We start from the raw sequence: 72,089 nt of genomic DNA, 5'->3' as shown, positions 1-72,089 counted from the left end.
AATTGTAAAAATGTCTTTGTAATCGTAGTGAAGTACATGCTGTGGCTAAAACCGCAGGTTTAAGGAGAGAGAGTGCTGGGTGCACATCACACACTTCTGTTCCTTCATGTCAGGGCACCTCAGGGAACGATTTAGCCCCACTGGGCGTGTGATTCCCTCAATGGTAACATTGGGACAGTAAAATCGACCTTCTTTGGTAAAATGATTATGATGGTTAAAGTAAACTATACATTCAAAATGCCTCGGACAAAGCACGGCGCTTGGAATGTCGGGTGTAACTGTCATCCGTGATGAGAGTAAGAGCAGTTCTGGTATCCATGGCACCCATTGTGTGAGGTGGGCATGTGCCATGATTCCGAGCATGGCGGGAACGCATGAACGGCACTCAGGACTGCTGCCTCTCGCTGCAGAAGTGTCCAGAGAGGTTCAGGCTGCATCCTACTTGATAAGGAAAAAGAGATATTTAAACATTTTTCTTAACCTTCACACCAAAGGCTTTTTCTCCCAAGAGTGAAGTGTAAGGTAACATAAAAACTGTTTTAGAACGTTTATTTTGCTAGGACGCATTTCCTATGGCTGGACATTCTACTTGGGACTATAAATAAGGTCATGGAGCAGTGTATTCGTTTTGAGATTCTTCCAGAGAGATACCAGATCTCGATGATTACCTATGTATACACTAAGTAGTCTTTGTCCTATAATACACAAGCTTTATACTGTTGTATGTGTTTCCAGAAAAACACTTTTGGGCTTAGAAATGAATGTGTTACCGCTAAAGATTTAAACCGTTAACTGTAGAAAGGAGGATTATAATAGTATCAAAGGCTTGATCTGTCACCTTGTCTCTCTCCTTATTCGTCATTTTTCCCTTTATATGTTTCTTTTAAATATTGAGCAAGATTAGTTTAAGGAAATAATTACTCTCTAAGGCTTATAAATTAAGAGAAAGCGAATAAACTCCTTTTGATGAAAAATTTATGAAAGACCAAGGAGCATAGGAATCAAATGACATAAATTCTTTTCCCTGCTTTATGGAAAAAGTTATTGAGGACATTTTTTTCCCTTACCTCACCCACAATTTTTTTAATTGCTCAGTGAATTAAACTTTTCATAAAAGCTTCAGATTTCCCTAACAATCCATTTCTCATTCTATGAAATTCTGGAGTCAGAAGAGATCCCGATACATGAAACACCCATAGAAATTATTCTTTATTAAAGCCAAAAGTAAAAATGCCAACAATAACATTTGTCAGGTGAATTTCGGACACCAAAATTATCTGTTCCTTTTTTGACAAAGGTAGATTTCCCAAAGTGAGTAAAACGTAACTGTTTAAAAATTATACCTACTTTAAAAAGTGTTAATTCAGTGAACGCTTGAAATATAATCAAAAGCGCCCCATGGTGGGGAGCACAAAACTGTTTTTCCCGGATTCCTTCTCACTGTCTCAGGGTGTAAAAGCACAGTTAGTACAACTGCTTTTCCTATGAACTGCATTTGACATCTCAGCAAAAATTCTCCCCTCAGAATTCATTTTTAAGATGGGAATGACTGTAAAGATTTAGCATAGATAATTTTTTGACAAGTAGACCCTGGGCATACTCTGGATATTTCCATGTCACTGCCATAACGTCGTCTTGAAAATGCTTTCATGCCTGAATATTATGATCAGTATCAAGTGTGAAAAGGTCTTTGTAATCGCAGTGAAGTACATGCAGTGGCTAAAACCGCACTTTTAAGGAGAGAGAGTGCTGGGTTCAGATTACGTTCTCCTATTCCTTCACATCAGGGCACCTCAGGAAACGATTTAAACTCACTGGGGGGTGTGATTCCCTCAATGGTAACATAGGGACAGTAAAACTGACCTTTCTTGGTAAAATGATTATGAAGGTTAAAGAAAACAATACATTCAAAATGCTTCAGACAAAGCACAGCGCTTTGAACGTCGGGTGTAACTGAAATCCGTGATGAGAGCAAGAGCAGTTCTGGTATCCATGGCACCCATTGTGTGAGGTGGGCATGTGCCATGATTCCGAGCAAGGCGCGAACGCATGAACGGCACTCAGGACTGCTGCCCCTCGCTGCAGAAGTGCCCAGAGAGGTTCGGGCTGCATCCTACTTGTTAAGGAAAAAGAGATATTTAAACATTTTTCTTAACCTTCACACCAAAGGCATTCTCTCCCAAGAAAGAAGTGTAAGGTATCATAAAAACCGTTTTAGAACGTTCATTTTGCTAGGACGCATTTCCTATGGCTGGACATTCTACTTGGGACTATAAATAAGGTCATGGAGGAGTGTATTCGTTTTGAGATTCTTCCAGAGAGTTACCAGATCTCGACGATTACCTATGTATGCACTAAGTAGTCTTTGTCCTATAATACACAAGCTTTATACTGTTGTATGTGTTTCCAGAAAAACACTTTTAATCACTCTCCCTATAGTGGGCTTAGAAATGAATGTGTTACCGCTAAAGATTTAAACCATTAACTGTAGAGAGGAAGATTATAATGGTATCAAAGGCTAGATCTGTCACCGTGTCTCTCTCCTTATTCATCATTTTATCCTTTATCTGTTTCTTTTAAATCTTAAGCAATATTACTTTAAGGAATAATTACTCTCTAAGCGTTAGAAATGAAGAGAAAACGAATAAACTCCTTTTCATGTAAAATTTACGAATGACAAAGGAGCATAGGAATTAAATGATGTAAATTCTTTTCCCTCCTTTATGGAAAAGGTTATTGAGCCATTTTTCTTTCCTTACCTCACCCACAATTGTTTTGAATGTTCAGTGAAATAGACTTTTCATACTAGCTTCGGATTTCCCCAACAAACCATTTCTCATTCTATGAAATCCTGGAGTCAGATCTATCCCGATACATGAAACGCCCTTTTAAATTATTCTTTTATTAATGCCAAAAGCAATAAAGTCAACAATAATATTTGTCAGGTGAATTTTGGACACCGAAATAGTCTGTTCCTTTTTTGACAAGGGTAGATTCCCCAAGGTGAATAAAACTGAACTGTTTAAAAATTATGCCTTGATGAAAAAAGTGTTAATTCACTGAACACTTGAAATTTAATCAAAACCTACACGTGGTGGTGAGCACAAAACTGTTTTGCCGGATTCCTACGCAGTGTTTTATGGTGTAAAAACGCAGTTAGTACAACTGCTGTTCCTACTGACAGCATTTGACATCTCAGCAAAAATTCTCCCCTCGTATTCATTTTTAAGATGGGAATGACTGAAAAGATTTAGTATAGATAATCTTTTGACAAGCAGACCCAGGATATACTCTGGCTTTTTCCATATCCCTGCCATAGCGTCATCTTGACTATGCTTTCATGCCTGAATATTGTGATCAGTATCAATTGTAAAAATGTCTTTGTAATCGTAGTGAAGTACATGCTGTGGCTAAAACCGCAGGTTTAAGGAGAGAGAGTGCTGGGTGCACATCACACACTTCTGTTCCTTCATGTCAGGGCACCTCAGGGAACGATTTAGCCCCACTGGGCGTGTGATTCCCTCAATGGTAACATTGGGACAGTAAAATCGACCTTCTTTGGTAAAATGATTATGATGGTTAAAGTAAACTATACATTCAAAATGCCTCGGACAAAGCACGGCGCTTGGAATGTCGGGTGTAACTGTCATCCGTGATGAGAGTAAGAGCAGTTCTGGTATCCATGGCACCCATTGTGTGAGGTGGGCATGTGCCATGATTCCGAGCATGGCGGGAACGCATGAACGGCACTCAGGACTGCTGCCTCTCGCTGCAGAAGTGTCCAGAGAGGTTCAGGCTGCATCCTACTTGATAAGGAAAAAGAGATATTTAAACATTTTTCTTAACCTTCACACCAAAGGCTTTTTCTCCCAAGAGTGAAGTGTAAGGTAACATAAAAACTGTTTTAGAACGTTTATTTTGCTAGGACGCATTTCCTATGGCTGGACATTCTACTTGGGACTATAAATAAGGTCATGGAGCAGTGTATTCGTTTTGAGATTCTTCCAGAGAGATACCAGATCTCGATGATTACCTATGTATACACTAAGTAGTCTTTGTCCTATAATACACAAGCTTTATACTGTTGTATGTGTTTCCAGAAAAACACTTTTAATCACTCTCCCTATAGTGGGCTTAGAAATGAATGTGTTACCGCTAAAGATTTAAACCGTTAACTGTAGAAAGGAGGATTATAATAGTATCAAAGGCTTGATCTGTCACCTTGTCTCTCTCCTTATTCGTCATTTTTCCCTTTATATGTTTCTTTTAAATATTGAGCAAGATTAGTTTAAGGAAATAATTACTCTCTAAGGCTTATAAATTAAGAGAAAGCGAATAAACTCCTTTTGATGAAAAATTTATGAAAGACCAAGGAGCATAGGAATCAAATGACATAAATTCTTTTCCCTGCTTTATGGAAAAAGTTATTGAGGACATTTTTTTCCCTTACCTCACCCACAATTTTTTTAATTGCTCAGTGAATTAAACTTTTCATAAAAGCTTCAGATTTCCCTAACAATCCATTTCTCATTCTATGAAATTCTGGAGTCAGAAGAGATCCCGATACATGAAACACCCATAGAAATTATTCTTTATTAAAGCCAAAAGTAAAAATGCCAACAATAACATTTGTCAGGTGAATTTCGGACACCAAAATTATCTGTTCCTTTTTTGACAAAGGTAGATTTCCCAAAGTGAGTAAAACGTAACTGTTTAAAAATTATACCTACTTTAAAAAGTGTTAATTCAGTGAACGCTTGAAATATAATCAAAAGCGCCCCATGGTGGGGAGCACAAAACTGTTTTTCCCGGATTCCTTCTCACTGTCTCAGGGTGTAAAAGCACAGTTAGTACAACTGCTATTCCTATGAACTGCATTTGACATCTCAGCAAAAATTCTCCCCTCAGAATTCATTTTTAAGATGGGAATGACTGTAAAGATTTAGCATAGATAATTTTTTGACAAGTAGACCCTGGGCATACTCTGGATATTTCCATGTCACTGCCATAACGTCGTCTTGAAAATGCTTTCATGCCTGAATATTATGATCAGTATCAAGTGTGAAAAGGTCTTTGTAATCGCAGTGAAGTACATGCAGTGGCTAAAACCGCACTTTTAAGGAGAGAGAGTGCTGGGTTCAGATTACGTTCTCCTATTCCTTCACATCAGGGCACCTCAGGAAACGATTTAAACTCACTGGGGGGTGTGATTCCCTCAATGGTAACATAGGGACAGTAAAACTGACCTTTCTTGGTAAAATGATTATGAAGGTTAAAGAAAACAATACATTCAAAATGCTTCAGACAAAGCACAGCGCTTTGAACGTCGGGTGTAACTGAAATCCGTGATGAGAGCAAGAGCAGTTCTGGTATCCATGGCACCCATTGTGTGAGGTGGGCATGTGCCATGATTCCGAGCAAGGCGCGAACGCATGAACGGCACTCAGGACTGCTGCCCCTCGCTGCAGAAGTGCCCAGAGAGGTTCGGGCTGCATCCTACTTGTTAAGGAAAAAGAGATATTTAAACATTTTTCTTAACCTTCACACCAAAGGCATTCTCTCCCAAGAAAGAAGTGTAAGGTATCATAAAAACCGTTTTAGAACGTTCATTTTGCTAGGACGCATTTCCTATGGCTGGACATTCTACTTGGGACTATAAATAAGGTCATGGAGCAGTGTATTCGTTTTGAGATTCTTCCAGAGAGTTACCAGATCTCGACGATTACCTATGTATGCACTAAGTAGTCTTTGTCCTATAATACACAAGCTTTATACTGTTGTATGTGTTTCCAGAAAAACACTTTTAATCACTCTCCCTATAGTGGGCTTAGAAATGAATGTGTTACCGCTAAAGATTTAAACCATTAACTGTAGAAAGGAAGATTATAATGGTATCAAAGGCTAGATCTGTCACCGTGTCTCTCTCCTTATTCATCATTTTATCCTTTATCTGTTTCTTTTAAATCTTAAGCAATATTACTTTAAGGAATAATTACTCTCTAAGCGTTAGAAATGAAGAGAAAACGAATAAACTCCTTTTCATGTAAAATTTACGAATGACAAAGGAGCATAGGAATTAAATGATGTAAATTCTTTTCCCTCCTTTATGGAAAAGGTTATTGAGCCATTTTTCTTTCCTTACCTCACCCACAATTGTTTTGAATGTTCAGTGAAATAGACTTTTCATACTAGCTTCGGATTTCCCCAACAAACCATTTCTCATTCTATGAAATCCTGGAGTCAGATCTATCCCGATACATGAAACGCCCTTTTAAATTATTCTTTTATTAATGCCAAAAGCAATAAAGTCAACAATAATATTTGTCAGGTGAATTTTGGACACCGAAATAGTCTGTTCCTTTTTTGACAAGGGTAGATTCCCCAAGGTGAATAAAACTGAACTGTTTAAAAATTATGCCTTGATGAAAAAAGTGTTAATTCACTGAACACTTGAAATTTAATCAAAACCTACACGTGGTGGTGAGCACAAAACTGTTTTGCCGGATTCCTACGCAGTGTTTTATGGTGTAAAAACGCAGTTAGTACAACTGCTGTTCCTACTGACAGCATTTGACATCTCAGCAAAAATTCTCCCCTCGTTTTTAATCATTTTTAAGATGGGAATGACTGAAAAGATTTAGTATAGATAATCTTTTGACAAGCAGACCCCGGATATACTCTGGCTTTTTCCATATCCCTGCCATAGCGTCATCTTGACTATGCTTTCATGCCTGAATATTGTGATCAGTATCAATTGTAAAAATGTCTTTGTAATCGTAGTGAAGTACATGCTGTGGCTAAAACCGCAGGTTTAAGGAGAGAGAGTGCTGGGTGCACATCACACACTTCTGTTCCTTCATGTCAGGGCACCTCAGGGAACGATTTAGCCCCACTGGGCGTGTGATTCCCTCAATGGTAACATTGGGACAGTAAAATCGGCCTTATTTGGTAAAATGATTATGATGGTTAAAGTAAACTATACATTCAAAATGCCTCGGACAAAGCACGGCGCTTGGAATGTCGGGTGTAACTGTCATCCGTGATGAGAGTAAGAGCAGTTCTGGTATCCATGGCACCCATTGTGTGAGGTGGGCATGGGCCATGATACCGAGCATGGCGGGAACGCATGAACGGCACTCAGGACTGCTGCCTCTCGCTGCAGAAGTTTCCAGAGAGGTTCAGGCTGCATCCTACTTGATAAGGAAAAAGAGATATTTAAACATTTTTCTTAACCTTCACACCAAAGGCTTTTTCTCCCAAGAGTGAAGTGTAAGGTAACATAAAAACTGTTTTAGAACGTTTATTTTGCAAGGACGCATTTCCTATGGCTGGACATTCTACTTGGGACTATAAATAAGGTCATGGAGCAGTGTATTCGTTTTGAGATTCTTCCAGAGAGATACCAGATCTCGATGATTACCTATGTATACACTAAGTAGTCTTTGTCCTATAATACACAAGCTTTATACTGTTGTATGTGTTTCCAGAAAAACACTTTTAATCACTCTCCCTTTAGTGGGCTTAGAAATGAATGTGTTACCGCTAAAGATTTAAACCGTTAACTGTAGAAAGGAGGATTATAATAGTATCAAAGGCTTGATCTGTCACCTTGTCTCTCTCCTTATTCGTCATTTTTCCCTTTATATGTTTCTTTTAAATCTTAAGCAAGATTAGTTTAAGGAAATAATTACTCTCTAAGGCTTATAAATTAAGAGAAAGCGAATAAACTCCTTTTGATGAAAAATTTATGAAAGACCAAGGAGCATAGGAATCAAATGACATAAATTCTTTTCCCTGCTTTATGGAAAAAGTTATTGAGGACATTTTTTTTCCTTACCTCACCCACAATTTTTTTAATTGCTCAGTGAATTAAACTTTTCATAAAAGCTTCAGATTTCCCTAACAATCCATTTCTCATTCTATGAAATTCTGGAGTCAGAAGAGATCCCGATACATGAAACACCCATAGAAATTATTCTTTATTAATGCCAAAAGTAAAAATGCCAACAATAACATTTGTCAGGTGAATTTCGGACACCAAAATTATCTGTTCCTTTTTGACAAAGGTAGATTTCCCAAAGTGAGTAAAACGTAACTGTTTAAAAATTATACCTACTTTAAAAAGTGTTAATTCAGTGAACGCTTGAAATATAATCAAAAGCGCCCCATGGTGGGGAGCACAAAACTGTTTTTCCCGGATTCCTTCTCACTGTCTCAGGGTGTAAAAGCACAGTTAGTACAACTGCTATTCCTATGAACTGCATTTGACATCTCAGCAAAAATTCTCCCCTCAGAATTCATTTTTAAGATGGGAATGACTGTAAAGATTTAGCATAGATAATTTTTTGACAAGTAGACCCTGGGCATACTCTGGATATTTCCATGTCACTGCCATAACGTCGTCTTGAAAATGCTTTCATGCCTGAATATTATGATCAGTATCAAGTGTGAAAAGGTCTTTGTAATCGCAGTGAAGTACATGCAGTGGCTAAAACCGCACTTTTAAGGAGAGAGAGTGCTGGGTTCAGATTACGTTCTCCTATTCCTTCACATCAGGGCACCTCAGGAAACGATTTAAACTCACTGGGGGGTGTGATTCCCTCAATGGTAACATAGGGACAGTAAAACTGACCTTTCTTGGTAAAATGATTATGAAGGTTAAAGAAAACAATACATTCAAAATGCTTCAGACAAAGCACAGCGCTTTGAACGTCGGGTGTAACTGAAATCCGTGATGAGAGCAAGAGCAGTTCTGGTATCCATGGCACCCATTGTGTGAGGTGGGCATGTGCCATGATTCCGAGCAAGGCGCGAACGCATGAACGGCACTCAGGACTGCTGCCCCTCGCTGCAGAAGTGCCCAGAGAGGTTCGGGCTGCATCCTACTTGTTAAGGAAAAAGAGATATTTAAACATTTTTCTTAACCTTCACACCAAAGGCATTCTCTCCCAAGAAAGAAGTGTAAGGTATCATAAAAACCGTTTTAGAACGTTCATTTTGCTAGGACGCATTTCCTATGGCTGGACATTCTACTTGGGACTATAAATAAGGTCATGGAGCAGTGTATTCGTTTTGAGATTCTTCCAGAGAGTTACCAGATCTCGACGATTACCTATGTATGCACTAAGTAGTCTTTGTCCTATAATACACAAGCTTTATACTGTTGTATGTGTTTCCAGAAAAACACTTTTAATCACTCTCCCTATAGTGGGCTTAGAAATGAATGTGTTACCGCTAAAGATTTAAACCATTAACTGTAGAGAGGAAGATTATAATGGTATCAAAGGCTAGATCTGTCACCGTGTCTCTCTCCTTATTCATCATTTTATCCTTTATCTGTTTCTTTTAAATCTTCAGCAATATTACTTTAAGGAATAATTACTCTCTAAGCGTTAGAAATGAAGAGAAAACGAATAAACTGCTTTTCATGTAAAATTAACGAATGACAAAGGAGCATAGGAATTAAATGATGTAAATTCTTTTCCCTCCTTTATGGAAAAGGTTATTGAGCCATTTTTCTTTCCTTACCTCACCCACAATTGTTTTGAATGTTCAGTGAAATAGACTTTTCATACTAGCTTCGGATTTCCCCAACAAACCATTTCTCATTCTATGAAATCCTGGAGTCAGATCTATCCCGATACATGAAACGCCCTTTTAAATTATTCTTTTATTAATGCCAAAAGCAATAAAGTCAACAATAATATTTGTCAGGTGAATTTTGGACACCGAAATAGTCTGTTCCTTTTTTGACAAGGGTAGATTCCCCAAGGTGAATAAAACTGAACTGTTTAAAAATTATGCCTTGATGAAAAAAGTGTTAATTCACTGAACACTTGAAATTTAATCAAAACCTACACGTGGTGGTGAGCACAAAACTGTTTTGCCAGATTCCTACGCAGTGTTTTATGGTGTAAAAACGCAGTTAGTACAACTGCTGTTCCAACTGACAGCATTTGACATCTCAGCAAAAATTCTCCCCTCGTTTTTAATCATTTTTAAGATGGGAATGACTGAAAAGATTTAGTATAGATAATCTTTTGACAAGCAGACCCAGGATATACTCTGGCTTTTTCCATATCCCTGCCATAGCGTCATCTTGACTATGCTTTCATGCCTGAATATTGTGATCAGTATCAATTGTAAAAATGTCTTTGTAATCGTAGTGAAGTACATGCTGTGGCTAAAACCGCAGGTTTAACGAGAGAGAGTGCTGGGTGCACATCACACACTTCTGTTCCTTCATGTCAGGGCACCTCAGGGAACGATTTAGCCCCACTGGGCGTGTGATTCCCTCAATGGTAACATTGGGACAGTAAAATCGACCTTCTTTGGTAAAATGATTATGATGGTTAAAGTAAACTATACATTCAAAATGCCTCGGACAAAGCACGGCGCTTGGAATGTCGGGTGTAACTGTCATCCGTGATGAGAGTAAGAGCAGTTCTGGTATCCATGGCACCCATTGTGTGAGGTGGGCATGGGCCATGATTCCGAGCATGGCGGGAACGCATGAACGGCACTCAGGACTGCTGCTCCTCGCTGCAGAAGTGCCCAGAGAGGTTCAGGCTGCATCCTACTTGATAAGGAAAAAGAGATATTTAAACATTTTTCTTAACCTTCACACCAAAGGCTTTTTCTCCCAAGAGTGAAGTGTAAGGTAATATAAAAACTGTTTTAGAACGTTTATTTTGCTAGGACGCATTTCCTATGGCTGGACATTCTACTTGGGACTATAAATAAGGTCATGGAGCAGTGTATTCGTTTTGAGGTTCTTCCAGAGAGATACCAGATCTCGATGATTACCTATGTATACACTAAGTGGTCTTTGTCCTATAATACACAAGCTTTATACTGTTGTATGTGTTTCCAGAAAAACACTTTTAATCACTCTCCCTAGAGTGTGCTTAGAAATGAATGTGTTACCGCTAAAGATTTAAACCGTTAACTGTAGAAAGGAGGATTATAATAGTATCAAAGGCTTGATCTGTCACCTTGTCTCTCTCCTTATTCGTCATTTTTCCCTTTATATGTTTCTTTTAAATCTTAAGCAAGATTAGTTTAAGGAAATAATTACTCTCTAAGGCTTATAAATTAAGAGAAAGCGAATAAACTCCTTTTGATGAAAAATTTATGAAAGACCAAGGAGCATAGGAATCAAATGACATAAATTCTTTTCCCTGCTTTATGGAAAAAGTTATTGAGGACATTTTTTTTCCTTACCTCACCCACAATTTTTTTAATTGCTCAGTGAATTAAACTTTTCATAAAAGCTTCAGATTTCCCTAACAATCCATTTCTCATTCTATGAAATTCTGTAGTCAGAAGAGATCCCGATACATGAAACACCCATAGAAATTATTCTTTATTAATGCCAAAAGTAAAAATGCCAACAATAACATTTGTCAGGTGAATTTCGGACACCAAAATTATCTGTTCCTTTTTTGACAAAGGTAGATTTCCCAAAGTGAGTAAAACGTAACTGTTTAAAAATTATACCTACTTTAAAAAGTGTTAATTCAGTGAACGCTTGAAATATAATCAAAAGCGCCCCATGGTGGGGAGCACAAAACTGTTTTTCCCGGATTCCTTCTCACTGTCTCAGGGTGTAAAAGCACAGTTAGTACAACTGCTATTCCTATGAACTGCATTTGACATCTCAGCAAAAATTCTCCCCTCAGAATTCATTTTTAAGATGGGAATGACTGTAAAGATTTAGCATAGATAATTTTTTGACAAGTAGACCCTGGGCATACTCTGGATATTTCCATGTCACTGCCATAACGTCGTCTTGAAAATGCTTTCATGCCTGAATATTATGATCAGTATCAAGTGTGAAAAGGTCTTTGTAATCGCAGTGAAGTACATGCAGTGGCTAAAACCGCACTTTTAAGGAGAGAGAGTGCTGGGTTCAGATTACGTTCTCCTATTCCTTCACATCAGGGCACCTCAGGAAACGATTTAAACTCACTGGGGGGTGTGATTCCCTCAATGGTAACATAGGGACAGTAAAACTGACCTTTCTTGGTAAAATGATTATGAAGGTTAAAGAAAACAATACATTCAAAATGCTTCAGACAAAGCACAGCGCTTTGAACGTCGGGTGTAACTGAAATCCGTGATGAGAGCAAGAGCAGTTCTGGTATCCATGGCACCCATTGTGTGAGGTGGGCATGTGCCATGATTCCGAGCAAGGCGCGAACGCATGAACGGCACTCAGGACTGCTGCCCCTCGCTGCAGAAGTGCCCAGAGAGGTTCGGGCTGCATCCTACTTGTTAAGGAAAAAGAGATATTTAAACATTTTTCTTAACCTTCACACCAAAGGCATTCTCTCCCAAGAAAGAAGTGTAAGGTATCATAAAAACCGTTTTAGAACGTTCATTTTGCTAGGACGCATTTCCTATGGCTGGACATTCTACTTGGGACTATAAATAAGGTCATGGAGCAGTGTATTCGTTTTGAGATTCTTCCAGAGAGTTACCAGATCTCGACGATTACCTATGTATGCACTAAGTAGTCTTTGTCCTATAATACACAAGCTTTATACTGTTTTATGTGTTTCCAGAAAATCACTTTTAATCACTCTCCCTATAGTGGGCTTAGAAATGAATGTGTTACCGCTAAAGATTTAAACCATTAACTGTAGAGAGGAAGATTATAATGGTATCAAAGGCTAGATCTTTCACCGTTTCTCTCTCCTTATTCATCATTTTATCCTTTATCTGTTTCTTTTAAATCTTAAGCAATATTACTTTAAGGAATAATTAATCTCTAAGCGTTAGAAATGAAGAGAAAACGAATAAACTCCATTTCTTGTAAAATTTACGAATGACAAAGGAGCATAGGAATTAAATGATGTAAATTTTTTTCCCTCCTTTATGGAAAAGGTTATTGAGCCATTTTTCTTTCCTTACCTCACCCACAATTGTTTTGAATGTTCAGTGAAATAGACTTTTCATACTAGCTTCGGATTTCCCCAACAAACCATTTCTCATTCTATGAAATCCTGGAGTCAGATCTATCCCGATACATGAAACGCCCTTTTAAATTATTCTTTTATTAATGCCAAAAGCAATAAAGTCAACAATAATATTTGTCAGGTGAATTTTGGACACCGAAATAGTCTGTTCCTTTTTTGACAAGGGTAGATTCCCCAAGGTGAATAAAACTGAACTGTTTAAAAATTATGCCTTGATGAAAAAAGTGTTAATTCACTGAACACTTGAAATTTAATCAAAACCTACACGTGGTGGTGAGCACAAAACTGTTTTGCCGGATTCCTACGCAGTGTTTTATGGTGTAAAAACGCAGTTAGTACAACTGCTGTTCCTACTGACAGCATTTGACATCTCAGCAAAAATTCTCCCCTCGTATTCATTTTTAAGATGGGAATGACTGAAAAGATTTAGTATAGATAATCTTTTGACAAGCAGACCCAGGATATACTCTGGCTTTTTCCATATCCCTGAAATAGCGTCATCTTGACTATGCTTTCATGCCTGAATATTGTGATCAGTATCAATTGTAAAAATGTCTTTGTAATCGTAGTGAAGTACATGCTGTGGCTAAAACCGCAGGTTTATGGAGAGAGAGTGCTGGGTGCACATCACACACTTCTGTTCCTTCATGTCAGGGCACCTCAGGGAACGATTTAGCCCCACTGGGCGTGTGATTCCCTCAATGGTAACATTGGGACAGTAAAATCGACCTTCTTTGGTAAAATGATGATGATGGTTAAAGTAAACTATACATTCAAAATGCCTCGGACAAAGCACGGCGCTTGGAATGTCGGGTGTAACTGTCATCCGTGATGAGAGTAAGAGCAGTTCTGGTATCCATGGCACCCATTGTGTGAGGTGGGCATGGGCCATGATTCCTAGCATGGCGGGAACGCATGAACGGCACTCAGGACTGCTGCCTCTCGCTGCAGAAGTGTCCAGAGAGGTTCAGGCTGCATCCTACTTGATAAGGAAAAAGAGATATTTAAACATTTTTCTTAACCTTCACACCAAAGGCTTTTTCTCCCAAGAGTGAAGTGTAAGGTAACATAAAAACTGTTTTAGAACGTTTATTTTGCTAGGACGCATTTCCTATGGCTGGACATTCTACTTGGGACTATAAATAAGGTCATGGAGCAGTGTATTCGTTTTGAGATTCTTCCAGAGAGATACCAGATCTCGATGATTACCTATGTATACACTAAGTAGTCTTTGTCCTATAATACACAAGCTTTATACTGTTGTATGTGTTTCCAGAAAAACACTTTTAATCACTCTCCCTATAGTGGGCTTAGAAATGAATGTGTTACCGCTAAAGATTTAAACCGTTAACTGTAGAAAGGAGGATTATAATAGTATCAAAGGCTTGATCTGTCACCTTGTCTCTCTCCTTATTCATCATTTTTCCCTTTATATGTTTCTTTTAAATCTTGAGCAAGATTAGTTTAAGGAAATAATTACTCTCTAAGGCTTATAAATTAAGAGAAAGCGAATAAACTCCTTTTGATGAAAAATTTATGAAAGACCAAGGAGCATAGGAATCAAATGACATAAATTCTTTTCCCTGCTTTATGGAAAAAGTTATTGAGGACATTTTTTTCCCTTACCTCACCCACAATTTTTTTAATTGCTCAGTGAATTAAACTTTTCATAAAAGCTTCAGATTTCCCTAACAATCCATTTCTCATTCTATGAAATTCTGTAGTCAGAAGAGATCCCGATACATGAAACACCCATAGAAATTATTCTTTATTAATGCCAAAAGTAAAAATGCCAACAATAACATTTGTCAGGTGAATTTCGGACACCAAAATTATCTGTTCCTTTTTTGACAAAGGTAGATTTCCCAAAGTGAGTAAAACGTAACTGTTTAAAAATTATACTTACTTTAAAAAGTGTTAATTCAGTGAACGCTTGAAATATAATCAAAAGCGCCCCATGGTGGGGAGCACAAAACTGTTTTTCCCGGATTCCTTCTCACTGTCTCAGGGTGTAAAAGCACAGTTAGTACAACTGCTATTCCTATGAACTGCATTTGACATCTCAGCAAAAATTCTCCCCTCAGAATTCATTTTTAAGATGGGAATGACTGTAAAGATTTAGCATAGATAATTTTTTGACAAGTAGACCCTGGGCATACTCTGGATATTTCCATGTCACTGCCATAACGTCGTCTTGAAAATGCTTTCATGCCTGAATATTATGATCAGTATCAAGTGTGAAAAGGTCTTTGTAATCGCAGTGAAGTACATGCAGTGGCTAAAACCGCACTTTTAAGGAGAGAGAGTGCTGGGTTCAGATTACGTTCTCCTATTCCTTCACATCAGGGCACCTCAGGAAACGATTTAAACTCACTGGGGGGTGTGATTCCCTCAATGGTAACATAGGGACAGTAAAACTGACCTTTCTTGGTAAAATGATTATGAAGGTTAAAGAAAACAATACATTCAAAATGCTTCAGACAAAGCACAGCGCTTTGAACGTCGGGTGTAACTGAAATCCGTGATGAGAGCAAGAGCAGTTCTGGTATCCATGGCACCCATTGTGTGAGGTGGGCATGTGCCATGATTCCGAGCAAGGCGCGAACGCATGAACGGCACTCAGGACTGCTGCCCCTCGCTGCAGAAGTGCCCAGAGAGGTTCGGGCTGCATCCTACTTGTTAAGGAAAAAGAGATATTTAAACATTTTTCTTAACCTTCACACCAAAGGCATTCTCTCCCAAGAAAGAAGTGTAAGGTATCATAAAAACCGTTTTAGAACGTTCATTTTGCTAGGACGCATTTCCTATGGCTGGACATTCTACTTGGGACTATAAATAAGGTCATGGAGGAGTGTATTCGTTTTGAGATTCTTCCAGAGAGTTACCAGATCTCGACGATTACCTATGTATGCACTAAGTAGTCTTTGTCCTATAATACACAAGCTTTATACTGTTGTATGTGTTTCCAGAAAAACACTTTTAATCACTCTCCCTATAGTGGGCTTAGAAATGAATGTGTTACCGCTAAAGATTTAAACCATTAACTGTAGAGAGGAAGATTATAATGGTATCAAAGGCTAGATCTGTCACCGTGTCTCTCTCCTTATTCATCATTTTATCCTTTATCTGTTTCTTTTAAATCTTAAGCAATATTACTTTAAGGAATAATTACTCTCTAAGCGTTAGAAATGAAGAGAAAACGAATAAACTCCTTTTCATGTAAAATTTACGAATGACAAAGGAGCATAGGAATTAAATGATGTAAATTCTTTTCCCTCCTTTATGGAAAAGGTTATTGAGCCATTTTTCTTTCCTTACCTCACCCACAATTGTTTTGAATGTTCAGTGAAATTGACTTTTCATACTAGCTTCGGATTTCCCCAACAAACCATTTCTCATTCTATGAAATCCTGGAGTCAGATCTATCCCGATACATGAAACGCCCTTTTAAATTATTCTTTTATTAATGCCAAAAGCAATAAAGTCAACAATAATATTTGTCAGGTGAATTTTGGACACCGAAATAGTCTGTTCCTTTTTGACAAGGGTAGATTCCCCAAGGTGAATAAAACTGAACTGTTTAAAAATTATGCCTTGATGAAAAAAGTGTTAATTCACTGAACACTTGAAATTTAATCAAAACCTACACGTGGTGGTGAGCACAAAACTGTTTTGCCGGATTCCTACGCAGTGTTTTATGGTGTAAAAACGCAGTTAGTACAACTGCTGTTCCTACTGACAGCATTTGACATCTCAGCAAAAATTCTCCCCTCGTTTTTAATCATTTTTAAGATGGGAATGACTGAAAAGATTTAGTATAGATAATCTTTTGACAAGCAGACCCAGGATATACTCTGGCTTTTTCCATATCCCTGCCATAGCGTCATCTTGACTATGCTTTCATGCCTGAATATTGTGATCAGTATCAATTGTAAAAATGTCTTTGTAATCGTAGTGAAGTACATGCTGTGGCTAAAACCGCAGGTTTAAGGAGAGAGAGTGCTGGGTGCACATCACACACTTCTGTTCCTTCATGTCAGGGCACCTCAGGGAACGATTTAGCCCCACTGGGCGTGTGATTCCCTCAATGGTAACATTGGGACAGTAAAATCGACCTTCTTTGGTAAAATGATTATGATGGTTAAAGTAAACTATACATTCAAAATGCCTCGGACAAAGCACGGCGCTTGGAATGTCGGGTGTAACTGTCATCCGTGATGAGAGTAAGAGCAGTTCTGGTATCCATGGCACCCATTGTGTGAGGTGGGCATGGGCCATGATTCCGAGCATGGCGGGAACGCATGAACGGCACTCAGGACTGCTGCCTCTCGCTGCAGAAGTGTCCAGAGAGGTTCAGGCTGCATCCTACTTGATAAGGAAAAAGAGATATTTAAACATTTTTCTTAACCTTCACACCAAAGGCTTTTTCTCCCAAGAGTGAAGTGTAAGGTAACATAAAAACTGTTTTAGAACGTTTATTTTGCTAGGACGCATTTCCTATGGCTGGACATTCTACTTGGGACTATAAATAAGGTCATGGAGCAGTGTATTCGTTTTGAGATTCTTCCAGAGAGATACCAGATCTCGATGATTACCTATGTATACACTAAGTGGTCTTTGTCCTATAATACACAAGCTTTATACTGTTGTATGTGTTTCCAGAAAAACACTTTTAATCACTCTCCCTATAGTGGGCTTAGAAATGAATGTGTTACCGCTAAAGATTTAAACTGTTAACTGTAGAAAGGAGGATTATAATAGTATCAAAGGCTTGATCTGTCACCTTGTCTCTCTCCTTATTCGTCATTTTTCCCTTTATATGTTTCTTTTAAATCTTGAGCAAGATTAGTTTAAGGAAATAATTACTCTCTAAGGCTTATAAATTAAGAGAAAGCGAATAAACTCCTTTTGATGAAAAATTTATGAAAGACCAAGGAGCATAGGAATCAAATGACATAAATTCTTTTCCCTGCTTTATGGAAAAAGTTATTGAGGACATTTTTTTCCCTTACCTCACCCACAATTTTTTTAATTGCTCAGTGAATTAAACTTTTCATAAAAGCTTCAGATTTCCCTAACAATCCATTTCTCATTCTATGAAATTCTGGAGTCAGAAGAGATCCCGATACATGAAACACCCATAGAAATTATTCTTTATTAATGCCAAAAGTAAAAATGCCAACAATAACATTTGTCAGGTGAATTTCGGACACCAAAATTATCTGTTCCTTTTTTGACAAAGGTAGATTTCCCAAAGTGAGTAAAACGTAACTGTTTAAAAATTATACCTACTTTAAAAAGTGTTAATTCAGTGAACGCTTGAAATATAATCAAAAGCGCCCCATGGTGGGGAGCACAAAACTGTTTTTCCCGGATTCCTTCTCACTGTCTCAGGGTGTAAAAGCACAGTTAGTACAACTGCTATTCCTATGAACTGCATTTGACATCTCAGCAAAAATTCTCCCCTCAGAATTCATTTTTAAGATGGGAATGACTGTAAAGATTTAGCATAGATAATTTTTTGACAAGTAGACCCTGGGCATACTCTGGATATTTCCATGTCACTGCCATAACGTCGTCTTGAAAATGCTTTCATGCCTGAATATTATGATCAGTATCAAGTGTGAAAAGGTCTTTGTAATCGCAGTGAAGTACATGTAGTGGCTAAAACCGCACTTTTAAGGAGAGAGAGTGCTGGGTTCAGATAACGTTCTCCTATTCCTTCACATCAGGGCACCTCAGGAAACGATTTAAACTCACTGGGGGGTGTGATTCCCTCAATGGTAACATAGGGACAGTAAAACTGACCTTTCTTGGTAAAATGATTATGAAGGTTAAAGAAAACAATACATTCAAAATGCTTCAGACAAAGCACAGCGCTTTCAATGTCGGGTGTAACTGAAATCCGTGATGAGAGCAAGAGCAGTTCTGGTATCCATGGCACCCATTGTGTGAGGTGGGCATGTGCCATGAGTCCGAGCAAGGCGCGAACGCATGAACGGCACTCAGGACTGCTGCCCCTCGCTGCAGAAGTGCCCAGAGAGGTTCGGGCTGCATCCTACTTGTTAAGGAAAAAGAGATATTTAAACATTTTTCTTAACCTTCACACCAAAGGCATTCTCTCCCAAGAAAGAAGTGTAAGGTATCATAAAAACCGTTTTAGAACGTTCATTTTGCTAGGACGCATTTCCTATGGCTGGACATTCTACTTGGGACTATAAATAAGGTCATGGAGCAGTGTATTCGTTTTGAGATTCTTCCAGAGAGTTACCAGATCTCGACGATTACCTATGTATGCACTAAGTAGTCTTTCTCCTATAATACACAAGCTTTATACTGTTGTATGTGTTTCCAGAAAAACACTTTTAATCACTCTCCCTATAGTGTGCTTAGAAATGAATGTGTTACCGCTAAAGATTTAAACCATTAACTGTAGAAAGGAAGATTATAATGGTATCAAAGGCTAGATCTGTCACCGTGTCTCTCTCCTTATTCATCATTTTATCCTTTATCTGTTTCTTTTAAATCTTAAGCAATATTACTTTAAGGAATAATTACTCTCTAAGCGTTAGAAATGAAGAGAAAACGAATAAACTCCTTTTCATGTAAAATTTACGAATGACAAAGGAGCATAGGAATTAAATGATGTAAATTCTTTTCCCTCCTTTATGGAAAAGGTTATTGAGCCATTTTTCTTTCCTTACCTCACCCACAATTGTTTTGAATGTTCAGTGAAAAGACTTTTCATACTAGCTTCGGATTTCCCCAACAAACCATTTCTCATTCTATGAAATCCTGGAGTCAGATCTATCCCGATACATGAAACGCCCTTTTAAATTATACTTTTATTAATGCCAAAAGCAATAAAGTCAACAATAATATTTGTCAGGTGAATTTTGGACACCGAAATAGTCTGTTCCTTTTTTGACAAGGGTAGATTCCCCAAGGTGAATTAAACTGAACTGTTTAAAAATTATGCCTTGATGAAAAAAGTGTTAATTCACTGAACTCTTGAAATTTAATCAAAACCTACACGTGGTGGTGAGCACAAAACTGTTTTGCCGGATTCCTACGCAGTGTTTTATGGTGTAAAAACGCAGTTAGTACAACTGCTGTTCCTACTGACAGCATTTGACATCTCAGCAAAAATTCTCCCCTCGTTTTTAATCATTTTTAAGATGGGAATGACTGAAAAGATTTAGTATAGATAATCTTTTGACAAGCAGACCCAGGATATACTCTGGCTTTTTCCATATCCCTGCCATAGCGTCATCTTGACTATGCTTTCATGCCTGAATATTGTGATCAGTATCAATTGTAAAAATGTCTTTGTAATCGTAGTGAAGTACATGCTGTGGCTAAAACCGCAGGTTTAAGGAGAGAGAGTGCTGGGTGCACATCACACACTTCTGTTCTTTCATGTCAGGGCACCTCAGGAAACGATTTAGCCCCACTGGGCGTGTGATTCCCTCAATGGTAACATTGGGACAGTAAAATCGACCTTCTTTGGTAAAATGATTATGATGGTTAAAGTAAACTATACATTCAAAATGCCTCGGACAAAGCACGGCGCTTGGAATGTCGGGTGTAACTGTCATCCGTGATGAGAGTAAGAGCAGTTCTGGTATCCATGGCACCCATTGTGTGAGGTGGGCATGGGCCATGATTCCGAGCATGGCGGGAACGCATGAACGGCACTCAGGACTGCTGCCTCTCGCTGCAGAAGTGTCCAGAGAGGTTCAGGCTGCATCCTACTTGATAAGGAAAAAGAGATATTTAAACATTTTTCTTAACCTTCACACCAAAGGCTTTTTCTCCCAAGAGTGAAGTGTAAGGTAACATAAAAACTGTTTTAGAACGTTTATTTTGCTAGGACGCATTTCCTATGGCTGGACATTCTACTTGGGACTATAAATAAGGTCATGGAGCAGTGTATTCGTTTTGAGATTCTTCCAGAGAGATACCAGATCTCGATGATTACCTATGTATACACTAAGTGGTCTTTGTCCTATAATACACAAGCTTTATACTGTTGTATGTGTTTCCAGAAAAACACTTTTAATCACTCTCCCTATAGTGGGCTTAGAAATGAATGTGTTACCGCTAAAGATTTAAACTGTTAACTGTAGAAAGGAGGATTATAATAGTATCAAAGGCTTGATCTGTCACCTTGTCTCTCTCCTTATTCGTCATTTTTCCCTTTATATGTTTCTTTTAAATCTTAAGCAAGATTAGTTTAAGGAAATAATTACTCTCTAAGGCTTATAAATTAAGAGAAAGCGAATAAACTCCTTTTGATGAAAAATTTATGAAAGACCAAGGAGCATAGGAATCAAATGACATAAATTCTTTTCCCTGCTTTATGGAAAAAGTTATTGAGGACATTTTTTTGCCTTACCTCACCCACAATTTTTTTAATTGCTCAGTGAATTAAACTTTTCATAAAAGCTTCAGATTTCCCTAACAATCCATTTCTCATTCTATGAAATTCTGGAGTCAGAAGAGATCCCGATACATGAAACACCCATAGAAATTATTCTTTATTAATGCCAAAAGTAAAAATGCCAACAATAACATTTGTCAGGTGAATTTCGGACACCAAAATTATCTGTTCCATTTTGACAAAGGTAGATTTCCCAAAGTGAGTAAAACGTAACTGTTTAAAAATTATACCTACTTTAAAAAGTGTTAATTCAGTGAACGCTTGAAATATAATCAAAAGCGCCCCATGGTGGGGAGCACAAAACTGTTTTTCCCGGATTCCTTCTCACTGTCTCAGGGTGTAAAAGCACAGTTAGTACAACTGCTATTCCTATGAACTGCATTTGACATCTCAGCAAAAATTCTCCCCTCAGAATTCATTTTTAAGATGGGAATGACTGTAAAGATTTAGCATAGATAATTTTTTGACAAGTAGACCCTGGGCATACTCTGGATATTTCCATGTCACTGCCATAACGTCGTCTTGAAAATGCTTTCATGCCTGAATATTATGATCAGTATCAAGTGTGAAAAGGTCTTTGTAATCGCAGTGAAGTACATGCAGTGGCTAAAACCGCACTTTTAAGGAGAGAGAGTGCTGGGTTCAGATAACGTTCTCCTATTCCTTCACATCAGGGCACCTCAGGAAACGATTTAAACTCACTGGGGGGTGTGATTCCCTCAATGGTAACATAGGGACAGTAAAACTGACTTTTCTTGGTAAAATGATTATGAAGGTTAAAGAAAACAATACATTCAAAATGCTTCAGACAAAGCACAGCGCTTTCAATGTCGGGTGTAACTGAAATCCGTGATGAGAGCAAGAGCAGTTCTGGTATCCATGGCACCCATTGTGTGAGGTGGGCATGTGCCATGATTCCGAGCAAGGCGCGAACGCATGAACGGCACTCAGGACTGCTGCCCCTCGCTGCAGAAGTGCCCAGAGAGGTTCGGGCTGCATCCTACTTGTTAAGGAAAAAGAGATATTTAAACATTTTTCTTAACCTTCACACCAAAGGCATTCTCTCCCAAGAAAGAAGTGTAAGGTATCATAAAAACCGTTTTAGAACGTTCATTTTGCTAGGACGCATTTCCTATGGCTGGACATTCTACTTGGGACTATAAATAAGGTCATGGAGCAGTGTATTCGTTTTGAGATTCTTCCAGAGAGTTACCAGATCTCGACGATTACCTATGTATGCACTAAGTAGTCTTTCTCCTATAATACACAAGCTTTATACTGTTGTATGTGTTTCCAGAAAAACACTTTTAATCACTCTCCCTATAGTGTGCTTAGAAATGAATGTGTTACTGCTAAAGATTTAAACCATTAACTGTAGAAAGGAAGATTATAATGGTATCAAAGGCTAGATCTGTCACCGTGTCTCTCTCCTTATTCATCATTTTATCCTTTATCTGTTTCTTTTAAATCTTAAGCAATATTACTTTAAGGAATAATTACTCTCTAAGCGTTAGAAATGAAGAGAAAACGAATAAACTCCTTTTCATGTAAAATTTACGAATGACAAAGAAGCATAGGAATTAAATGATGTAAATTCTTTTCCCTCCTTTATGGAAAAGGTTATTGAGCCATTTTTCTTTCCTTACCTCACCCACAATTGTTTTGAATGTTCAGTGAAAAGACTTTTCATACTAGCTTCGGATTTCCCCAACAAACCATTTCTCATTCTATGAAATCCTGGAGTCAGATCTATCCCGATACATGAAACGCCCTTTTAAATTATACTTTTATTAATGCCAAAAGCAATAAAGTCAACAATAATATTTGTCAGGTGAATTTTGGACACCGAAATAGTCTGTTCCTTTTTTGACAAGGGTAGATTCCCCAAGGTGAATTAAACTGAACTGTTTAAAAATTATGCCTTGATGAAAAAAGTGTTAATTCACTGAACTCTTGAAATTTAATCAAAACCTACACGTGGTGGTGAGCACAAAACTGTTTTGCCGGATTCCTACGCAGTGTTTTATGGTGTAAAAATGCAGTTAGTACAACTGCTGTTCCTACTGACAGCATTTGACATCTCAGCAAAAATTCTCCCCTCGTATTCATTTTTAAGATGGGAATGACTGAAAAGATTTAGTATAGATAATCTTTTGACAAGCAGACCCAGGATATACTCTGGCTTTTTCCATATCCCTGCCATAGCGTCATCTTGACTATGCTTTCATGCCTGAATATTGTGATCAGTATCAATTGTAAAAATGTCTTTGTAATCGTAGTGAAGTACATGCTGTGGCTAAAACCGCAGGTTTAAGGAGAGAGAGTGCTGGGTGCACATCACACACTTCTGTTCCTTCATGTCAGGGCACCTCAGGGAACGATTTAGCCCCACTGGGCGTGTGATTCCCTCAATGGTAACATTGGGACAGTAAAATCGACCTTCTTTGGTAAAATGATTATGATGGTTAAAGTAAACTATACATTCAAAATGCCTCGGACAAAGCACGGCGCTTGGAATGTCGGGTGTAACTGTCATCCGTGATGAGAGTAAGAGCAGTTCTGGTATCCATGGCACCCATTGTGTGAGGTGGGCATGTGCCATGATTCTGAGCATGGCGGGAACGCATGAACGGCACTCAGGACTGCTGCCTCTCGCTGCAGAAGTGTCCAGAGAGGTTCAGGCTGCATCCTACTTGATAAGGAAAAAGAGATATTTAAACATTTTTCTTAACCTTCACACCAAAGGCTTTTTCTCCCAAGAGTGAAGGGTAAGGTAACATAAAAACTGTTTTAGAACGTTCATTTTGCTAGGACGCATTTCCTATGGCTGGACATTCTACTTGGGACTATAAATAAGGTCATGGAGCAGTGTATTCGTTTTGAGATTCTTCCAGAGAGTTACCAGATCTCGACGATTACCTATGTATGCACTAAGTAGTCTTTGTCCTATAATACACAAGCTTTATACTGTTGTATGTGTTTCCAGAAAAACACTTTTAATCACTCTCCCTATAGTGGGCTTAGAAATGAATGTGTTACCGCTAAAGATTTAAACCATTAACTGTAGAGAGGAAGATTATAATGGTATCAAAGGCTAGATCTGTCACCGTGTCTCTCTCCTTATTCATCATTTTATCCTTTATCTGTTTCTTTTAAATCTTAAGCAATATTACTTTAAGGAATAATTACTCTCTAAGCGTTAGAAATGAAGAGAAAACGAATAAACTCCTTTTCATGTAAAATTTACGAATGACAAAGGAGCATAGGAATTAAATGATGTAAATTCTTTTCCCTCCTTTATGGAAAAGGTTATTGAGCCATTTTTCTTTCCTTACCTCACCCACAATTGTTTTGAATGTTCAGTGAAATAGACTTTTCATACTAGCTTCGGATTTCCCCAACAAACCATTTCTCATTCTATGAAATCCTGGAGTCAGATCTATCCCGATACATGAAACGCACTTTTAAATTATTCTTTTATTAATGCCAAAAGCAATAAAGTCAACAATAATATTTGTCAGGTGAATTTTGGACACCGAAATAGTCTGTTCCTTTTTTGACAAGGGTAGATTCCCCAAGGTGAATAAAACTGAACTGTTTAAAAATTATGCCTTGATGAAAAAAGTGTTAATTCACTGAACACTTGAAATTTAATCAAAACCTACACGTGGTGGTGAGCACAAAACTGTTTTGCCGGATTCCTACGCAGTGTTTTATGGTGTAAAAACGCAGTTAGTACAACTGCTGTTCCTACTGACAGCATTTGACATCTCAGCAAAAATTCTCCCCTCGTATTCATTTTTAAGATGGGAATGACTGAAAAGATTTAGTATAGATAATCTTTTGACAAGCAGACCCAGGATATACTCTGGCTTTTTCCATATCCCTGAAATAGCGTCATCTTGACTATGCTTTCATGCCTGAATATTGTGATCAGTATCAATTGTAAAAATGTCTTTGTAATCGTAGTGAAGTACATGCTGTGGCTAAAACCGCAGGTTTAAGGAGAGAGAGTGCTGGGTGCACATCACACACTTCTGTTCTTTCATGTCAGGGCACCTCAGGAAACGATTTAGCCCCACTGGGCGTGTGATTCCCTCAATGGTAACATTGGGACAGTAAAATCGACCTTCTTTGGTAAAATGATTATGATAGTTAAAGTAAACTATACATTCAAAATGCCTCGGACAAAGCACGGCGCTTGGAATGTCGGGTGTAACTGTCATCCGTGATGAGAGTAAGAGCAGTTCTGGTATCCATGGCACCCATTGTGTGAGGTGGGCATGGGCCATGATTCCGAGCATGGCGGGAACGCATGAACGGCACTCAGGACTGCTGCCTCTCGCTGCAGAAGTGTCCAGAGAGGTTCAGGCTGCATCCTACTTGATAAGGAAAAAGAGATATTTAAACATTTTTCTTAACCTTCACACCAAAGGCTTTTTCTCCCAAGAGTGAAGTGTAAGGTAACATAAAAACTGTTTTAGAACGTTTATTTTGCTAGGACGCATTTCCTATGGCTGGACATTCTACTTGGGACTATAAATAAGGTCATGGAGCAGTGTATTCGTTTTGAGATTCTTCCAGAGAGATACCAGATCTCGATGATTACCTATGTATACACTAAGTGGTCTTTGTCCTATAATACACAAGCTTTATACTGTTGTATGTGTTTCCAGAAAAACACTTTTAATCACTCTCCCTATAGTGGGCTTAGAAATGAATGTGTTACCGCTAAAGATTTAAACTGTTAACTGTAGAAAGGAGGATTATAATAGTATCAAAGGCTTGATCTGTCACCTTGTCTCTCTCCTTATTCGTCATTTTTCCCTTTATATGTTTCTTTTAAATCTTAAGCAAGATTAGTTTAAGGAAATAATTACTCTCTAAGGCTTATAAATTAAGAGAAAGCGAATAAACTCCTTTTGATGAAAAATTTATGAAAGACCAAGGAGCATAGGAATCAAATGACATAAATTCTTTTCCCTGCTTTATGGAAAAAGTTATTGAGGACATTTTTTTCCCTTACCTCACCCACAATTTTTTTAATTGCTCAGTGAATTAAACTTTTCATAAAAGCTTCAGATTTCCCTAACAATCCATTTCTCATTCTATGAAATTCTGGAGTCAGAAGAGATCCCGATACATGAAACACCCATAGAAATTATTCTTTATTAATGCCAAAAGTAAAAATGCCAACAATAACATTTGTCAGGTGAATTTCGGACACCAAAATTATCTGTTCCATTTTGACAAAGGTAGATTTCCCAAAGTGAGTAAAACGTAACTGTTTAAAAATTATACCTACTTTAAAAAGTGTTAATTCAGTGAACGCTTGAAATATAATCAAAAGCGCCCCATGGTGGGGAGCACAAAACTGTTTTTCCCGGATTCCTTCTCACTGTCTCAGGGTGTAAAAGCACAGTTAGTACAACTGCTATTCCTATGAACTGCATTTGACATCTCAGCAAAAATTCTCCCCTCAGAATTCATTTTTAAGATGGGAATGACTGTAAAGATTTAGCATAGATAATTTTTTGACAAGTAGACCCTGGGCATACTCTGGATATTTCCATGTCACTGCCATAACGTCGTCTTGAAAATGCTTTCATGCCTGAATATTATGATCAGTATCAAGTGTGAAAAGGTCTTTGTAATCGCAGTGAAGTACATGCAGTGGCTAAAACCGCACTTTTAAGGAGAGAGAGTGCTGGGTTCAGATAACGTTCTCCTATTCCTTCACATCAGGGCACCTCAGGAAACGATTTAAACTCACTGGGGGGTGTGATTCCCTCAATGGTAACATAGGGACAGTAAAACTGACCTTTCTTGGTAAAATGATTATGAAGGTTAAAGAAAACAATACATTCAAAATGCTTCAGACAAAGCACAGCGCTTTCAATGTCGGGTGTAACTGAAATCCGTGATGAGAGCAAGAGCAGTTCTGGTATCCATGGCACCCATTGTGTGAGGTGGGCATGTGCCATGATTCCGAGCAAGGCGCGAACGCATGAACGGCACTCAGGACTGCTGCCCCTCGCTGCAGAAGTGCCCAGAGAGGTTCGGGCTGCATCCTACTTGTTAAGGAAAAAGAGATATTTAAACATTTTTCTTAACCTTCACACCAAAGGCATTCTCTCCCAAGAAAGAAGTGTAAGGTATCATAAAAACCGTTTTAGAACGTTCATTTTGCTAGGACGCATTTCCTATGGCTGGACATTCTACTTGGGACTATAAATAAGGTCATGGAGCAGTGTATTCGTTTTGAGATTCTTCCAGAGAGTTACCAGATCTCGACGATTACCTATGTATGCACTAAGTAGTCTTTCTCCTATAATACACAAGCTTTATACTGTTGTATGTGTTTCCAGAAAAACACTTTTAATCACTCTCCCTATAGTGTGCTTAGAAATGAATGTGTTACTGCTAAAGATTTAAACCATTAACTGTAGAAAGGAAGATTATAATGGTATCAAAGGCTAGATCTGTCACCGTGTCTCTCTCCTTATTCATCATTTTATCCTTTATCTGTTTCTTTTAAATCTTAAGCAATATTACTTTAAGGAATAATTACTCTCTAAGCGTTAGAAATGAAGAGAAAACGAATAAACTCCTTTTCATGTAAAATTTACGAATGACAAAGAAGCATAGGAATTAAATGATGTAAATTCTTTTCCCTCCTTTATGGAAAAGGTTATTGAGCCATTTTTCTTTCCTTACCTCACCCACAATTGTTTTGAATGTTCAGTGAAAAGACTTTTCATACTAGCTTCGGATTTCCCCAACAAACCATTTCTCATTCTATGAAATCCTGGAGTCAGATCTATCCCGATACATGAAACGCCCTTTTAAATTATACTTTTATTAATGCCAAAAGCAATAAAGTCAACAATAATATTTGTCAGGTGAATTTTGGACACCGAAATAGTCTGTTCCTTTTTTGACAAGGGTAGATTCCCCAAGGTGAATTAAACTGAACTGTTTAAAAATTATGCCTTGATGAAAAAAGTGTTAATTCACTGAACTCTTGAAATTTAATCAAAACCTACACGTGGTGGTGAGCACAAAACTGTTTTGCCGGATTCCTACGCAGTGTTTTATGGTGTAAAAATGCAGTTAGTACAACTGCTGTTCCTACTGACAGCATTTGACATCTCAGCAAAAATTCTCCCCTCGTATTCATTTTTAAGATGGGAATGACTGAAAAGATTTAGTATAGATAATCTTTTGACAAGCAGACCCAGGATATACTCTGGCTTTTTCCATATCCCTGCCATAGCGTCATCTTGACTATGCTTTCATGCCTGAATATTGTGATCAGTATCAATTGTAAAAATGTCTTTGTAATCGTAGTGAAGTACATGCTGTGGCTAAAACCGCAGGTTTAAGGAGAGAGAGTGCTGGGTGCACATCACACACTTCTGTTCCTTCATGTCAGGGCACCTCAGGGAACGATTTAGCCCCACTGGGCGTGTGATTCCCTCAATGGTAACATTGGGACAGTAAAATCGACCTTCTTTGGTAAAATGATTATGATGGTTAAAGTAAACTATACATTCAAAATGCCTCGGACAAAGCACGGCGCTTGGAATGTCGGGTGTAACTGTCATCCGTGATGAGAGTAAGAGCAGTTCTGGTATCCATGGCACCCATTGTGTGAGGTGGGCATGTGCCATGATTCTGAGCATGGCGGGAACGCATGAACGGCACTCAGGACTGCTGCCTCTCGCTGCAGAAGTGTCCAGAGAGGTTCAGGCTGCATCCTACTTGATAAGGAAAAAGAGATATTTAAACATTTTTCTTAACCTTCACACCAAAGGCTTTTTCTCCCAAGAGTGAAGGGTAAGGTAACATAAAAACTGTTTTAGAACGTTTATTTTGCTAGGACGCATTTCCTATGGCTGGACATTCTACTTGGGACTATAAATAAGGTCATGGAGCAGTGTATTCGTTTTGAGATTCTTCCAGAGAGTTACCAGATCTCGACGATTACCTATGTATGCACTAAGTAGTCTTTGTCCTATAATACACAAGCTTTATACTGTTGTATGTGTTTCCAGAAAAACACTTTTAATCACTCTCCCTATAGTGGGCTTAGAAATGAATGTGTTACCGCTAAAGATTTAAACCATTAACTGTAGAGAGGAAGATTATAATGGTATCAAAGGCTAGATCTGTCACCGTGTCTCTCTCCTTATTCATCATTTTATCCTTTATCTGTTTCTTTTAAATCTTAAGCAATATTACTTTAAGGAATAATTACTCTCTAAGCGTTAGAAATGAAGAGAAAACGAATAAACTCCTTTTCATGTAAAATTTACGAATGACAAAGGAGCATAGGAATTAAATGATGTAAATTCTTTTCCCTCCTTTATGGAAAAGGTTATTGAGCCATTTTTCTTTCCTTACCTCACCCACAATTGTTTTGAATGTTCAGTGAAATAGACTTTTCATACTAGCTTCGGATTTCCCCAACAAACCATTTCTCATTCTATGAAATCCTGGAGTCAGATCTATCCCGATACATGAAACGCACTTTTAAATTATTCTTTTATTAATGCCAAAAGCAATAAAGTCAACAATAATATTTGTCAGGTGAATTTTGGACACCGAAATAGTCTGTTCCTTTTTTGACAAGGGTAGATTCCCCAAGGTGAATAAAACTGAACTGTTTAAAAATTATGCCTTGATGAAAAAAGTGTTAATTCACTGAACACTTGAAATTTAATCAAAACCTACACGTGGTGGTGAGCACAAAACTGTTTTGCCGGATTCCTACGCAGTGTTTTATGGTGTAAAAACGCAGTTAGTACAACTGCTGTTCCTACTGACAGCATTTGACATCTCAGCAAAAATTCTCCCCTCGTATTCATTTTTAAGATGGGAATGACTGAAAAGATTTAGTATAGATAATCTTTTGACAAGCAGACCCAGGATATACTCTGGCTTTTTCCATATCCCTGCCATAGCGTCATCTTGACTATGCTTTCATGCCTGAATATTGTGATCAGTATCAATTGTAAAAATGTCTTTGTAATCGTAGTGAAGTACATGCTGTGGCTAAAACCGCAGGTTTAAGAAGAGAGAGTGCTGGGTGCACATCACACACTTCTGTTCTTTCATGTCAGGGCACCTCAGGAAACGATTTAGCCCCACTGGGCGTGTGATTCCCTCAATGGTAACATTGGGACAGTAAAATCGACCTTCTTTGGTAAAATGATTATGATGGTTAAAGTAAACTATACATTCAAAATGCCTCGGACAAAGCACGGCGCTTGGAATGTCGGGTGTAACTGTCATCCGTGATGAGAGTAAGAGCAGTTCTGGTATCCATGGCACCCATTGTGTGAGGTGGGCATGGGCCATGATTCCGAGCATGGCGGGAACGCATGAACGGCACTCAGGACTGCTGCCTCTCGCTGCAGAAGTGTCCAGAGAGGTTCAGGCTGCATCCTACTTGATAAGGAAAAAGAGATATTTAAACATTTTTCTTAACCTTCACACCAAAGGCTTTTTCTCCCAAGAGTGAAGTGTAAGGTAACATAAAAACTGTTTTAGAACGTTTATTTTGCTAGGACGCATTTCCTATGGCTGGACATTCTACTTGGGACTATAAATAAGGTCATGGAGCAGTGTATTCGTTTTGAGATTCTTCCAGAGAGATACCAGATCTCGATGATTACCTATGTATACACTAAGTGGTCTTTGTCCTATAATACACAAGCTTTATACTGTTGTATGTGTTTCCAGAAAAACACTTTTAATCACTCTCCCTATAGTGGGCTTAGAAATGAATGTGTTACCGCTAAAGATTTAAACTGTTAACTGTAGAAAGGAGGATTATAATAGTATCAAAGGCTTGATCTGTCACCTTGTCTCTCTCCTTATTCGTCATTTTTCCCTTTATATGTTTCTTTTAAATCTTAAGCAAGATTAGTTTAAGGAAATAATTACTCTCTAAGGCTTATAAATTAAGAGAAAGCGAATAAACTCCTTTTGATGAAAAATTTATGAAAGACCAAGGAGCATAGGAATCAAATGACATAAATTCTTTTCCCTGCTTTATGGAAAAAGTTATTGAGGACATTTTTTTCCCTTACCTCACCCACAATTTTTTTAATTGCTCAGTGAATTAAACTTTTCATAAAAGCTTCAGATTTCCCTAACAATCCATTTCTCATTCTATGAAATTCTGGAGTCAGAAGAGATCCCGATACATGAAACACCCATAGAAATTATTCTTTATTAATGCCAAAAGTAAAAATGCCAACAATAACATTTGTCAGGTGAATTTCGGACACCAAAATTATCTGTTCCATTTTGACAAAGGTAGATTTCCCAAAGTGAGTAAAACGTAACTGTTTAAAAATTATACCTACTTTAAAAAGTGTTAATTCAGTGAACGCTTGAAATATAATCAAAAGCGCCCCATGGTGGGGAGCACAAAACTGTTTTTCCCGGATTCCTTCTCACTGTCTCAGGGTGTAAAAGCACAGTTAGTACAACTGCTATTCCTATGAACTGCATTTGACATCTCAGCAAAAATTCTCCCCTCAGAATTCATTTTTAAGATGGGAATGACTGTAAAGATTTAGCATAGATAATTTTTTGACAAGTAGACCCTGGGCATACTCTGGATATTTCCATGTCACTGCCATAACGTCGTCTTGAAAATGCTTTCATGCCTGAATATTATGATCAGTATCAAGTGTGAAAAGGTCTTTGTAATCGCAGTGAAGTACATGCAGTGGCTAAAACCGCACTTTTAAGGAGAGAGAGTGCTGGGTTCAGATAACGTTCTCCTATTCCTTCACATCAGGGCACCTCAGGAAACGATTTAAACTCACTGGGGGGTGTGATTCCCTCAATGGTAACATAGGGACAGTAAAACTGACCTTTCTTGGTAAAATGATTATGAAGGTTAAAGAAAACAATACATTCAAAATGCTTCAGACAAAGCACAGCGCTTTCAATGTCGGGTGTAACTGAAATCCGTGATGAGAGCAAGAGCAGTTCTGGTATCCATGGCACCCATTGTGTGAGGTGGGCATGTGCCATGATTCCGAGCAAGGCGCGAACGCATGAACGGCACTCAGGACTGCTGCCCCTCGCTGCAGAAGTGCCCAGAGAGGTTCGGGCTGCATCCTACTTGTTAAGGAAAAAGAGATATTTAAACATTTTTCTTAACCTTCACACCAAAGGCATTCTCTCCCAAGAAAGAAGTGTAAGGTATCATAAAAACCGTTTTAGAACGTTCATTTTGCTAGGACGCATTTCCTATGGCTGGACATTCTACTTGGGACTATAAATAAGGTCATGGAGCAGTGTATTCGTTTTGAGATTCTTCCAGAGAGTTACCAGATCTCGACGATTACCTATGTATGCACTAAGTAGTCTTTCTCCTATAATACACAAGCTTTATACTGTTGTATGTGTTTCCAGAAAAACACTTTTAATCACTCTCCCTATAGTGTGCTTAGAAATGAATGTGTTACTGCTAAAGATTTAAACCATTAACTGTAGAAAGGAAGATTATAATGGTATCAAAGGCTAGATCTGTCACCGTGTCTCTCTCCTTATTCATCATTTTATCCTTTATCTGTTTCTTTTAAATCTTAAGCAATATTACTTTAAGGAATAATTACTCTCTAAGCGTTAGAAATGAAGAGAAAACGAATAAACTCCTTTTCATGTAAAATTTACGAATGACAAAGAAGCATAGGAATTAAATGATGTAAATTCTTTTCCCTCCTTTATGGAAAAGGTTATTGAGCCATTTTTCTTTCCTTACCTCACCCACAATTGTTTTGAATGTTCAGTGAAAAGACTTTTCATACTAGCTTCGGATTTCCCCAACAAACCATTTCTCATTCTATGAAATCCTGGAGTCAGATCTATCCCGATACATGAAACGCCCTTTTAAATTATACTTTTATTAATGCCAAAAGCAATAAAGTCAACAATAATATTTGTCAGGTGAATTTTGGACACCGAAATAGTCTGTTCCTTTTTTGACAAGGGTAGATTCCCCAAGGTGAATTAAACTGAACTGTTTAAAAATTATGCCTTGATGAAAAAAGTGTTAATTCACTGAACTCTTGAAATTTAATCAAAACCTACACGTGGTGGTGAGCACAAAACTGTTTTGCCGGATTCCTACGCAGTGTTTTATGGTGTAAAAACGCAGTTAGTACAACTGCTGTTCCTACTGACAGCATTTGACATCTCAGCAAAAATTCTCCCCTCGTATTCATTTTTAAGATGGGAATGACTGAAAAGATTTAGTATAGATAATCTTTTGACAAGCAGACCCAGGATATACTCTGGCTTTTTCCATATCCCTGCCATAGCGTCATCTTGACTATGCTTTCATGCCTGAATATTGTGATCAGTATCAATTGTAAAAATGTCTTTGTAATCGTAGTGAAGTACATGCTGTGGCTAAAACCGCAGGTTTAAGGAGAGAGAGTGCTGGGTGCACATCACACACTTCTGTTCCTTCATGTCAGGGCACCTCAGGGAACGATTTAGCCCCACTGGGCGTGTGATTCCCTCAATGGTAACATTGGGACAGTAAAATCGACCTTCTTTGGTAAAATGATTATGATGGTTAAAGTAAACTATACATTCAAAATGCCTCGGACAAAGCACGGCGCTTGGAATGTCGGGTGTAACTGTCATCCGTGATGAGAGTAAGAGCAGTTCTGGTATCCATGGCACCCATTGTGTGAGGTGGGCATGGGCCATGATTCCGAGCATGGCGGGAACGCATGAACGGCACTCAGGACTGCTGCCTCTCGCTGCAGAAGTGTCCAGAGAGGTTCAGGCTGCATCCTACTTGATAAGGAAAAAGAGATATTTAAACATTTTTCTTAACCTTCACACCAAAGGCTTTTTCTCCCAAGAGTGAAGTGTAAGGTAACATAAAAACTGTTTTAGAACGTTTATTTTGCTAGGACGCATTTCCTATGGCTGGACATTCTACTTGGGACTATAAATAAGGTCATGGAGCAGTGTATTCGTTTTGAGATTCTTCCAGAGAGATACCAGATCTCGATGATTACCTATGTATACACTAAGTAGTCTTTGTCCTATAATACACAAGCTTTATACTGTTGTATGTGTTTCCAGAAAAACACTTTTAATCACTCTCCCTATAGTGGGCTTAGAAATGAATGTGTTACCGCTAAAGATTTAAACCGTTAACTGTAGAAAGGAGGATTATAATAGTATCAAAGGCTTGATCTGTCACCTTGTCTCTCTCCTTATTCGTCATTTTTCCCTTTATATGTTTCTTTTAAATCTGGAGCAAGATTAGTTTAAGGAAATAATTACTCTCTAAGGCTTATAAATTAAGAGAAAGCGAATAAACTCCTTTTGATGAAAAATTTATGAAAGACCAAGGAGCATAGGAATCAAATGACATAAATTCTTTTCCCTGCTTTATGGAAAAAGTTATTGAGGACATTTTTTTCCCTTACCTCACCCACAATTTTTTTAATTGCTCAGTGAATTAAACTTTTCATAAAAGCTTCAGATTTCCCTAACAATCCATTTCTCATTCTATGAAATTCTGGAGTCAGAAGAGATCCCGATACATGAAACACCCATAGAAATTATTCTTTATTAATGCCAAAAGTAAAAATGCCAACAATAACATTTGTCAGGTGAATTTCGGACACCAAAATTATCTGTTCCTTTTTTGACAAAGGTAGATTTCCCAAAGTGAGTAAAACGTAACTGTTTAAAAATTATACCTACTTTAAAAAGTGTTAATTCAGTGAACGCTTGAAATATAATCAAAAGCGCCCCATGGTGGGGAGCACAAAACTGTTTTTCCCGGATTCCTTCTCACTGTCTCAGGGTGTAAAAGCACAGTTAGTACAACTGCTATTCCTATGAACTGCATTTGACATCTCAGCAAAAATTCTCCCCTCAGAATTCATTTTTAAGATGGGAATGACTGTAAAGATTTAGCATAGATAATTTTTTGACAAGTAGACCCTGGGCATACTCTGGATATTTCCATGTCACTGCCATAACGTCGTCTTGAAAATGCTTTCATGCCTGAATATTATGATCAGTATCAAGTGTGAAAAGGTCTTTGTAATCGCAGTGAAGTACATGCAGTGGCTAAAACCGCACTTTTAAGGAGAGAGAGTGCTGGGTTCAGATTACGTTCTCCTATTCCTTCACATCAGGGCACCTCAGGAAACGATTTAAACTCACTGGGGGGTGTGATTCCCTCAATGGTAACATAGGGACAGTAAAACTGACCTTTCTTGGTAAAATGATTATGAAGGTTAAAGAAAACAATACATTCAAAATGCTTCAGACAAAGCACAGCGCTTTCAATGTCGGGTGTAACTGAAATCCGTGATGAGATCAAGAGCAGTTCTGGTATCCATGGCACCCATTGTGTGAGGTGGGCATGTGCCATGATTCCGAGCAAGGCGCGAACGCATGAACGGCACTCAGGACTGCTGCCCCTCGCTGCAGAAGTGCCCAGAGAGGTTCGGGCTGCATCCTACTTGTTAAGGAAAAAGAGATATTTAAACATTTTTCTTAACCTTCACACCAAAGGCATTCTCTCCCAAGAAAGAAGTGTAAGGTATCATAAAAACCGTTTTAGAACGTTCATTTTGCTAGGACGCATTTCCTATGGCTGGACATTCTACTTGGGACTATAAATAAGGTCATGGAGCAGTGTATTCGTTTTGAGATTCTTCCAGAGAGTTACCAGATCTCGACGATTACCTATGTATGCACTAAGTAGTCTTTGTCCTATAATACACAAGCTTTATACTGTTGTATGTGTTTCCAGAAAAACACTTTTAATCACTCTCCCTATAGTGGGCTTAGAAATGAATGTGTTACCGCTAAAGATTTAAACCATTAACTGAAGAGAGGAAGATTATAATGGTATCAAAGGCTAGATCTGTCACCGTGTCTCTCTCCTTATTCATCATTTTATCCTTTATCTGTTTCTTTTAAATCTTAAGCAATATTACTTTAAGGAATAATTACTCTCTAAGCGTTAGAAATGAAGAGAAAACGAATAAACTCCTTTTCATGTAAAATTTACGAATGACAAAGGAGCATAGGAATTAAATGATGTAAATTCTTTTCCCTCCTTTATGGAAAAGGTTATTGAGCCATTTTTCTTTCCTTACCTCACCCACAATTGTTTTGAATGTTCAGTGAAATAGACTTTTCATACTAGCTTCGGATTTCCCCAACAAACCATTTCTCATTCTATGAAATCCTGGAGTCAGATCTATCCCGATACATGAAACGCACTTTTAAATTATTCTTTTATTAATGCCAAAAGCAATAAAGTCAACAATAATATTTGTCAGGTGAATTTTGGACACCGAAATAGTCTGTTCTTTTTTGACAAGGGTAGATTCCCCAAGGTGAATAAAACTGAACTGTTTAAAAATTATGCCTTGATGAAAAAAGTGTTAATTCACTGAACACTTGAAATTTAATCAAAACCTACACGTGGTGGTGAGCACAAAACTGTTTTGCCGGATTCCTACGCAGTGTTTTATGGTGTAAAAATGCAGTTAGTACAACTGCTGTTCCTACTGACAGCATTTGACATCTCAGCAAAAATTCTCCCCTCGTATTCATTTTTAAGATGGGAATGACTGAAAAGATTTAGTATAGATAATCTTTTGACAAGCAGACCCAGGATATACTCTGGCTTTTTCCATATCCCTGCCATAGCGTCATCTTGACTATGCTTTCATGCCTGAATATTGTGATCAGTATCAATTGTAAAAATGTCTTTGTAATCGTAGTGAAGTACATGCTGTGGCTAAAACCGCAGGTTTAAGGAGAGAGAGTGCTGGGTGCACATCACACACTTCTGTTCTTTCATGTCAGGGCACCTCAGGAAACGATTTAGCCCCACTGGGCGTGTGATTCCCTCAATGGTAACATTGGGACAGTAAAATCGACCTTCTTTGGTAAAATGATTATGATGGTTAAAGTAAACTATACATTCAAAATGCCTCGGACAAAGCACGGCGCTTGGAATGTCGGGTGTAACTGTCATCCGTGATGAGAGTAAGAGCAGTTCTGGTATCCATGGCACCCATTGTGTGAGGTGGGCATGGGCCATGATTCCGAGCATGGCGGGAACGCATGAACGGCACTCAGGACTGCTGCCTCTCGCTGCAGAAGTGTCCAGAGAGGTTCAGGCTGCATCCTACTTGATAAGGAAAAAGAGATATTTAAACATTTTTCTTAACCTTCACACCAAAGGCTTTTTCTCCCAAGAGTGAAGTGTAAGGTAACATAAAAACTGTTTTAGAACGTTTATTTTGCTAGGACGCATTTCCTATGGCTGGACATTCTACTTGGGACTATAAATAAGGTCATGGAGCAGTGTATTCGTTTTGAGGTTCTTCCAGAGAGATACCAGATCTCGATGATTACCTATGTATACACTAAGTGGTCTTTGTCCTATAATACACAAGCTTTATACTGTTGTATGTGTTTCCAGAAAAACACTTTTAATCACTCTCCCTATAGTGGGCTTAGAAATGAATGTGTTACCGCTAAAGATTTAAACCGTTAACTGTAGAAAGGAGGATTATAATAGTATCAAAGGCTTGATCTGTCACCTTGTCTCTCTCCTTATTCGTCATTTTTCCCTTTATATGTTTCTTTTAAATCTTAAGCAAGATTAGTTTAAGGAAATAATTACTCTCTAAGGCTTATAAATTAAGAGAAAGCGAATAAACTCCTTTTGATGAAAAATTTATGAAAGACCAAGGAGCATAGGAATCAAATGACATAAATTCTTTTCCCTGCTTTATGGAAAAAGTTATTGAGGATATTTTTTTCCCTTACCTCACCCACAATTTTTTTAATTGCTCAGTGAATTAAACTTTTCATAAAAGCTTCAGATTTCCCTAACAATCCATTTCTCATTCTATGAAATTCTGGAGTCAGAAGAGATCCCGATACATGAAACACCCATAGAAATTATTCTTTATTAATGCCAAAAGTAAAAATGCCAACAATAACATTTGTCAGGTGAATTTCGGACACCAAAATTATCTGTTCCATTTTGACAAAGGTAGATTTCCCAAAGTGAGTAAAACGTAACTGTTTAAAAATTATACCTACTTTAAAAAGTGTTAATTCAGTGAACGCTTGAAATATAATCAAAAGCGCCCCATGGTGGGGAGCACAAAACTGTTTTTCCCGGATTCCTTCTCACTGTCTCAGGGTGTAAAAGCACAGTTAGTACAACTGCTATTCCTATGAACTGCATTTGACATCTCAGCAAAAATTCTCCCCTCAGAATTCATTTTTAAGATGGGAATGACTGTAAAGATTTAGCATAGATAATTTTTTGACAAGTAGACCCTGGGCATACTCTGGATATTTCCATGTCACTGCCATAACGTCGTCTTGAAAATGCTTTCATGCCTGAATATTATGATCAGTATCAAGTGTGAAAAGGTCTTTGTAATCGCAGTGAAGTACATGCAGTGGCTAAAACCGCACTTTTAAGGAGAGAGAGTGCTGGGTTCAGATAACGTTCTCCTATTCCTTCACATCAGGGCACCTCAGGAAACGATTTAAACTCACTGGGGGGTGTGATTCCCTCAATGGTAACATAGGGACAGTAAAACTGACCTTTCTTGGTAAAATGATTATGAAGGTTAAAGAAAACAATACATTCAAAATGCTTCAGACAAAGCACAGCGCTTTCAATGTCGGGTGTAACTGAAATCCGTGATGAGAGCAAGAGCAGTTCTGGTATCCATGGCACCCATTGTGTGAGGTGGGCATGTGCCATGATTCCGAGCAAGGCGCGAACGCATGAACGGCACTCAGGACTGCTGCCCCTCGCTGCAGAAGTGCCCAGAGAGGTTCGGGCTGCATCCTACTTGTTAAGGAAAAAGAGATATTTAAACATTTTTCTTAACCTTCACACCAAAGGCATTCTCTCCCAAGAAAGAAGTGTAAGGTATCATAAAAACCGTTTTAGAACGTTCATTTTGCTAGGACGCATTTCCTATGGCTGGACATTCTACTTGGGACTATAAATAAGGTCATGGAGCAGTGTATTCGTTTTGAGATTCTTCCAGAGAGTTACCAGATCTCGACGATTACCTATGTATGCACTAAGTAGTCTTTCTCCTATAATACACAAGCTTTATACTGTTGTATGTGTTTCCAGAAAAACACTTTTAATCACTCTCCCTATAGTGTGCTTAGAAATGAATGTGTTACTGCTAAAGATTTAAACCATTAACTGTAGAAAGGAAGATTATAATGGTATCAAAGGCTAGATCTGTCACCGTGTCTCTCTCCTTATTCATCATTTTATCCTTTATCTGTTTCTTTTAAATCTTAAGCAATATTACTTTAAGGAATAATTACTCTCTAAGCGTTAGAAATGAAGAGAAAACGAATAAACTCCTTTTCATGTAAAATTTACGAATGACAAAGAAGCATAGGAATTAAATGATGTAAATTCTTTTCCCTCCTTTATGGAAAAGGTTATTGAGCCATTTTTCTTTCCTTACCTCACCCACAATTGTTTTGAATGTTCAGTGAAAAGACTTTTCATACTAGCTTCGGATTTCCCCAACAAACCATTTCTCATTCTATGAAATCCTGGAGTCAGATCTATCCCGATACATGAAACGCCCTTTTAAATTATACTTTTATTAATGCCAAAAGCAATAAAGTCAACAATAATATTTGTCAGGTGAATTTTGGACACCGAAATAGTCTGTTCCTTTTTTGACAAGGGTAGATTCCCCAAGGTGAATTAAACTGAACTGTTTAAAAATTATGCCTTGATGAAAAAAGTGTTAATTCACTGAACTCTTGAAATTTAATCAAAACCTACACGTGGTGGTGAGCACAAAACTGTTTTGCCGGATTCCTACGCAGTGTTTTATGGTGTAAAAACGCAGTTAGTACAACTGCTGTTCCTACTGACAGCATTTGACATCTCAGCAAAAATTCTCCCCTCGTATTCATTTTTAAGATGGGAATGACTGAAAAGATTTAGTATAGATAATCTTTTGACAAGCAGACCCAGGATATACTCTGGCTTTTTCCATATCCCTGCCATAGCGTCATCTTGACTATGCTTTCATGCCTGAATATTGTGATCAGTATCAATTGTAAAAATGTCTTTGTAATCGTAGTGAAGTACATGCTGTGGCTAAAACCGCAGGTTTAAGGAGAGAGAGTGCTGGGTGCACATCACACACTTCTGTTCCTTCATGTCAGGGCACCTCAGGGAACGATTTAGCCCCACTGGGCGTGTGATTCCCTCAATGGTAACATTGGGACAGTAAAATCGACCTTCTTTGGTAAAATGATTATGATGGTTAAAGTAAACTATACATTCAAAATGCCTCGGACAAAGCACGGCGCTTGGAATGTCGGGTGTAACTGTCATCCGTGATGAGAGTAAGAGCAGTTCTGGTATCCATGGCACCCATTGTGTGAGGTGGGCATGGGCCATGATTCCGAGCATGGCGGGAACGCATGAACGGCACTCAGGACTGCTGCCTCTCGCTGCAGAAGTGTCCAGAGAGGTTCAGGCTGCATCCTACTTGATAAGGAAAAAGAGATATTTAAACATTTTTCTTAACCTTCACACCAAAGGCTTTTTCTCCCAAGAGTGAAGTGTAAGGTAACATAAAAACTGTTTTAGAACGTTTATTTTGCTAGGACGCATTTCCTATGGCTGGACATTCTACTTGGGACTATAAATAAGGTCATGGAGCAGTGTATTCGTTTTGAGATTCTTCCAGAGAGATACCAGATCTCGATGATTACCTATGTATACACTAAGTAGTCTTTGTCCTATAATACACAAGCTTTATACTGTTGTATGTGTTTCCAGAAAAACACTTTTAATCACTCTCCCTATAGTGGGCTTAGAAATGAATGTGTTACCGCTAAAGATTTAAACCGTTAACTGTAGAAAGGAGGATTATAATAGTATCAAAGGCTTGATCTGTCACCTTGTCTCTCTCCTTATTCGTCATTTTTCCCTTTATATGTTTCTTTTAAATCTGGAGCAAGATTAGTTTAAGGAAATAATTACTCTCTAAGGCTTATAAATTAAGAGAAAGCGAATAAACTCCTTTTGATGAAAAATTTATGAAAGACCAAGGAGCATAGGAATCAAATGACATAAATTCTTTTCCCTGCTTTATGGAAAAAGTTATTGAGGACATTTTTTTCCCTTACCTCACCCACAATTTTTTTAATTGCTCAGTGAATTAAACTTTTCATAAAAGCTTCAGATTTCCCTAACAATCCATTTCTCATTCTATGAAATTCTGGAGTCAGAAGAGATCCCGATACATGAAACACCCATAGAAATTATTCTTTATTAATGCCAAAAGTAAAAATGCCAACAATAACATTTGTCAGGTGAATTTCGGACACCAAAATTATCTGTTCCTTTTTTGACAAAGGTAGATTTCCCAAAGTGAGTAAAACGTAACTGTTTAAAAATTATACCTACTTTAAAAAGTGTTAATTCAGTGAACGCTTGAAATATAATCAAAAGCGCCCCATGGTGGGGAGCACAAAACTGTTTTTCCCGGATTCCTTCTCACTGTCTCAGGGTGTAAAAGCACAGTTAGTACAACTGCTATTCCTATGAACTGCATTTGACATCTCAGCAAAAATTCTCCCCTCAGAATTCATTTTTAAGATGGGAATGACTGTAAAGATTTAGCATAGATAATTTTTTGACAAGTAGACCCTGGGCATACTCTGGATATTTCCATGTCACTGCCATAACGTCGTCTTGAAAATGCTTTCATGCCTGAATATTATGATCAGTATCAAGTGTGAAAAGGTCTTTGTAATCGCAGTGAAGTACATGCAGTGGCTAAAACCGCACTTTTAAGGAGAGAGAGTGCTGGGTTCAGATTACGTTCTCCTATTCCTTCACATCAGGGCACCTCAGGAAACGATTTAAACTCACTGGGGGGTGTGATTCCCTCAATGGTAACATAGGGACAGTAAAACTGACCTTTCTTGGTAAAATGATTATGAAGGTTAAAGAAAACAATACATTCAAAATGCTTCAGACAAAGCACAGCGCTTTCAATGTCGGGTGTAACTGAAATCCGTGATGAGATCAAGAGCAGTTCTGGTATCCATGGCACCCATTGTGTGAGGTGGGCATGTGCCATGATTCCGAGCAAGGCGCGAACGCATGAACGGCACTCAGGACTGCTGCCCCTCGCTGCAGAAGTGCCCAGAGAGGTTCGGGCTGCATCCTACTTGTTAAGGAAAAAGAGATATTTAAACATTTTTCTTAACCTTCACACCAAAGGCATTCTCTCCCAAGAAAGAAGTGTAAGGTATCATAAAAACCGTTTTAGAACGTTCATTTTGCTAGGACGCATTTCCTATGGCTGGACATTCTACTTGGGACTATAAATAAGGTCATGGAGCAGTGTATTCGTTTTGAGATTCTTCCAGAGAGTTACCAGATCTCGACGATTACCTATGTATGCACTAAGTAGTCTTTGTCCTATAATACACAAGCTTTATACTGTTGTATGTGTTTCCAGAAAAACACTTTTAATCACTCTCCCTATAGTGGGCTTAGAAATGAATGTGTTACCGCTAAAGATTTAAACCATTAACTGAAGAGAGGAAGATTATAATGGTATCAAAGGCTAGATCTGTCACCGTGTCTCTCTCCTTATTCATCATTTTATCCTTTATCTGTTTCTTTTAAATCTTAAGCAATATTACTTTAAGGAATAATTACTCTCTAAGCGTTAGAAATGAAGAGAAAACGAATAAACTCCTTTTCATGTAAAATTTACGAATGACAAAGGAGCATAGGAATTAAATGATGTAAATTCTTTTCCCTCCTTTATGGAAAAGGTTATTGAGCCATTTTTCTTTCCTTACCTCACCCACAATTGTTTTGAATGTTCAGTGAAATAGACTTTTCATACTAGCTTCGGATTTCCCCAACAAACCATTTCTCATTCTATGAAATCCTGGAGTCAGATCTATCCCGATACATGAAACGCACTTTTAAATTATTCTTTTATTAATGCCAAAAGCAATAAAGTCAACAATAATATTTGTCAGGTGAATTTTGGACACCGAAATAGTCTGTTCTTTTTTGACAAGGGTAGATTCCCCAAGGTGAATAAAACTGAACTGTTTAAAAATTATGCCTTGATGAAAAAAGTGTTAATTCACTGAACACTTGAAATTTAATCAAAACCTACACGTGGTGGTGAGCACAAAACTGTTTTGCCGGATTCCTACGCAGTGTTTTATGGTGTAAAAATGCAGTTAGTACAACTGCTGTTCCTACTGACAGCATTTGACATCTCAGCAAAAATTCTCCCCTCGTATTCATTTTTAAGATGGGAATGACTGAAAAGATTTAGTATAGATAATCTTTTGACAAGCAGACCCAGGATATACTCTGGCTTTTTCCATATCCCTGCCATAGCGTCATCTTGACTATGCTTTCATGCCTGAATATTGTGATCAGTATCAATTGTAAAAATGTCTTTGTAATCGTAGTGAAGTACATGCTGTGGCTAAAACCGCAGGTTTAAGGAGAGAGAGTGCTGGGTGCACATCACACACTTCTGTTCTTTCATGTCAGGGCACCTCAGGAAACGATTTAGCCCCACTGGGCGTGTGATTCCCTCAATGGTAACATTGGGACAGTAAAATCGACCTTCTTTGGTAAAATGATTATGATGGTTAAAGTAAACTATACATTCAAAATGCCTCGGACAAAGCACGGCGCTTGGAATGTCGGGTGTAACTGTCATCCGTGATGAGAGTAAGAGCAGTTCTGGTATCCATGGCACCCATTGTGTGAGGTGGGCATGGGCCATGATTCCGAGCATGGCGGGAACGCATGAACGGCACTCAGGACTGCTGCCTCTCGCTGCAGAAGTGTCCAGAGAGGTTCAGGCTGCATCCTACTTGATAAGGAAAAAGAGATATTTAAACATTTTTCTTAACCTTCACACCAAAGGCTTTTTCTCCCAAGAGTGAAGTGTAAGGTAACATAAAAACTGTTTTAGAACGTTTATTTTGCTAGGACGCATTTCCTATGGCTGGACATTCTACTTGGGACTATAAATAAGGTCATGGAGCAGTGTATTCGTTTTGAGGTTCTTCCAGAGAGATACCAGATCTCGATGATTACCTATGTATACACTAAGTGGTCTTTGTCCTATAATACACAAGCTTTATACTGTTGTATGTGTTTCCAGAAAAACACTTTTAATCACTCTCCCTATAGTGGGCTTAGAAATGAATGTGTTACCGCTAAAGATTTAAACCGTTAACTGTAGAAAGGAGGATTATAATAGTATCAAAGGCTTGATCTGTCACCTTGTCTCTCTCCTTATTCGTCATTTTTCCCTTTATATGTTTCTTTTAAATCTTAAGCAAGATTAGTTTAAGGAAATAATTACTCTCTAAGGCTTATAAATTAAGAGAAAGCGAATAAACTCCTTTTGATGAAAAATTTATGAAAGACCAAGGAGCATAGGAATCAAATGACATAAATTCTTTTCCCTGCTTTATGGAAAAAGTTATTGAGGATATTTTTTTCCCTTACCTCACCCACAATTTTTTTAATTGCTCAGTGAATTAAACTTTTCATAAAAGCTTCAGATTTCCCTAACAATCCATTTCTCATTCTATGAAATTCTGGAGTCAGAAGAGATCCCGATACATGAAACACCCATAGAAATTATTCTTTATTAATGCCAAAAGTAAAAATGCCAACAATAACATTTGTCAGGTGAATTTCGGACACCAAAATTATCTGTTCCATTTTGACAAAGGTAGATTTCCCAAAGTGAGTAAAACGTAACTGTTTAAAAATTATACCTACTTTAAAAAGTGTTAATTCAGTGAACGCTTGAAATATAATCAAAAGCGCCCCATGGTGGGGAGCACAAAACTGTTTTTCCCGGATTCCTTCTCACTGTCTCAGGGTGTAAAAGCACAGTTAGTACAACTGCTATTCCTATGAACTGCATTTGACATCTCAGCAAAAATTCTCCCCTCAGAATTCATTTTTAAGATGGGAATGACTGTAAAGATTTAGCATAGATAATTTTTTGACAAGTAGACCCTGGGCATACTCTGGATATTTCCATGTCACTGCCATAACGTCGTCTTGAAAATGCTTTCATGCCTGAATATTATGATCAGTATCAAGTGTGAAAAGGTCTTTGTAATCGCAGTGAAGTACATGCAGTGGCTAAAACCGCACTTTTAAGGAGAGAGAGTGCTGGGTTCAGATAACGTTCTCCTATTCCTTCACATCAGGGCACCTCAGGAAACGATTTAAACTCACTGGGGGGTGTGATTCCCTCAATGGTAACATAGGGACAGTAAAACTGACCTTTCTTGGTAAAATGATTATGAAGGTTAAAGAAAACAATACATTCAAAATGCTTCAGACAAAGCACAGCGCTTTCAATGTCGGGTGTAACTGAAATCCGTGATGAGAGCAAGAGCAGTTCTGGTATCCATGGCACCCATTGTGTGAGGTGGGCATGTGCCATGATTCCGAGCAAGGCGCGAACGCATGAACGGCACTCAGGACTGCTGCCCCTCGCTGCAGAAGTGCCCAGAGAGGTTCGGGCTGCATCCTACTTGTTAAGGAAAAAGAGATATTTAAACATTTTTCTTAACCTTCACACCAAAGGCATTCTCTCCCAAGAAAGAAGTGTAAGGTATCATAAAAACCGTTTTAGAACGTTCATTTTGCTAGGACGCATTTCCTATGGCTGGACATTCTACTTGGGACTATAAATAAGGTCATGGAGCAGTGTATTCGTTTTGAGATTCTTCCAGAGAGTTACCAGATCTCGACGATTACCTATGTATGCACTAAGTAGTCTTTCTCCTATAATACACAAGCTTTATACTGTTGTATGTGTTTCCAGAAAAACACTTTTAATCACTCTCCCTATAGTGTGCTTAGAAATGAATGTGTTACTGCTAAAGATTTAAACCATTAACTGTAGAAAGGAAGATTATAATGGTATCAAAGGCTAGATCTGTCACCGTGTCTCTCTCCTTATTCATCATTTTATCCTTTATCTGTTTCTTTTAAATCTTAAGCAATATTACTTTAAGGAATAATTACTCTCTAAGCGTTAGAAATGAAGAGAAAACGAATAAACTCCTTTTCATGTAAAATTTACGAATGACAAAGAAGCATAGGAATTAAATGATGTAAATTCTTTTCCCTCCTTTATGGAAAAGGTTATTGAGCCATTTTTCTTTCCTTACCTCACCCACAATTGTTTTGAATGTTCAGTGAAAAGACTTTTCATACTAGCTTCGGATTTCCCCAACAAACCATTTCTCATTCTATGAAATCCTGGAGTCAGATCTATCCCGATACATGAAACGCCCTTTTAAATTATACTTTTATTAATGCCAAAAGCAATAAAGTCAACAATAATATTTGTCAGGTGAATTTTGGACACCGAAATAGTCTGTTCCTTTTTTGACAAGGGTAGATTCCCCAAGGTGAATTAAACTGAACTGTTTAAAAATTATGCCTTGATGAAAAAAGTGTTAATTCACTGAACTCTTGAAATTTAATCAAAACCTACACGTGGTGGTGAGCACAAAACTGTTTTGCCGGATTCCTACGCAGTGTTTTATGGTGTAAAAATGCAGTTAGTACAACTGCTGTTCCTACTGACAGCATTTGACATCTCAGCAAAAATTCTCCCCTCGTATTCATTTTTAAGATGGGAATGACTGAAAAGATTTAGTATAGATAATCTTTTGACAAGCAGACCCAGGATATACTCTGGCTTTTTCCATATCCCTGCCATAGCGTCATCTTGACTATGCTTTCATGCCTGAATATTGTGATCAGTATCAATTGTAAAAATGTCTTTGTAATCGTAGTGAAGTACATGCTGTGGCTAAAACCGCAGGTTTAAGGAGAGAGAGTGCTGGGTGCACATCACACACTTCTGTTCCTTCATGTCAGGGCACCTCAGGGAACGATTTAGCCCCACTGGGCGTGTGATTACCTCAATGGTAACATTGGGACAGTAAAATCGACCTTCTTTGGTAAAATGATTATGATGGTTAAAGTAAACTGTACATTCAAAATGCCTCGGACAAAGCACGGCGCTTGGAATGTCGGGTGTAACTGTCATCGGTGATGAGAGTAAGAGCAGTTCTGGTATCCATGGCACCCATTGTTTGAGGTGGGCATGTGCCATGATTCCGAGCATGGCGGGAACGCATGAACGGCACTCAGGACTGCTGCCTCTCGCTGCAGAAGTGTCCAGAGAGGTTCAGGCTGCATCCTACTTGATAAGGAAAAAGAGATATTTAAACATTTTTCTTAACCTTCACACCAAAGGCTTTTTCTCCCAAGAGTGAAGGGTAAGGTAACATAAAAACTGTTTTAGAACGTTTATTTTGCTAGGACGCATTTCCTATGGCTGGACATTCTACTTGGGACTATAAATAAGGTCATGGAGCAGTGTATTCGTTTTGAGATTCTTCCAGAGAGATACCAGATCTCGATGATTACCTATGTATACACTAAGTAGTCTTTGTCCTATAATACACAAGCTTTATACTGTTGTATGTGTTTCCAGAAAAACACTTTTAATCACTCTCCCTATAGTGGGCTTAGAAATGAATGTGTTACCGCTAAAGATTTAAACCATTAACTGTAGAAAGGAGGATTATAATAGTATCAAAGGCTTGATCTGTCACCTTGTCTCTCTCCTTATTCGTCATTTTTCCCTTTATATGTTTCTTTTAAATCTTGAGCAAGATTAGTTTAAGGAAATAATTACTCTCTAAGGCTTATAAATTAAGAGAAAGCGAATAAACTCCTTTTGATGAAAAATTTATGAAAGACCAAGGAGCATAGGAATCAAATGACATAAATTCTTTTCCCTGCTTTATGGAAAAAGTTATTGAGGACATTTTTTTCCCTTACCTCACCCACAATTTTTTTATTTGCTCAGTGAATTAAACTTTTCATAAAAGCTTCAGATTTCCCTAACAATCCATTTCTCATTCTATGAAATTCTGGAGTCAGAAGAGATCCCGATACATGAAACACCCATAGAAATTATTCTTTATTAATGCCAAAAGTAAAAATGCCAACAATAACATTTGTCAGGTGAATTTCGGACACCAAAATTATCTGTTCCTTTTTTGACAAAGGTAGATTTCCCAAAGTGAGTAAAACGTAACTGTTTAAAAATTATACCTACTTTAAAAAGTGTTAATTCAGTGAACGCTTGAAATATAATCAAAAGCGCCCCATGGTGGGGAGCACAAAACTGTTTTTCCCGGATTCTTTCTCACTGTCTCATGGTGTAAAAGCACAGTTAGTACAACTGCTATTCCTATGAACTGCATTTGACATCTCAGCAAAAATTCTCCCCTCAGAATTCATTTTTAAGATGGGAATGACTGTAAAGATTTAGCATAGATAATTTTTTGACAAGTAGACCCTGGGCATACTCTGGATATTTCCATGTCACTGCCATAACGTCGTCTTGAAAATGCTTTCATGCCTGAATATTATGATCAGTATCAAGTGTGAAAAGGTCTTTGTAATCGCAGTGAAGTACATGCAGTGGCTAAAACCGCACTTTTAAGGAGAGAGAGTGCTGGGTTCAGATTACGTTCTCCTATTCCTTCACATCAGGGCACCTCAGGAAACGATTTAAACTCACTGGGGGGTGTGATTCCCTCAATGGTAACATAGGGACAGTAAAACTGACCTTTCTTGGTAAAATGATTATGAAGGTTAAAGAAAACAATACATTCAAAATGCTTCAGACAAAGCACAGCGCTTTGAACGTCGGGTGTAACTGAAATCCGTGATGAGAGCAAGAGCAGTTCTGGTATCCATGGCACCCATTGTGTGAGGTGGGCATGTGCCATGATTCCGAGCAAGGCGCGAACGCATGAAAGGCACTCAGGACTGCTGCCCCTCGCTGCAGAAGTGCCCAGAGAGGTTCGGGCTGCATCCTACTTGTTAAGGAAAAAGAGATATTTAAACATTTTTCTTAACCTTCACACCAAAGGCATTCTCTCCCAAGAAAGAAGTGTAAGGTATCATAAAAACCGTTTTAGAACGTTCATTTTGCTAGGACGCATTTCCTATGGCTGGACATTCTACTTGGGACTATAAATAAGGTCATGGAGCAGTGTATTCGTTTTGAGATTCTTCCAGAGAGTTACCAGATCTCGACGATTACCTATGTATGCACTAAGTAGTCTTTGTCCTATAATACACAAGCTTTATACTGTTGTATGTGTTTCCAGAAAAACACTTTTAATCACTCTCCCTATAGTGGGCTTAGAAATGAATGTGTTACCGCTAAAGATTTAAACCATTAACTGTAGAAAGGAAGATTATAATGGTATCAAAGGCTAGATCTGTCACCGTGTCTCTCTCCTTATTCATCATTTTATCCTTTATCTGTTTCTTTTAAATCTTAAGCAATATTACTTTAAGGAATAATTACTCTCTAAGCGTTAGAAATGAAGAGAAAACGAATAAACTCCTTTTCATGTAAAATTTACGAATGACAAAGGAGCATAGGAATTAAATGATGTAAATTCTTTTCCCTCCTTTATGGAAAAGGTTATTGAGCCATTTTTCTTTCCTTACCTCACCCACAATTGTTTTGAATGTTCAGTGAAATAGACTTTTCATACTAGCTTCAGATTTCCCCAACAAACCATTTCTCATTCTATGAAATCCTGGAGTCAGATCTATCCCGATACATGAACCGCCCTCTTAAATAATACTTTTATTAATGCCAAAAGCAATAAAGTCAACAATAATATTTGTCAGGTGAATTTTGGACACCGAAATAGTCTGTTCCTTTTTTGACAAGGGTAGATTCCCCAAGGTGAATAAAACTGAACTGTTTAAAAATTATGCCTTGATGAAAAAAGTGTTAATTCACTGAACACTTGAAATTTAATCAAAACCTACACGTGGTGGTGAGCACAAAACTGTTTTGCCGGATTCCTACGCAGTGTTTTATGGTGTAAAAACGCAGTTAGTACAACTGCTGTTCCTACTGACAGCATTTGACATCTCAGCAAAAATTCTCCCCTCGTATTCATTTTTAAGATGGGAATGACTGAAAAGATTTAGTATAGATAATCTTTTGACAAGCAGACCCAGGATATACTCTGGCTTTTTCCATATCCCTGCCATAGCATCATCTTGACTATGCTTTCATGCCTGAATATTGTGATCAGTATCAATTGTAAAAATGTCTTTGTAATCGTAGTGAAGTACATGCTGTGGCTAAAACCGCAGGTTTAAGGAGAGAGAGTGCAGGGTGCACATCACACACTTCTGTTCCTTCATGTCAGGGCACCTCAGGGAACGATTTAGCCCCACTGGGCGTGTGATTCCCTCAATGGTAACATTGGGACAGTAAAATCGACCTTCTTTGGTAAAATGATTATGATGGTTAAAGTAAACTATACATTCAAAATGCCTCGGACAAAGCACGGCGCTTGGAATGTCGGGTGTAACTGTCATCCGTGATGAGAGTAAGAGCAGTTCTGGTATCCATGGCACCCATTGTGTGAGGTGGGCATGGGCCATGATACCGAGCATGGCGGGAACGCATGAACGGCACTCAGGACTGCTGCCTCTCGCTGCAGAAGTGTCCAGAGAGGTTCAGGCTGCATCCTACTTGATAAGGAAAAAGAGATATTTAAACATTTTTCTTAACCTTCACACCAAAGGCTTTTTCTCCCAAGAGTGAAGTGTAAGGTAACATAAAAACTGTTTTAGAACGTTTATTTTGCTAGGACGCATTTCCTATGGCTGGACATTCTACTTGGGACTATAAATAAGGTCATGGAGCAGTGTATTCGTTTTGAGATTCTTCCAGAGAGATACCAGATCTCGATGATTACCTATGTATACACTAAGTAGTCTTTGTCCTATAATACACAAGCTTTATACTGTTGTATGTGTTTCCAGAAAAACACTTTTAATCACTCTCCCTATAGTGGGCTTAGAAATGAATGTGTTACCGCTAAAGATTTAAACCGTTAACTGTAGAAAGGAGGATTATAATAGTATCAAAGGCTTGATCTGTCACCTTGTCTCTCTCCTTATTCGTCATTTTTCCCTTTATATGTTTCTTTTAAATCTTGAGCAAGATTAGTTTAAGGAAATAATTACTCTCTAAGACTTATAAATTAAGAGAAAGCGAATAAACTCCTTTTGATGAAAAATTTATGAAAGACCAAGGAGCATAGGAATCAAATGACATAAATTCTTTTCCCTGCTTTATGGAAAAAGTTATTGAGGACATTTTTTTCCCTTACCTCACCCACAATTTTTTTAATTGCTCAGTGAATTAAACTTTTCATAAAAGCTTCAGATTTCCCTAACAATCCATTTCTCATTCTATGAAATTCTGGAGTCAGAAGAGATCCCGATACATGAAACACCCATAGAAATTATTCTTTATTAATGCCAAAAGTAAAAATGCCAACAATAACATTTGTCAGGTGAATTTCGGACACCAAAATTATCTGTTCCTTTTTTGACAAAGGTAGATTTCCCAAAGTGAGTAAAACGTAACTGTTTAAAAATTATACCTACTTTAAAAAGTGTTAATTCAGTGAACGCTTGAAATATAATCAAAAGCGCCCCATGGTGGGGAGCACAAAACTGTTTTTCCCGGATTCCTTCTCACTGTCTCAGGGTGTAAAAGCACAGTTAGTACAACTGCTATTCCTATGAACTGCATTTGACATCTCAGCAAAAATTCTCCCCTCAGAATTCATTTTTAAGATGGGAATGACTGTAAAGATTTAGCATAGATAATTTTTTGACAAGTAGACCCTGGGCATACTCTGGATATTTCCATGTCACTGCCATAACGTCGTCTTGAAAATGCTTTCATGCCTGAATATTATGATCAGTATCAAGTGTGAAAAGGTCTTTGTAATCGCAGTGAAGTACATGCAGTGGCTAAAACCGCACTTTTAAGGAGAGAGAGTGCTGGGTTCAGATAACGTTCTCCTATTCCTTCACATCAGGGCACCTCAGGAAACGATTTAAACTCACTGGGGGGTGTGATTCCCTCAATGGTAACATAGGGACAGTAAAACTGACCTTTCTTGGTAAAATGATTATGAAGGTTAAAGAAAACAATACATTCAAAATGCTTCAGACAAAGCACAGCGCTTTCAATGTCGGGTGTAACTGAAATCCGTGATGAGAGCAAGAGCAGTTCTGGTATCCATGGCACCCATTGTGTGAGGTGGGCATGTGCCATGATTCCGAGCAAGGCGCGAACGCATGAACGGCACTCAGGACTGCTGCCCCTCGCTGCAGAAGTGCCCAGAGAGGTTCGGGCTGCATCCTACTTGTTAAGGAAAAAGAGATATTTAAACATTTTTCTTAACCTTCACACCAAAGGCATTCTCTCCCAAGAAAGAAGTGTAAGGTATCATAAAAACCGTTTTAGAACGTTCATTTTGCTAGGACGCATTTCCTATGGCTGGACATTCTACTTGGGACTATAAATAAGGTCATGGAGCAGTGTATTCGTTTTGAGATTCTTCCAGAGAGTTACCAGATCTCGACGATTACCTATGTATGCACTAAGTAGTCTTTGTCCTATAATACACAAGCTTTATACTGTTGTATGTGTTTCCAGAAAAACACTTTTAATCACTCTCCCTATAGTGTGCTTAGAAATGAATGTGTTACCGCTAAAGATTTAAACCATTAACTGTAGAAAGGAAGATTATAATGGTATCAAAGGCTAGATCTGTCACCGTGTCTCTCTCCTTATTCATCATTTTATCCTTTATCTGTTTCTTTTAAATCTTAAGCAATATTACTTTAAGGAATAATTACTCTCTAAGCGTTAGAAATGAAGAGAAAACGAATAAACTCCTTTTCATGTAAAATTTACGAATGACAAAGAAGCATAGGAATTAAATGATGTAAATTCTTTTCCCTCCTTTATGGAAAAGGTTATTGAGCCATTTTTCTTTCCTTACCTCACCCACAATTGTTTTGAATGTTCAGTGAAAAGACTTTTCATACTAGCTTCGGATTTCCCCAACAAACCATTTCTCATTCTATGAAATCCTGGAGTCAGATCTATCCCGATACATGAAACGCCCTTTTAAATTATACTTTTATTAATGCCAAAAGCAATAAAGTCAACAATAATATTTGACAGGTGAATTTTGGACACCGAAATAGTCTGTTCCTTTTTTGACAAGGGTAGATTCCCCAAGGTGAATTAAACTGAACTGTTTAAAAATTATGCCTTGATGAAAAAAGTGTTAATTCACTGAACTCTTGAAATTTAATCAAATCCTACACGTGGTGGTGAGCACAAAACTGTTTTGCCGGATTCCTACGCAGTGTTTTATGGTGTAAAAACGCAGTTAGTACAACTGCTGTTCCTACTGACAGCATTTGACATCTCAGCAAAAATTCTCCCCTCGTATTCATTTTTAAGATGGGAATGACTGAAAAGATTTAGTATAGATAATCTTTTGACAAGCAGACCCAGGATATACTCTGGCTTTTTCCATATCCCTGCCATAGCGTCATCTTGACTATGCTTTCATGCCTGAATATTGTGATCAGTATCAATTGTAAAAATGTCTTTGTAATCGTAGTGAAGTACATGCTGTGGCTAAAACCGCAGGTTTAAGGAGAGAGAGTGCTGGGTGCACATCACACACTTCTGTTCCTTCATGTCAGGGCACCTCAGGGAACGATTTAGCCCCACTGGGCGTGTGATTACCTCAATGGTAACATTGGGACAGTAAAATCGACCTTCTTTGGTAAAATGATTATGATGGTTAAAGTAAACTGTACATTCAAAATGCCTCGGACAAAGCACGGCGCTTGGAATGTCGGGTGTAACTGTCATCCGTGATGAGAGTAAGAGCAGTTCTGGTATCCATGGCACCCATTGTGTGAGGTGGGCATGTGCCATGATTCCGAGCATGGCGGGAACGCATGAACGGCACTCAGGACTGCTGCCTCTCGCTGCAGAATTGTCCAGAGAGGTTCAGGCTGCATCCTACTTGATAAGGAAAAAGAGATATTTAAACATTTTTCTTAACCTTCACACCAAAGGCTTTTTCTCCCAAGAGTGAAGGGTAAGGTAACATAAAAACTGTTTTAGAACGTTTATTTTGCTAGGACGCATTTCCTATGGCTGGACATTCTACTTGGGACTATAAATAAGGTCATGGAGCAGTGTATTCGTTTTGAGATTCTTCCAGAGAGATACCAGATCTCGATGATTACCTATGTATACACTAAGTAGTCTTTGTCCTATAATACACAAGCTTTATACTGTTGTATGTGTTTCCAGAAAAACACTTTTAATCACTCTCCCTATAGTGGGCTTAGAAATGAATGTGTTACCGCTAAAGATTTAAACCGTTAACTGTAGAAAGGAGGATTATAATAGTATCAAAGGCTTGATCTGTCACCTTGTCTCTCTCCTTATTCGTCATTTTTCCCTTTATATGTTTCTTTTAAATCTTGAGCAAGATTAGTTTAAGGAAATAATTACTCTCTAAGGCTTATAAATTAAGAGAAAGCGAATAAACTCCTTTTGATGAAAAATTTATGAAAGACCAAGGAGCATAGGAATCAAATGACATAAATTCTTTTCCCTGCTTTATGGAAAAAGTTATTGAGGACATTTTTTTCCCTTACCTCACCCACAATTTTTTTATTTGCTCAGTGAATTAAACTTTTCATAAAAGCTTCAGATTTCCCTAACAATCCATTTCTCATTCTATGAAATTCTGGAGTCAGAAGAGATCCCGATACATGAAACACCCATAGAAATTATTCTTTATTAATGCCAAAAGTAAAAATGCCAACAATAACATTTGTCAGGTGAATTTCGGACACCAAAATTATCTGTTCCTTTTTTGACAAAGGTAGATTTCCCAAAGTGAGTAAAACGTAACTGTTTAAAAATTATACCTACTTTAAAAAGTGTTAATTCAGTGAACGCTTGAAATATAATCAAAAGCGCCCCATGGTGGGGAGCACAAAACTGTTTTTCCCGGATTCCTTCTCACTGTCTCAGGGTGTAAAAGCACAGTTAGTACAACTGCTATTCCTATGAACTGCATTTGACATCTCAGCAAAAATTCTCCCCTCAGAATTCATTTTTAAGATGGGAATGACTGTAAAGATTTAGCATAGATAATTTTTTGACAAGTAGACCCTGGGCATACTCTGGATATTTCCATGTCACTGCCATAACGTCGTCTTGAAAATGCTTTCATGCCTGAATATTATGATCAGTATCAAGTGTGAAAAGGTCTTTGTAATCGCAGTGAAGTACATGCAGTGGCTAAAACCGCACTTTTAAGGAGAGAGAGTGCTGGGTTCAGATTACGTTCTCCTATTCCTTCACATCAGGGCACCTCAGGAAACGATTTAAACTCACTGGGGGGTGTGATTCCCTCAATGGTAACATAGGGACAGTAAAACTGACCTTTCTTGGTAAAATGATTATGAAGGTTAAAGAAAACAATACATTCAAAATGCTTCAGACAAAGCACAGCGCTTTGAACGTCGGGTGTAACTGAAATCCGTGATGAGAGCAAGAGCAGTTCTGGTATCCATGGCACCCATTGTGTGAGGTGGGCATGTGCCATGATTCCGAGCAAGGCGCGAACGCATGAACGGCACTCAGGACTGCTGCCCCTCGCTGCAGAAGTGCCCAGAGAGGTTCGGGCTGCATCCTACTTGTTAAGGAAAAAGAGATATTTAAACATTTTTCTTAACCTTCACACCAAAGGCATTCTCTCCCAAGAAAGAAGTGTAAGGTATCATAAAAACCGTTTTAGAACGTTCATTTTGCTAGGACGCATTTCCTATGGCTGGACATTCTACTTGGGACTATAAATAAGGTCATGGAGCAGTGTATTCGTTTTGAGATTCTTCCAGAGAGTTACCAGATCTCGACGATTACCTATGTATGCACTAAGTAGTCTTTGTCCTATAATACACAAGCTTTATACTGTTGTATGTGTTTCCAGAAAAACACTTTTAATCACTCTCCCTATAGTGGGCTTAGAAATGAATGTGTTACCGCTAAAGATTTAAACCATTAACTGTAGAAAGGAAGATTATAATCTTATCAAAGGCTAGATCTGTCACCGTGTCTCTCTCCTTATTCATCATTTTATCCTTTATCTGTTTCTTTTAAATCTTAAGCAATATTACTTTAAGGAATAATTACTCTCTAAGCGTTAGAAATGAAGAGAAAACGAATAAACTCCTTTTCATGTAAAATTTACGAATGACAAAGAAGCATAGGAATTAAATGATGTAAATTCTTTTCCCTCCTTTATGGAAAAGGTTATTGAGCCATTTTTCTTTCCTTACCTCACCCACAATTGTTTTGAATGTTCAGTGAAAAGACTTTTCATACTAGCTTCGGATTTCCCCAACAAACCATTTCTCATTCTATGAAATCCTGGAGTCAGATCTATCCCGATACATGAAACGCCCTTTTAAATTATACTTTTATTAATGCCAAAAGCAATAAAGTCAACAATAATATTTGACAGGTGAATTTTGGACACCGAAATAGTCTGTTCCTTTTTTGACAAGGGTAGATTCCCCAAGGTGAATTAAACTGAACTGTTTAAAAATTATGCCTTGATGAAAAAAGTGTTAATTCACTGAACTCTTGAAATTTAATCAAATCCTACACGTGGTGGTGAGCACAAAACTGTTTTGCCGGATTCCTACGCAGTGTTTTATGGTGTAAAAACGCAGTTAGTACAACTGCTGTTCCTACTGACAGCATTTGACATCTCAGCAAAAATTCTCCCCTCGTATTCATTTTTAAGATGGGAATGACTGAAAAGATTTAGTATAGATAATCTTTTGACAAGCAGACCCAGGATATACTCTGGCTTTTTCCATATCCCTGCCATAGCGTCATCTTGACTATGCTTTCATGCCTGAATATTGTGATCAGTATCAATTGTAAAAATGTCTTTGTAATCGTAGTGAAGTACATGCTGTGGCTAAAACCGCAGGTTTAAGGAGAGAGAGTGCTGGGTGCACATCACACACTTCTGTTCCTTCATGTCAGGGCACCTCAGGGAACGATTTAGCCCCACTGGGCGTGTGATTACCTCAATGGTAACATTGGGACAGTAAAATCGACCTTCTTTGGTAAAATGATTATGATGGTTAAAGTAAACTGTACATTCAAAATGCCTCGGACAAAGCACGGCGCTTGGAATGTCGGGTGTAACTGTCATCCGTGATGAGAGTAAGAGCAGTTCTGGTATCCATGGCACCCATTGTGTGAGGTGGGCATGTGCCATGATTCCGAGCATGGCGGGAACGCATGAACGGCACTCAGGACTGCTGCCTCTCGCTGCAGAATTGTCCAGAGAGGTTCAGGCTGCATCCTACTTGATAAGGAAAAAGAGATATTTAAACATTTTTCTTAACCTTCACACCAAAGGCTTTTTCTCCCAAGAGTGAAGGGTAAGGTAACATAAAAACTGTTTTAGAACGTTTATTTTGCTAGGACGCATTTCCTATGGCTGGACATTCTACTTGGGACTATAAATAAGGTCATGGAGCAGTGTATTCGTTTTGAGATTCTTCCAGAGAGATACCAGATCTCGATGATTACCTATGTATACACTAAGTAGTCTTTGTCCTATAATACACAAGCTTTATACTGTTGTATGTGTTTCCAGAAAAACACTTTTAATCACTCTCCCTATAGTGGGCTTAGAAATGAATGTGTTACCGCTAAAGATTTAAACCGTTAACTGTAGAAAGGAGGATTATAATAGTATCAAAGGCTTGATCTGTCACCTTGTCTCTCTCCTTATTCGTCATTTTTCCCTTTATATGTTTCTTTTAAATCTTGAGCAAGATTAGTTTAAGGAAATAATTACTCTCTAAGGCTTATAAATTAAGAGAAAGCGAATAAACTCCTTTTGATGAAAAATTTATGAAAGACCAAGGAGCATAGGAATCAAATGACATAAATTCTTTTCCCTGCTTTATGGAAAAAGTTATTGAGGACATTTTTTTCCCTTACCTCACCCACAATTTTTTTATTTGCTCAGTGAATTAAACTTTTCATAAAAGCTTCAGATTTCCCTAACAATCCATTTCTCATTCTATGAAATTCTGGAGTCAGAAGAGATCCCGATACATGAAACACCCATAGAAATTATTCTTTATTAATGCCAAAAGTAAAAATGCCAACAATAACATTTGTCAGGTGAATTTCGGACACCAAAATTATCTGTTCCTTTTTTGACAAAGGTAGATTTCCCAAAGTGAGTAAAACGTAACTGTTTAAAAATTATACCTACTTTAAAAAGTGTTAATTCAGTGAACGCTTGAAATATAATCAAAAGCGCCCCATGGTGGGGAGCACAAAACTGTTTTTCCCGGATTCCTTCTCACTGTCTCAGGGTGTAAAAGCACAGTTAGTACAACTGCTATTCCTATGAACTGCATTTGACATCTCAGCAAAAATTCTCCCCTCAGAATTCATTTTTAAGATGGGAATGACTGTAAAGATTTAGCATAGATAATTTTTTGACAAGTAGACCCTGGGCATACTCTGGATATTTCCATGTCACTGCCATAACGTCGTCTTGAAAATGCTTTCATGCCTGAATATTATGATCAGTATCAAGTGTGAAAAGGTCTTTGTAATCGCAGTGAAGTACATGCAGTGGCTAAAACCGCACTTTTAAGGAGAGAGAGTGCTGGGTTCAGATTACGTTCTCCTATTCCTTCACATCAGGGCACCTCAGGAAACGATTTAAACTCACTGGGGGGTGTGATTCCCTCAATGGTAACATAGGGACAGTAAAACTGACCTTTCTTGGTAAAATGATTATGAAGGTTAAAGAAAACAATACATTCAAAATGCTTCAGACAAAGCACAGCGCTTTGAACGTCGGGTGTAACTGAAATCCGTGATGAGAGCAAGAGCAGTTCTGGTATCCATGGCACCCATTGTGTGAGGTGGGCATGTGCCATGATTCCGAGCAAGGCGCGAACGCATGAACGGCACTCAGGACTGCTGCCCCTCGCTGCAGAAGTGCCCAGAGAGGTTCGGGCTGCATCCTACTTGTTAAGGAAAAAGAGATATTTAAACATTTTTCTTAACCTTCACACCAAAGGCATTCTCTCCCAAGAAAGAAGTGTAAGGTATCATAAAAACCGTTTTAGAACGTTCATTTTGCTAGGACGCATTTCCTATGGCTGGACATTCTACTTGGGACTATAAATAAGGTCATGGAGCAGTGTATTCGTTTTGAGATTCTTCCAGAGAGTTACCAGATCTCGACGATTACCTATGTATGCACTAAGTAGTCTTTGTCCTATAATACACAAGCTTTATACTGTTGTATGTGTTTCCAGAAAAACACTTTTAATCACTCTCCCTATAGTGGGCTTAGAAATGAATGTGTTACCGCTAAAGATTTAAACCATTAACTGTAGAAAGGAAGATTATAATCTTATCAAAGGCTAGATCTGTCACCGTGTCTCTCTCCTTATTCATCATTTTATCCTTTATCTGTTTCTTTTAAATCTTAAGCAATATTACTTTAAGGAATAATTACTCTCTAAGCGTTAGAAATGAAGAGAAAACGAATAAACTCCTTTTCATGTAAAATTTACGAATGACAAAGAAGCATAGGAATTAAATGATGTAAATTCTTTTCCCTCCTTTATGGAAAAGGTTATTGAGCCATTTTTCTTTCCTTACCTCACCCACAATTGTTTTGAATGTTCAGTGAAAAGACTTTTCATACTAGCTTCGGATTTCCCCAACAAACCATTTCTCATTCTATGAAATCCTGGAGTCAGATCTATCCCGATACATGAAACGCCCTTTTAAATTATACTTTTATTAATGCCAAAAGCAATAAAGTCAACAATAATATTTGACAGGTGAATTTTGGACACCGAAATAGTCTGTTCCTTTTTTGACAAGGGTAGATTCCCCAAGGTGAATTAAACTGAACTGTTTAAAAATTATGCCTTGATGAAAAAAGTGTTAATTCACTGAACTCTTGAAATTTAATCAAATCCTACACGTGGTGGTGAGCACAAAACTGTTTTGCCGGATTCCTACGCAGTGTTTTATGGTGTAAAAACGCAGTTAGTACAACTGCTGTTCCTACTGACAGCATTTGACATCTCAGCAAAAATTCTCCCCTCGTATTCATTTTTAAGATGGGAATGACTGAAAAGATTTAGTATAGATAATCTTTTGACAAGCAGACCCAGGATATACTCTGGCTTTTTCCATATCCCTGCCATAGCGTCATCTTGACTATGCTTTCATGCCTGAATATTGTGATCAGTATCAATTGTAAAAATGTCTTTGTAATCGTAGTGAAGTACATGCTGTGGCTAAAACCGCAGGTTTAAGGAGAGAGAGTGCTGGGTGCACATCACACACTTCTGTTCCTTCATGTCAGGGCACCTCAGGGAACGATTTAGCCCCACTGGGCGTGTGATTACCTCAATGGTAACATTGGGACAGTAAAATCGACCTTCTTTGGTAAAATGATTATGATGGTTAAAGTAAACTGTACATTCAAAATGCCTCGGACAAAGCACGGCGCTTGGAATGTCGGGTGTAACTGTCATCCGTGATGAGAGTAAGAGCAGTTCTGGTATCCATGGCACCCATTGTGTGAGGTGGGCATGTGCCATGATTCCGAGCATGGCGGGAACGCATGAACGGCACTCAGGACTGCTGCCTCTCGCTGCAGAATTGTCCAGAGAGGTTCAGGCTGCATCCTACTTGATAAGGAAAAAGAGATATTTAAACATTTTTCTTAACCTTCACACCAAAGGCTTTTTCTCCCAAGAGTGAAGGGTAAGGTAACATAAAAACTGTTTTAGAACGTTTATTTTGCTAGGACGCATTTCCTATGGCTGGACATTCTACTTGGGACTATAAATAAGGTCATGGAGCAGTGTATTCGTTTTGAGATTCTTCCAGAGAGATACCAGATCTCGATGATTACCTATGTATACACTAAGTAGTCTTTGTCCTATAATACACAAGCTTTATACTGTTGTATGTGTTTCCAGAAAAACACTTTTAATCACTCTCCCTATAGTGGGCTTAGAAATGAATGTGTTACCGCTAAAGATTTAAACCGTTAACTGTAGAAAGGAGGATTATAATAGTATCAAAGGCTTGATCTGTCACCTTGTCTCTCTCCTTATTCGTCATTTTTCCCTTTATATGTTTCTTTTAAATCTTGAGCAAGATTAGTTTAAGGAAATAATTACTCTCTAAGGCTTATAAATTAAGAGAAAGCGAATAAACTCCTTTTGATGAAAAATTTATGAAAGACCAAGGAGCATAGGAATCAAATGACATAAATTCTTTTCCCTGCTTTATGGAAAAAGTTATTGAGGACATTTTTTTCCCTTACCTCACCCACAATTTTTTTATTTGCTCAGTGAATTAAACTTTTCATAAAAGCTTCAGATTTCCCTAACAATCCATTTCTCATTCTATGAAATTCTGGAGTCAGAAGAGATCCCGATACATGAAACACCCATAGAAATTATTCTTTATTAATGCCAAAAGTAAAAATGCCAACAATAACATTTGTCAGGTGAATTTCGGACACCAAAATTATCTGTTCCTTTTTTGACAAAGGTAGATTTCCCAAAGTGAGTAAAACGTAACTGTTTAAAAATTATACCTACTTTAAAAAGTGTTAATTCAGTGAACGCTTGAAATATAATCAAAAGCGCCCCATGGTGGGGAGCACAAAACTGTTTTTCCCGGATTCCTTCTCACTGTCTCAGGGTGTAAAAGCACAGTTAGTACAACTGCTATTCCTATGAACTGCATTTGACATCTCAGCAAAAATTCTCCCCTCAGAATTCATTTTTAAGATGGGAATGACTGTAAAGATTTAGCATAGATAATTTTTTGACAAGTAGACCCTGGGCATACTCTGGATATTTCCATGTCACTGCCATAACGTCGTCTTGAAAATGCTTTCATGCCTGAATATTATGATCAGTATCAAGTGTGAAAAGGTCTTTGTAATCGCAGTGAAGTACATGCAGTGGCTAAAACCGCACTTTTAAGGAGAGAGAGTGCTGGGTTCAGATTACGTTCTCCTATTCCTTCACATCAGGGCACCTCAGGAAACGATTTAAACTCACTGGGGGGTGTGATTCCCTCAATGGTAACATAGGGACAGTAAAACTGACCTTTCTTGGTAAAATGATTATGAAGGTTAAAGAAAACAATACATTCAAAATGCTTCAGACAAAGCACAGCGCTTTGAACGTCGGGTGTAACTGAAATCCGTGATGAGAGCAAGAGCAGTTCTGGTATCCATGGCACCCATTGTGTGAGGTGGGCATGTGCCATGATTCCGAGCAAGGCGCGAACGCATGAACGGCACTCAGGACTGCTGCCCCTCGCTGCAGAAGTGCCCAGAGAGGTTCGGGCTGCATCCTACTTGTTAAGGAAAAAGAGATATTTAAACATTTTTCTTAACCTTCACACCAAAGGCATTCTCTCCCAAGAAAGAAGTGTAAGGTATCATAAAAACCGTTTTAGAACGTTCATTTTGCTAGGACGCATTTCCTATGGCTGGACATTCTACTTGGGACTATAAATAAGGTCATGGAGCAGTGTATTCGTTTTGAGATTCTTCCAGAGAGTTACCAGATCTCGACGATTACCTATGTATGCACTAAGTAGTCTTTGTCCTATAATACACAAGCTTTATACTGTTGTATGTGTTTCCAGAAAAACACTTTTAATCACTCTCCCTATAGTGGGCTTAGAAATGAATGTGTTACCGCTAAAGATTTAAACCATTAACTGTAGAAAGGAAGATTATAATCTTATCAAAGGCTAGATCTGTCACCGTGTCTCTCTCCTTATTCATCATTTTATCCTTTATCTGTTTCTTTTAAATCTTAAGCAATATTACTTTAAGGAATAATTACTCTCTAAGCGTTAGAAATGAAGAGAAAACGAATAAACTCCTTTTCATGTAAAATTTACGAATGACAAAGAAGCATAGGAATTAAATGATGTAAATTCTTTTCCCTCCTTTATGGAAAAGGTTATTGAGCCATTTTTCTTTCCTTACCTCACCCACAATTGTTTTGAATGTTCAGTGAAAAGACTTTTCATACTAGCTTCGGATTTCCCCAACAAACCATTTCTCATTCTATGAAATCCTGGAGTCAGATCTATCCCGATACATGAAACGCCCTTTTAAATTATACTTTTATTAATGCCAAAAGCAATAAAGTCAACAATAATATTTGTCAGGTGAATTTTGGACACCGAAATAGTCTGTTCCTTTTTTGACAAGGGTAGATTCCCCAAGGTGAATTAAACTGAACTGTTTAAAAATTATGCCTTGATGAAAAAAGTGTTAATTCACAGAACTCTTGAAATTTAATCAAATCCTACACGTGGTGGTGAGCACAAAACTGTTTTGCCGGATTCCTACGCAGTGTTTTATGGTGTAAAAACGCAGTTAGTACAACTGCTGTTCCTACTGACAGCATTTGACATCTCAGCAAAAATTCTCCCCTCGTATTCATTTTTAAGATGGGAATGACTGAAAAGATTTAGTATAGATAATCTTTTGACAAGCAGACCCAGGATATACTCTGGCTTTTTCCATATCCCTGCCATAGCGTCATCTTGACTATGCTTTCATGCCTGAATATTGTGATCAGTATCAATTGTAAAAATGTCTTTGTAATCGTAGTGAAGTACATGCTGTGGCTAAAACCGCAGGTTTAAGGAGAGAGAGTGCTGGGTGCACATCACACACTTCTGTTCCTTCATGTCAGGGCACCTCAGGGAACGATTTAGCCCCACTGGGCGTGTGATTACCTCAATGGTAACATTGGGACAGTAAAATCGACCTTCTTTGGTAAAATGATTATGATGGTTAAAGTAAACTGTACATTCAAAATGCCTCGGACAAAGCACGGCGCTTGGAATGTCGGGTGTAACTGTCATCCGTGATGAGAGTAAGAGCAGTTCTGGTATCCATGGCACCCATTGTGTGAGGTGGGCATGTGCCATGATTCCGAGCATGGCGGGAACGCATGAACGGCACTCAGGACTGCTGCCTCTCGCTGCAGAATTGTCCAGAGAGGTTCAGGCTGCATCCTACTTGATAAGGAAAAAGAGATATTTAAACATTTTTCTTAACCTTCACACCAAAGGCTTTTTCTCCCAAGAGTGAAGGGTAAGGTAACATAAAAACTGTTTTAGAACGTTTATTTTGCTAGGACGCATTTCCTATGGCTGGACATTCTACTTGGGACTATAAATAAGGTCATGGAGCAGTGTATTCGTTTTGAGATTCTTCCAGAGAGATACCAGATCTCGATGATTACCTATGTATACACTAAGTAGTCTTTGTCCTATAATACACAAGCTTTATACTGTTGTATGTGTTTCCAGAAAAACACTTTTAATCACTCTCCCTATAGTGGGCTTAGAAATGAATGTGTTACCGCTAAAGATTTAAACCGTTAACTGTAGAAAGGAGGATTATAATAGTATCAAAGGCTTGATCTGTCACCTTGTCTCTCTCCTTATTCGTCATTTTTCCCTTTATATGTTTCTTTTAAATCTTGAGCAAGATTAGTTTAAGGAAATAATTACTCTCTAAGGCTTATAAATTAAGAGAAAGCGAATAAACTCCTTTTGATGAAAAATTTATGAAAGACCAAGGAGCATAGGAATCAAATGACATAAATTCTTTTCCCTGCTTTATGGAAAAAGTTATTGAGGACATTTTTTTCCCTTACCTCACCCACAATTTTTTTATTTGCTCAGTGAATTAAACTTTTCATAAAAGCTTCAGATTTCCCTAACAATCCATTTCTCATTCTATGAAATTCTGGAGTCAGAAGAGATCCCGATACATGAAACACCCATAGAAATTATTCTTTATTAATGCCAAAAGTAAAAATGCCAACAATAACATTTGTCAGGTGAATTTCGGACACCAAAATTATCTGTTCCTTTTTTGACAAAGGTAGATTTCCCAAAGTGAGTAAAACGTAACTGTTTAAAAATTATACCTACTTTAAAAAGTGTTAATTCAGTGAACGCTTGAAATATAATCAAAAGCGCCCCATGGTGGGGAGCACAAAACTGTTTTTCCCGGATTCCTTCTCACTGTCTCAGGGTGTAAAAGCACAGTTAGTACAACTGCTATTCCTATGAACTGCATTTGACATCTCAGCAAAAATTCTCCCCTCAGAATTCATTTTTAAGATGGGAATGACTGTAAAGATTTAGCATAGATAATTTTTTGACAAGTAGACCCTGGGCATACTCTGGATATTTCCATGTCACTGCCATAACGTCGTCTTGAAAATGCTTTCATGCCTGAATATTATGATCAGTATCAAGTGTGAAAAGGTCTTTGTAATCGCAGTGAAGTACATGCAGTGGCTAAAACCGCACTTTTAAGGAGAGAGAGTGCTGGGTTCAGATTACGTTCTCCTATTCCTTCACATCAGGGCACCTCAGGAAACGATTTAAACTCACTTGGGGGTGTGATTCCCTCAATGGTAACATAGGGACAGTAAAACTGACCTTTCTTGGTAAAATGATTATGAAGGTTAAAGAAAACAATACATTCAAAATGCTTCAGACAAAGCACAGCGCTTTGAACGTCGGGTGTAACTGAAATCCGTGATGAGAGCAAGAGCAGTTCTGGTATCCATGGCACCCATTGTGTGAGGTGGGCATGTGCCATGATTCCGAGCAAGGCGCGAACGCATGAACGGCACTCAGGACTGCTGCCCCTCGCTGCAGAAGTGCCCAGAGAGGTTCGGGCTGCATCCTACTTGTTAAGGAAAAAGAGATATTTAAACATTTTTCTTAACCTTCACACCAAAGGCATTCTCTCCCAAGAAAGAAGTGTAAGGTATCATAAAAACCGTTTTAGAACGTTCATTTTGCTAGGACGCATTTCCTATGGCTGGACATTCTACTTGGGACTATAAATAAGGTCATGGAGCAGTGTATTCGTTTTGAGATTCTTCCAGAGAGTTACCAGATCTCGACGATTACCTATGTATGCACTAAGTAGTCTTTGTCCTATAATACACAAGCTTTATACTGTTGTATGTGTTTCCAGAAAAACACTTTTAATCACTCTCCCTATAGTGGGCTTAGAAATGAATGTGTTACCGCTAAAGATTTAAACCATTAACTGTAGAAAGGAAGATTATAATCTTATCAAAGGCTAGATCTGTCACCGTGTCTCTCTCCTTATTCATCATTTTATCCTTTATCTGTTTCTTTTAAATCTTAAGCAATATTACTTTAAGGAATAATTACTCTCTAAGCGTTAGAAATGAAGAGAAAACGAATAAACTCCTTTTCATGTAAAATTTACGAATGACAAAGGAGCATAGGAATTAAATGATGTAAATTCTTTTCCCTCCTTTATGGAAAAGGTTATTGAGCCATTTTTCTTTCCTTACCTCACCCACAATTGTTTTGAATGTTCAGTGAAATAGACTTTTCATACTAGCTTCGGATTTCCCCAACAAACCATTTCTCATTCTATGAAATCCTGGAGTCAGATCTATCCCGATACATGAAACGCCCTTTTAAATTATACTTTTATTAATGCCAAAAGCAATAAAGTCAACAATAATATTTGTCAGGTGAATTTTGGACACCGAAATAGTCTGTTCCTTTTTTGACAAGGGTAGATTCCCCAAGGTGAATAAAACTGAACTGTTTAAAAATTATGCCTTGATGAAAAAAGTGTTAATTCACTGAACACTTGAAATTTAATCAAAACCTACACGTGTTGGTGAGCACAAAACTGTTTTGCCGGATTCCTACGCAGTGTTTTATGGTGTAAAAACGCAGTTAGTACAACTGCTGTTCCTACTGACAGCATTTGACATCTCAGCAAAAATTCTCCCCTCGTATTCATTTTTAAGATGGGAATGACTGAAAAGATTTAGTATAGATAATCTTTTGACAAGCAGACCCAGGATATACTCTGGCTTTTTCCATATCCCTGCCATAGCATCATCTTGACTATGCTTTCATGCCTGAATATTGTGATCAGTATCAATTGTAAAAATGTCTTTGTAATCGTAGTGAAGTACATGCTGTGGCTAAAACCGCAGGTTTAAGGAGAGAGAGTGCAGGGTGCACATCACACACTTCTGTTCCTTCATGTCAGGGCACCTCAGGGAACGATTTAGCCCCACTGGGCGTGTGATTCCCTCAATGGTAACATTGGGACAGTAAAATCGACCTTCTTTGGTAAAATGTTTATGATGGTTAAAGTAAACTATACATTCAAAATGCCTCGGACAAAGCACGGCGCTTGGAATGTCGGGTGTAACTGTCATCCGTGATGAGAGTAAGAGCAGTTCTGGTATCCATGGCACCCATTGTGTGAGGTGGGCATGGGCCATGATACCGAGCAAGGCGCGAACGCATGAACGGCACTCAGGACTGCTGCCCCTCGCTGCAGAAGTGCCCAGAGAGGTTCGGGCTGCATCCTACTTGTTAAGGAAAAAGAGATATTTAAACATTTTTCTTAACCTTCACACCAAAGGCATTCTCTCCCAAGAAAGAAGTGTAAGGTATCATAAAAACCGTTTTAGAACGTTCATTTTGCTAGGACGCATTTCCTATGGCTGGACATTCTACTTGGGACTATAAATAAGGTCATGGAGCAGTGTATTCGTTTTGAGATTCTTCCAGAGAGTTACCAGATCTCGACGATTACCTATGTATGCACTAAGTAGTCTTTGTCCTATAATACACAAGCTTTATACTGTTGTATGTGTTTCCAGAAAAACACTTTTAATCACTCTCCCTATAGTGGGCTTAGAAATGAATGTGTTACCGCTAAAGATTTAAACCATTAACTGTAGAAAGGAAGATTATAATGGTATCAAAGGCTAGATCTGTCACCGTGTCTCTCTCCTTATTCATCATTTTATCCTTTATCTGTTTCTTTTAAATCTTAAGCAATATTACTTTAAGGAATAATTACTCTCTAAGCGTTAGAAATGAAGAGAAAACGAATAAACTCCTTTTCATGTAAAATTTACGAATGACAAAGGAGCATAGGAATTAAATGATGTAAATTCTTTTCCCTCCTTTATGGAAAAGGTTATTGAGCCATTTTTCTTTCCTTACCTCACCCACAATTGTTTTGAATGTTCAGTGAAATAGACTTTTCATACTAGCTTCGGATTTCCCCAACAAACCATTTCTCATTCTATGAAATCCTGGAGTCAGATCTATCCCGATACATGAAACGCCCTTTTAAATTATACTTTTATTAATGCCAAAAGCAATAAAGTCAACAATAATATTTGTCAGCTGAATTTTGGACACCGAAATAGTCTGTTCCTTTTTTGACAAGGGTAGATTCCCCAAGGTGAATAAAACTGAACTGTTTAAAAATTATGCCTTGATGAAAAAAGTGTTAATTCACTGAACACTTGAAATTTAATCAAAACCTACACGTGGTGGTGAGCACAAAACTGTTTTGCCGGATTCCTACGCAGTGTTTTATGGTGTAAAAACGCAGTTAGTACAACTGCTGTTCCTACTGACAGCATTTGACATCTCAGCAAAAATTCTCCCCTCGTATTCATTTTTAAGATGGGAATGACTGAAAAGATTTAGTATAGATAATCTTTTGACAAGCAGACCCAGGATATACTCTGGCTTTTTCCATATCCCTGCCATAGCGTCATCTTGACTATGCTTTCATGCCTGAATATTGTGATCAGTATCAATTGTAAAAATGTCTTTGTAATCGTAGTGAAGTACATGCTGTGGCTAAAACCGCAGGTTTAAGGAGAGAGAGTGCTGGGTGCACATCACACACTTCTGTTCCTTCATGTCAGGGCACCTCAGGGAACGATTTAGCCCCACTGGGCGTGTGATTCCCTCAATGGTAACATTGGGACAGTAAAATCGACCTTCTTTGGTAAAATGATTATGATGGTTAAAGTAAACTATACATTCAAAATGCCTCGGACAAAGCACGGCGCTTGGAATGTCGGGTGTAACTGTCATCCGTGATGAGAGTAAGAGCAGTTCTGGTATCCATGGCACCCATTGTGTGAGGTGGGCATGGGCCATGATACCGAGCATGGCGGGAACGCATGAACGGCACTCAGGACTGCTGCCTCTCGCTGCAGAAGTGTCCAGAGAGGTTCAGGCTGCATCCTACTTGATAAGGAAAAAGAGATATTTAAACATTTTTCTTAACCTTCACACCAAAGGCTTTTTCTCCCAAGAGTGAAGTGTAAGGTAACATAAAAACTGTTTTAGAACGTTTATTTTGCTAGGACGCATTTCCTATGGCTGGACATTCTACTTGGGACTATAAATAAGGTCATGGAGCAGTGTATTCGTTTTGAGATTCTTCCAGAGAGATACCAGATCTCGATGATTACCTATGTATACACTAAGTAGTCTTTGTCCTATAATACACAAGCTTTATACTGTTGTATGTGTTTCCAGAAAAACACTTTTAATCACTCTCCCTATAGTGGGCTTAGAAATGAATGTGTTACCGCTAAAGATTTAAACCGTTAACTGTAGAAAGGAGGATTATAATAGTATCAAAGGCTTGATCTGTCACCTTGTCTCTCTCCTTATTCGTCATTTTTCCCTTTATATGTTTCTTTTAAATCTTAAGCAAGATTAGTTTAAGGAAATAATTACTCTCTAAGGCTTATAAATTAAGAGAAAGCGAATAAACTCCTTTTGATGGAAAATTTATGAAAGACCAAGGAGCATAGGAATCAAATGACATAAATTCTTTTCCCTGCTTTATGGAAAAAGTTATTGAGGACATTTTTTTCCCTTACCTCACCCACAATTTTTTTAATTGCTCAGTGAATTAAACTTTTCATAAAAGCTTCAGATTTCCCTAACAATCCATTTCTCATTCTATGAAATTCTGGAGTCAGAAGAGATCCCGATACATGAAACACCCATAGAAATTATTCTTTATTAATGCCAAAAGTAAAAATGCCAACAATAATATTTGTCAGGTGAATTTCGGACACCAAAATTATCTGTTCCTTTTTTGACAAAGGTAGATTTCCCAAAGTGAGTAAAACATAACTGTTTAAAAATTATACCTACTTTAAAAAGTGTTAATTCAGTGAACGCTTGAAATATAATCAAAAGCGCCCCATGGTGGGGAGCACAAAACTGTTTTTCCCGGATTCCTTCTCACTGTCTCAGGGTGTAAAAGCACAGTTAGTACAACTGCTATTCCTATGAACTGCATTTGACATCTCAGCAAAAATTCTCCCCTCAGAATTCATTTTTAAGATGGGAATGACTGTAAAGATTTAGCATAGATAATTTTTTGACAAGTAGACCCTGGGCATACTCTGGATATTTCCATGTCACTGCCATAACGTCGTCTTGAAAATGCTTTCATGCCTGAATATTATGATCAGTATCAAGTGTGAAAAGGTCTTTGTAATCGCAGTGAAGTACATGCAGTGGCTAAAACCGCACTTTTAAGGAGAGAGAGTGCTGGGTTCAGATTACGTTCTCCTATTCCTTCACATCAGGGCACCTCAGGAAACGATTTAAACTCACTGGGGGGTGTGATTCCCTCAATGGTAACATAGGGACAGTAAAACTGACCTTTCTTGGTAAAATGATTATGAAGGTTAAAGAAAACAATACATTCAAAATGCTTCAGACAAAGCACAGCGCTTTGAACGTCGGGTGTAACTGAAATCCGTGATGAGAGCAAGAGCAGTTCTGGTATCCATGGCACCCATTGTGTGAGGTGGGCATGTGCCATGATTCCGAGCAAGGCGCGAACGCATGAACGGCACTCAGGACTGCTGCCCCTCGCTGCAGAAGTGCCCAGAGAGGTTCGGGCTGCATCCTACTTGTTAATAAAAAAGAGATATTTAAACATTTTTCTTAACCTTCCCACCAAAGGCATTCTCTCCCAAGAAAGAAGTGTAAGGTATCATAAAAACCGTTTTAGAACGTTCATTTTGCTAGGACGCATTTCCTATGGCTGGACATTCTACTTGGGAGTATAAATAAGGTCATGGAGCAGTGTATTCGTTTTGAGATTCTTCCAGAGAGTTACCAGATCTCGACGATTACCTATGTATGCACTAAGTAGTCTTTGTCCTATAATACACAAGCTTTATACTGTTGTATGTGTTTCCAGAAAAACACTTTTAATCACTCTCCCTATAGTGGGCTTAGAAATGAATGTGTTACCGCTAAAGATTTAAACCATTAACTGTAGAAAGGAAGATTATAATGGTATCAAAGGCTAGATCTGTCACCGTGTCTCTCTCCTTATTCATCATTTTATCCTTTATCTGTTTCTTTTAAATCTTAAGCAATATTACTTTAAGGAATAATTACTCTCTAAGCGTTAGAAATGAAGAGAAAACGAATAAACTCCTTTTCATGTAAAATTTACGAATGACAAAGGAGCATAGGAATTAAATGATGTAAATTCTTTTCCCTCCTTTATGGAAAAGGTTATTGAGCCAT

This window comes from Manis pentadactyla, chromosome 17 (assembly GCF_030020395.1).
Source record: "Manis pentadactyla isolate mManPen7 chromosome 17, mManPen7.hap1, whole genome shotgun sequence".
NCBI lineage: Eukaryota > Metazoa > Chordata > Mammalia > Pholidota > Manidae > Manis > Manis pentadactyla.
This window is presented reverse-complemented; position numbering follows the sequence as displayed.